The 72,089-nt window shown below is 42.6% G+C and overlaps 2 protein-coding genes across 3 annotated transcripts in view; one reads left to right on the forward strand and one right to left on the reverse strand.

The window, feature by feature from the left end:
• The first annotated feature begins 3,968 nt into the window (after nt 1–3,968).
• On the forward strand, nt 3,969–52,789 carry LOC139376115 (microtubule-associated protein 4-like). 2 transcript variants are annotated; one of them, XM_071118316.1, is made up of 16 exons: nt 3,969–4,188; nt 12,460–12,638; nt 19,975–20,094; nt 20,658–20,744; nt 24,705–25,991; nt 45,204–45,604; nt 46,134–46,343; nt 46,714–46,846; nt 47,022–47,087; nt 47,687–47,931; nt 48,909–48,953; nt 50,323–50,415; nt 51,394–51,475; nt 51,677–51,786; nt 52,171–52,336; nt 52,608–52,789. In XM_071118316.1, exons 2-16 carry the CDS (start codon nt 12,464–12,466, stop codon nt 52,610–52,612), a joined length of 3,225 nt encoding a protein of 1,074 aa, XP_070974417.1. In that variant the 5' UTR covers nt 3,969–4,188; nt 12,460–12,463; the 3' UTR covers nt 52,613–52,789. The 2 variants fall into 2 exon arrangements, with proteins under 2 accessions (XP_070974417.1, XP_070974418.1); XM_071118317.1 differs by lacking the exons at nt 3,969–4,188; nt 12,460–12,638; nt 19,975–20,094; nt 20,658–20,744; nt 24,705–25,991 and adding an exon at nt 36,558–37,871 and having other exon boundaries at nt 51,662–51,786.
• A 16,357-nt stretch (nt 52,790–69,146) lies between these two features.
• LOC139376116 (myosin-6) overlaps nt 69,147–72,089 on the reverse strand; it is a 13,922-nt gene continuing 10,979 nt past the window's right edge. The window contains exons 33-39 of the mRNA XM_071118318.1: nt 71,711–72,019; nt 71,394–71,597; nt 70,985–71,281; nt 70,782–70,886; nt 70,588–70,683; nt 70,354–70,488; nt 69,147–69,261 (exon numbers count right to left, since the gene is read on the reverse strand). Of these exons, the coding sequence (XP_070974419.1) occupies nt 69,241–69,261; nt 70,354–70,488; nt 70,588–70,683; nt 70,782–70,886; nt 70,985–71,281; nt 71,394–71,597; nt 71,711–72,019 (1,167 nt within the window). The 3' untranslated portion in view covers nt 69,147–69,240. The remainder of the gene's footprint in view (nt 69,262–70,353; nt 70,489–70,587; nt 70,684–70,781; nt 70,887–70,984; nt 71,282–71,393; nt 71,598–71,710; nt 72,020–72,089) is intronic.

The raw sequence follows: 72,089 nt of genomic DNA on the forward strand, positions 1-72,089 counted from the left end.
CTGTTTTGTCTGGTGTAGTTGTGATGGGAGAGATGTTGCTAAGTTTCACTGGCCTACTGATGTTGCTGTACCGGCTGTCCGGCTCAATGGGTAAAAGCCATGAATTCTGGGATCCATGTCAAGTCCTTGAATTACTGAACTATATTAGCAAGCAATATGCAAACTGTACAAGTTTTCTGTTCTCTTATCATGGTGTAAACGATATGGTTTCTTCTCTCCTTTGTCCTTGAGTTAGCCTAGATGTTAAATGAGATGGCGGGCGCGCTGAATGATGACATAATAACCAATCCCAGGCCAGCAGAGGATTACAGAATGATGATATAATCTACTGAATGAAGTATCTATCAGAACACATTAATATTCCACGATGCAGGCTGGCCAACTGGGACCATTCACCTCCCTTCTCTCTCTGACTCCAGAAGACAGACTACTCAGTTACTGTAACAAGCAAAGCCAAGTGTAATGCCACTGCTAAAATGCCACTGTTTACACATTTAAGGGCAGGACCTGCATGTGTTACAACCTAAACTAAAATGTTCTGTCTCTTGTTTGATAAAAGATTTAGATTGAATGATTTATTGAAAATGCATCTGTATATATTTAAAGAATCTATCGTTATGGTTTATTGATTCATTGTCAGTCTTAGTAGTACCCTTACTTATCCTATTGTTATAGTTGTGTTACTGTCCAGTTCTGGGAAATAGATTACTGCAAGGAAAGTAGCTTGAAATATAGGGATATAATGTAAATATCAGATACAGTTGTTGCTGGTTGCAGGTTTTGGCCAGGGTACAGTATTTATTGAATCAATTGAATAGAGTTACCATGTAGTTTGATTTAACTTTGATAATGAACATTTGAATGCTACTCTTGAATAAAAAGATGAACAAGAAATGCATTGTTTTGTGTATGGGTCATACCTTGAAGCTATTCAAACAAAGGACCAATTGAACAGGCCAATGCATATGTCTTATCACGTGTTTATTCATGTGTGTTTTACTAAACATGAACAATAGGACTTTCAGTGGAAAGATATTTAATACGAATTCATGACTATGTGTATACGCTTCAGACTAAAGCCCTACACTGATCTGGAAATAAGGCCTATGCAAATCTACAGTAACTCATAAAACGGCCGGTCACTATCATGTCCTGAGATACCCTTTTGAAATTACAGAGCCATACAGTGCATTCGGAAAGTATTCAGACCCCTTGACTTTTTCCACATTTTGTTATGTTTCAGCCTTATTCTAAAATGGATTAAAAACATTTTTTAAATCCTGACACAATACCCCATAATGACAAAGCGAAAACAGGTTTTTATAAATTTTTGCAAATGTATTAAAAATAAAACAGAAATACCTTATTTACATCAGTATTCAGACCCCTTTGAGGTGAAAGGAATTGTTCATAGAGCTCCGAGACAGGATTGTGTCGAGGCACAAATCTGCGGCGCATTGAAGGTCACCAAGAACAGTGGCCTTCATCATTCTTAAATGGATGAAGTTTGGAACCACCAAGACTCTTCCTAGAGTTGGCCGCCCGGCCAAACTGAGCAATCGGGGGAGAGGGCCTTAGTCAGGGAGGTGACCAAGAACCTGATGGTCACTCTGATAAAGATCCAGAGTTCCTCTGTGGAGATGGGAGAACCTTCCAGAGGGACAACCATCTCTGCAGTACTCCACCAATCAGGCCTTTACTCCTCAGTAAAAGGCACATGACAACCAGCTTGGAGTTTTCCAAAATGCATCTAAATGACTCTCAGAACATGAGAAACAACATTCTCTGGATTGAACTCTTGGGCCTGAATACCAAGCGTCACGTCTGGAGGAAACCTGGCACCATCCCTATGGTGAAGCAGGGTGCTGGCAGCATCATGCTGTGGGGATGTTAGGGTTGAAGGAAAGATGAATGGAGCAAAGTACAGAGAGCTCCTTGATGAAAACATGCTCCAGAGCGCTCAGGACATCAGACTGGGGCGAAGGTTCACCTTCCAACAGAACAACGACCCTCAGCACACAGTCAAGACAACGCAGGAGTGGCTTCGGGACAAGTCTCTGAATGTTCTTGAGTGGCCCAGCCAGAGCGTAGACCCGATCGAACACCTCTGGAGAGACCTGAAAATAGCTGTGCAGTGACGCTCCCCATCCAACAAGACAGAGTTTGAGAGGATCTGCAGAAAAGAATGAGAGAAATTCCCCAAATACAGGTGTGTCAAGATTGTAGCGTCATACCCAAGAAGACTTGAGGCTGTATTTGCTGCCAAAGGTGCTTCAACAAAGTACTGAGTAATGGCTCTGATCACTTATGTAAATGTGATGTTTAAGTTTTTTATTTTTAATACATTTGTGAAAAATGCTAAAAACCTGGTTTTGCTGTGTCATAATGTGGTATTGTGTGTAGATTGATGAGGGGAAAAAACAATTGAATCAATTTTAGAATAAGGCTGTAATGTAACAAGTCAAGGGGTCTGAATACTTTCCAAATGCATTGTAGATGTGTTTGATACCGTTCCATTCATTCTGTTCAGCCATTACAATGATCCTTTTCTCCAATATCTCTACTCACCAGCCTCCTCTGATGAGGAGGACTCCAATAAGGTAACTGATGCAAACAGTAGAATCAGATTTAAAAAGCAGGTAAAAAAAACACCTTCTGGAACAACGGGGACTGTGAAGAGACGCACATAAAGGTACAGACACATGCATGCGTACACATTGTGATATTGTTGTATTGAACATGTTGTGTTGTGGATATGTGGTGGTGTAGGGATGTTATATGATGTACTGTTTTCTCTTTAGCTCATTCAGTGCAAACATAGTTCACTGTTTTGTCTTTAGTTGTTTATGTAATGTGGGTGCTTTGGTGTGTTTGGACCCCAGCAAGAGCTAATGGGGATCGATCCCTAATAAATAAAAATAAAGACAAGTACAATCAAGTAGAAACATCTCAAGGATGATCAATGGAAACAGGATGCACCTGAGCTCACTTTCGAGTCATAAAAATATATATATTATACATTTGCTAAAATTTCTAACAACCTGTTGTCACTTTTTTATTATATGGTATTGTGTGTAGATTGCTGAGGAATATTTTTTATTTAATACATTTTACAATAAGGCTGTAACGTAACAAACTGTGGGAAAAGTCACTGTCTGAAGGCACTGTATATCATGCATAGTCCATGATGGATGGACAAGACCAAAGTCAGAGGGGAACAGGTGTAGGCCTATATATAAACAGCAACAGCATAACTATAGATGAAAGGCACTTTAGATTTGGCTGGTCCAACAATGGCCAGGGATTATCTGCCAGGGATTATATTCCAAATCAAATGAGACCTGTAACCTCTTAATTTTATAGGAAGCACTGCATTACAGCACAGCACGTGAATCTGTTTGGATGGCAGCAGTGGGATGGGATCGGAGGTCTCTTCTTGTGTCATGGTCTTAAATGTTTTAAAGCCTAGCTGGTCTGACTTTGTTTACCGCATTAACCGAGAGAGACAGGTTTTTATTAGTGTCACTGAGGTCAGGGCAACATGCCCCACGATAAAGCAACACAGCTGCAGACCATTAATCCGGGAGAGTAGGCTAAAGTTACACATGAGCCTGTAACACTAATTAGATTTCATAATAACGGGCTGAGAGAGACAGGCTATGTTTCCATTGTGACGACGAACAGAGAGACCAGGCTATCCTTGCATATATTTGAGTGAGACTAGCGGCAAAAGGCGCAACTGCCATTGAGAGCTGCCTCCATATTACCATTCAGGAGATTACGTATCGTGCCCATACAGTGTAAACATAACTGTTATCTACTGTTAACGATGATTGGTCAAATTTCGTCACTTGCGTGGAGGGATGGAGACTATTGTTCATTCTGCACAATCACATCAGCTGTCCTTCAACAGATGTGGGCGGCATCTATGCAGGACCGGTGCGCGGCGCCGAATCCTGAGCGTGGATGCAATCATGTGCACCGCTGACAATCTCTGCGTCAAACATAGAGAATCAAACGAAAAACACGGCAGCACTTCTCGACTGTGATAGGCTGAGCGGGGCGAAGGAGGTGGGCTGTTTTCCTGCGGTCAGTGAGTGAAGCGCACTGTATGAGAAGGTGGAACAGACTTCAACCAGCGACATCCACGAGAACCATTGAGAACTGATCAAAAAGAGTCAGCATAGGGTGAGTAAAATTATGAATAATGACAATTGACGGGAATGCTACATGTCTGGTGATTGTCTGGGTTGCAATATTTGTGTGTTTTGCTAGATTGTTCCATGCCCCAGACATGTAGTAATTATTGATGAATGGTTACACGTTTATTACGTAGCAAGAAGCGTACAATATGCACAATATACACGGTTCCCGTCTGGTTGACTGACGCTAATGCGCCCTATTCATTGTTGATACAATATCACATGATGTACCCAAATTAATGTTTACCTGTCCACAGTGGGCGTGTTTGATTCACTCCCACCACGACCAATGCAGAACATTCTCTTTGTTGTGGTGCCGCAGTTGAGTTAAGGCCAAAGGATGCTGACTGTAGACAGGTGTCCACCGCATCGCATATAGGTCCACGCCAACAGAGCTGACATTGATCGTCGTTACATAAATGTGATATTATGCAGCTTCGACATAATAATTAATTAAGATAACAATGATAGATGCTTAAAGAGTGCACTGCCATAAGGCTCATCCCTGCGGGAAACGACGAACACCACACAATGCCCCCTCTCCATGCTGTATCTGTGCTGTGGATTAGGGCACATTGTTCTCCGTCAATGTGTATTGTGTAGCGCCCATCTCTCTTGACTGTAGCCGTACCATGCATGTAGGTAGGCCTATTGTGTGTTGTGCAATCATTGTTCTGTATGCATGTGAACTATGCCTTCTGTAACGCCCTGCAGTCGTCTTAGACCATGCTCTTTGCCTTGTTTAGATTTCTATTCTCAGGTGTATTGCTCCTTGTCACACAACAACGATTTATGTAGTCAGTCAGACAGACGATCAGACAAAGACGCACTATAGATAAATGGACCGGGCAGACAGACAACAGACATAAGGACAAATGACTGTATACGGCACAGACAGACAAGTAGACAGGCATGCTTGGATTAGTAGAGATGGCCTAATGCATGCCATGAAATGTATCTCTCTCAGTCCTCTGGAATGATGGGATTAAAGTGCAATCCTCAACAGATTATGGGAGACAGAGCTAGATGGACTGGGACAGCACAGCAGCGTGTCTGTCCATGAAGGTTCACAAAGCAAAGCAGAGGCTGATCCCAAAGACTTGCCGAACAGTCATACCATACAGATTGCCATGGTACTATGAGTAGATATGTGTGGTACAGCGGAAAGCACTCCAGTGATGTATTGAAGTTTGCTTTGCTTTGTACGAAATACCAATATAGAACCAAACTTTCAGTCTCAAATGTCTGCATGAGTCCAGTGATCTAACAGCCTCTGCAGGAGTAGGAGATTCCACGATCTCATTGTAGAGTAGAGATACCTGAACCTGAAAGACAACATCTCTTAGGCTGTGCTTACACAGGCAGCCCAATGTTGATGTTTTTCACTGATTTTGACCAATCGCATCAGATCTTTTCACATCAGATATCTTTCAGAGCTGATCTGATTGGTCAAAATACCAATTAGTGAAAAACATCAGAATTGGGCTGCCTGTGTAAACACAGCCTTAGAGATGTTGTCTTTCATGTTCATGTATCTCTACTCTACAATGACATCGTGGAATCTCCTACTCCTGAAGAGGCTGTTAGATCACTCGACCCATGCAGACATTTGAGACCGTTCTGTTCCAGATTCCAAACTGTCATTGTAGAGTAGAGATATTTGAGCATGAAAGACGAAGTCTCTAAGGCTGTGTAAACACACAGCCTTAGAGACCTGTATGTTATCATTATTATTTAATGATGCTGTCAGTCACAGAAGAGCAGTGAAATATTTAAGTTGTCATTCAGACTGTTTGAAGTGACGAAAGCCATAACAGTTTGCTGGATTTGATTAGTAATTCTATATATTAATATATATTCCTGTTCCATCTAGTCCATCATTCCATTGCTCCTCCTCAGTCACCAACGGATATTAAAATGAAAACCCCTCCGTGTGAAATGAAAACAGGCTATTTTCCGTAAAAACGATCCGCCATTATGAGAGCAAAGTGAGGTAAATCCAAAGCGACAACATATGTTTGTTGAAGGGGGAAGCTCCGTATGCCTTGGTGTGCGGCTTCCTCATCCGCTGCGTGGTCTTGGTGTCAGGTCAAGGTCTGCTGGTCTGTGGTGATGTCTAGCTTTCCTGTCATAAACCATCTTCATCATCTCCACCATGAGATGCTGTCCACTGACTGTGATCTATGAGGACACCAGCCCTCCTCTTTTTCTCCCACAGTGGCCTTGTCTTCCCATCACCAGAGGACTTCACAATAGAGGCAATGTGAAGGTGCTGTATGAGGAGGGCAAGGAGGGCAAGGAGCCAGGGTCTTTGAGAAGAATCCAAGGGAGTAGAAAAAGGGAGAGTGAATGATGTCATCCCCATTAGATGCCACTATGGCTCCGTTTGAAAATGGATTCTTTGGGGAAATATTTCCTAGATAACTAATGTCAAGGAGCCGTGTAGTTAGGTGGTTTCTACACTTGTTACTCATTGCTAGTGTCACAGTAAATAACAGAGGTGTTATATCATTGCTATATATTCTGAGATACCTTCTTGTTCATGCTGAGTGTTATGACTCCAACATGATTCTCTAAGAGATTGTACATTTGTAATTTGAAAGCTAGACTTTGTTAAGGAAGGATACGTGTGTGTATTTCTAAGAGGAGCAAAAATATGAGTTTAAATGAGAGAGTAGAACCGATTACAATGAGTGGAGGACCATCAGGTCAGTAACTCCAGGGTCAGGAGCCATTGTAATGGACTGGACTGTGTCAGGTGAGCATCCCATCTTCAGCTCAACATACTTAAACAGGAATTTACGATTCCTGGCAGTTTACATAGCAACACAAATGCCAGAATCCCTGAAAGTTCAACTAAGAGCAAAGAGTCAATAGCCTACCACTTGTATCACTGTCTTCTGTGCTCGAACAGAGACCCTGTATTCCCATGCAGCCTTTATAGTTTACACATACACGCACATGAGCACGCACGCACACACACACACACACACACACACACACACACACACACACACACACACACACACACACACACACACACACACACACACACACACACACACACACACACACACACACACACACACTTCACAGCTAGTCCTCAAGTCAGTTGATTTAGGTGAATGTCCACACTGGGGGTAAATACAGATCTCACCACTGTGCTCTGACTAAGGCCTACCTGAGTGACTGAGTGACTGACTGGTTGACTGTTTTCAGGGAATGTGTGTGTCTCCCCTGAGAGGATGAGACAGAGCGACAAAGCATTATGTCAGCAGTAACCAGAGATGGTGCCCATCATTCATGAGAGAGATATAAAAACGCTGACTCATGACAAACACTAGGAGACCTGGCAACACATTAACACATTAAGGGACATCTGAGACCAGTACACCCTCGTGTTAAAGAAAAGATTGATCACTGTAACCATAACAAACTACTATTTATTCCCTGACATTACAGTAAATTCCTGTTGGGTCGGGGAACCAGCCCCCTCACTTAACGTAATAACACCACATTATAAAGAGTAACTGCTTTTACATAAATCACACGAATGAAATCAAGATAAAGACTTTAAAAGGAAACGGTCATTTCTGATTTGAGATCCAGAGTGGTGCCAACTTCGCATCAAACATTTCTTTAACACAGACCAAGACCATGGAATAGATCTGATCCTGCTGAAATGAAATGATAATTACTTCATGGAATAGATCTGATCCTGCTGAAATAAAATGATAATTACTTCATGGAATAGATCTGATCCTGCTGAAATAAAATGATAATTACTTCATGGAATAGATCTGATCCTGCTGAAATAAAATGATAATTACTTCATGTAATAGATCTGATCCTGCTGAAATATAATGTTAATTACCTCATGGAATAGATGTGATCCTGCTGAAATAAAATGATAATTACTTCATGGAATAGATCTGATCCTGCTGAAATAAAATTATAATTACTTCATGGAATAGATCTGATCCTGCTGAATAAAATGATAATTACTTAATGGAATAGATCTGATCCTGCTGAAATAAAATGATAATTACTTAATGGAATAGATCTGATCCTGCTGAAATAAAATGATAATTACTTAATGGAATAGATCTGATCCTGCTGAAATAAAATGATAATTACTTCATGGAATAGATCTGATCCTGCTGAATAAAATTATAATTACTTCATGGAATAGATCTGATCCTGCTGAATAAAATTATAATCACTTAATGGAATATATCTGATCCTGCTGTATAAAATGATAATCACTTCATGCACGCCACAGCCTATCTTTAGAAATAGCTCAAATGTTGCCGACTGATAATCTGATATACGATCAAATAAATAGATTGTCTCAGCATTGTGCTCCTGAGTGGCACAGCGGTCTAAGGCACTGCATCTCAGTGCTATTTTTATTTATTTTTAAAATTTTAATTAAACCTTTATTTAACTAGACAAGTAAGTTAAGAACAAATTCTTATTTATAATGACAGCCTACCCTGGCCAAACCCGGACGACGCTGGGCCAATTGTGCGCCGCCCTATGGGACTCCCAATCACGGCCTGTTGTGATACAGCCTGGATTTGAACTAGGGTGTCTGTAGTGACGCCTCTAGCACTGGGCTCCCGAGTGGTGCAGCAGTCTAAGGCACTGCATCTCAGAGCAAGAGGCGTCACTACAGTACCTGGTTTGAATGCAGGCTGTATCACCCATAGGACTGCTCACAATTGGCCCAGTGTCGTCCGGTTTAGTGTTTGGCCGTGGTAGGCCATCATTGTAAATAAGAATTTGTTCTAAACTGACTTGCCTAGTTAAATAAAGGTTAAGTAAAAAAAAATATTATAATAATTGTCACATGTTGTATTATATTCTATGAAATTATATTATTTTGAGGTTTATTGATGAATGAGACTGTATAAAGAATGAGATATGTTGAATATTGTGCTTGAACTGCAAGTTTGCACCTGTTTTCCAAATGAAATAACCCACAAGCTAAAACAAAATGTGTAATAGTAGAAAAGGCCCTTTGACCTTTTGAGTTAGTGACTAGTTCACCTGTGCTTATCTTAACTGTGCTCTGGCACTGATAATATCACTGTTATGGTCCACTGAGTCGATGACCCATAATGCTCAGCTCTTGCAGCACTCCCTGCACTTTAACATATACAGATCTAGAGCTGAATGGCCAATAGTACTGTAATCAGGTGACTCCTACTACTAATAACTTCCTCAGTTCAAATCGGTTTGACAAAACCGATCATCAACCCTAGTGCAACAGATCAACGGTCTTTAGGTAGGTGTTGCTATGTTAGTCAGTCATCTGGTGTTGGCAGTCAGAGGTTAGATACATATCTGCCATTAAAGTGGGGGAGTATACAGTACAATATTTTGCTTGGTGATCATAACTATTGGATTACTATGCCTTTTACAGTAAAATGGGGGAATTAACATATGGGAATATGAGTGTCGAATGAGGCTTACTGAGAGCATTTTGTGTAAACAGAAACACCATCCCCTGAACAAGGCTGTTGCTTTGGATGGCAGGATAAAGCCAGGGATTCCCTGCCAAGCTGCTGGCCCAGGCCCACTCTGTGGGTTACTCTGTACTGTGTTAGGCTAGGCTGTGTGTTACAGTAGGCCCGCTGTGGTTTTTGGGGATGATTGCGTGACAGACGGAGGGAAGGATTGAGTCTAATAGAACATGTCCTGGCTGCATGTGGACGTGGGGGACTAGGGTTGACTCTAGCTTGCACTAATCCCCATGCAGCAGTACCAGCTGGTCTTTCAGGCTTTTACACTCAATATGAGCATAAAGCAGAATTATGCTCCTTCGTTTTAAATGGGAAATGTCCGATGTTGCACTCAAAACTGGGGAGTTGTAGAGCAGATGTAGTGGTCAGACTGGGGGATGCAGCCATCTGAACAGCTGTCTGAACACCAGGGGGTGGGTGAATGGAGTTACAGACATAGAGAGGTTAGAGGTGGAGAGAACTTGGGCTTTGAATGGAAAAAACGTACCTTTAAGAAAGAAGGGAAAGAAAGAGGGTCTGAAAAATGATGACCTTAGAATTGGGATCAGAGAACGTGAAGGACTGTGGAGAAGAAAGACAAATAAGGTAAGCAGAACCTTTAATGGGAGAGGTGTATAAAAGGAATTGTAGAGGAGACGGAGTTGAGACAGGGGCTGTTGTAGGATTATTCATCTAATGTTTGCATGCCCTTGCATAATAATCACACAAACGTCTTTTCAACATTTGGATGGATGCATAAAAGCTGAGCTGTGATCTAGCTATTTTACTCGCTCACTGCTGACACCCTGCTGTGGTCCTGTCTGAATGTCTTATTTTTGACTGGGTGAATTTTGATGAGTTTTCTGTGTCACGCAGTATTCTCTCTCTCCTAGGGGCTGCTACAGTGTGTCAAATCTGACTAGTCCAACTGTACTTGGTGTGGCTGCTCCCAAAACAATGGGGCACAGTTTCAATCATGGCCAGCAAACACTGTACGTACGCAAATCTGCAGGCTGGTGCACAATGACAGCATGAAGATATTTTTGTGAGAGTGTGTGTGTGTGTGTGTGTGTGTGTGTATGTGTGTGTGTGTGTGTGTGTGTGTTTGTGTTTGTGTGTGTGTGTTTGTGTAGAAATAGAACAATCATCGCTTGTTCGTGTGTGGAGGAGGAGAGAGTGGGTGAGTTGAAGGGACGGGTGGAAAAAGATAATGAAGTTGTGTGTTTGGGAGTGTGTGTCTGTGCGTCTGTGCGTCTGATAGACCTTTTGTGTAGAGCAGCTCTCAACATATGTATTAGTTTTGCTGTCTGTCTCACAAAGATGCACTCATTATGAGGAGTAAATGGTGCACTGTGAAGAGAGGAGAATGTCCTCCCTCTAACTAAAGCTTGGAGGCTTCTATCCCTACTGCACTGTAGCACGCAGGGCTGGATCACTAAAGGCAGACAAAAACACGCTGTTCTGCAACAAATTAACCATAACTACCCTCTTTCACCTTCATTTGAATTGATAATCCAGGGTAATTAATAACTTCCACAGTTTAGACCGTACCCCCTCCAGGTTTCTTTGCAGACACTTTGATGTAGTGAGTACTCTCCATTCATTGGGTACTGTGCGTGTTTCAGACGGCACTCTCGAATGGCTTCTCTGCCTTTTAGGACACAGTGGCGGGGTTCCAGGATGTCTTTATTGCAGTTCCACTGATCCGGCTATCAGATCTAACAGCGACTGGAAATCACTTTCATATGATAGCCTGTCGCTGTCTTCTGAGATCCACAGCGCAACTACAAAAACCACAGCATGTTATGGGGGTAATATACTGTTGGCCTGAATAGGCTAAGTTGATTATCTGTTTTGCGGTGGTGGTGGTGGATACTAGTGTAGTGTGAAGACAGCTAGCTGCAGTGGTGTACTGTTTGTGTCACTTGTGTCTTTAGGGGGAGAGAGGATGTGGGAGAGATAGAGGCTACAGGGGGATAATGAATGCAATGACGGTGACATAATTTCCATCCATTCTTCATTTTTCTGTCTTTGCTCAATTTTGCATGAGCCCTATGCTAGCTTCGGGATCCCAGGCTTCGAATAAAATAACATTTGGAAGGGTGGCCCCTGGAGAATAGCCCTGTGCTGGTCTCTTCCCAGAGCCACTGTGTCTAACAACACCACATGCGTTTTGACTAGCAATATACACCATGGTAAGGTTTTTGCCAAACCCTGTTGTTATTATGGGCTGGGGGATGGTCTCTGTCAGCTAGGCTATATCCCCTCGGCTTCACCCCCCCCCCCCCCCCCCCACACACACATTAAGAGATGACCTTTTTGGACTGAATCCCCCCATGGTAGAGAGACAGTGGTTTGACTGCAGCTGGATTTAGTGTGGCTGGTTTGACTGAAGCTGGACTTAGTATGGCTGGTTTGACTGCAGCTGTATTTAGTGTGGCTGGTTTGACTGCAGCTGGATTTAGTGTGGCCGGTTTGACTGCAGCTGGATTTAGTGTGGCCGGTTTGACTGCAGCTGGATTTAGTGTGGCTGGTTTGACTGCAGCTGGATTTAGTGGGGTGCATAAATGGTGACGTCCATTAGCCAAGAACAGCCATCATTAAAAGCTCTGACTAGTGGGCCTCCATACCAGTATACGGCTATAGAGAAATGCAGTATGGGGTTTGCGAAATCTTGTACTGATGAGGATAATGATGTGAATGATGATGATGATACTCTATGACCTCTAACCTCCTTTCTCCCTCCCCAGGACCATGGACCTGAGCTTGCATGACGCTCTCACGGATGGGGCGCCCCAGTCGGGCCCGGACAACCCGGTGAGGAGGGACTTCATGGCTTCCCTGGAGAAAGAGACCTTTGATGACAAAGTAGGCGAGACTGTGGAAAAGACTGACTACCGCCCTCTGCTGGACGGGAAGGATGGTAAAGGTAAACTGGGGTGCAGGATGGATGGAAGCTATGTGGGAATGGGAAAACCCATAGAGAATTGGAGCAGCAGAGAGACAATCCAGGGAGAGGATTTAGCTGATTCTTCTGCTCAGTAAATGCATATATTGTGACGTATACCTTAATGCCAGCTGCTTACAAATTTAGGATCGACACTCTGTGAGTTCCCTGACTCCGCTTTAACCCTTCTTTTATATCTATGCAGATTATCCTTATCTCATATGCATACAATATCATGCACATATGCTATTGTGTGTACAGTATAGTATATGTATCATGTAGTGTATGAGTACATGTGTTAAATAATAGAGAGAGAGGAGACCTAAGGGACGGAGGAACCAGGCCAGACAATGTTCAGGAACAGAACCACCTTCTCCAGCGCCTGTTATTTACTGTGCTCTCTTCCTGCCACAGCGTGTGTGCGTGCGTGCGTCGTGCGTGTGTGTGTGGGTGCCTGTGGGAACGTGTGCATCCGAACTCTCGTGGGTGTGTGTGTGTGGATGTGTTGTTTGTTTTGGTTTGTAGCTGCCATCCTACTGTGTTGAAATGCAATTCCACCACTTTGGAACCTCATTCTGATGATCTCCAGTGCAATGCTAGAGTCTATACAGGTGAAAATGGAGCCTATCTATGATTTGTAGAGAAAAGTAAAAACGTCTAGACGATGACGTCGTCCAAAAAAAGTTAAAGCATTTTAAAAACAGTGATTTTCAAACACTATGAGATTCGTGGTGACATGGGGAGCAAGTAAACACCATCCCCTTAGCTAGAACGTTTTGCACGTTTTGAAAATATATATTTTTTTGTATGTTTAATTCTACCCTGTGATGTCACAGAGAAGGATTATTTAGGAGCTTCTTCTTAACACATACAGTATTTAGACACTGGTTCGGTGCTGGAGACAATGAATATTAGGTTGAAAAGTGGTGGAATTGCCTTTTCAGTTTGTGGGTCAACCTGAACCAAAGAGCGGAGTCAAAGAGGGACAATTTATGTATTTAAAAAATATGATTTTAACTCACTCCATTTCTTTGGCAGTCTTTGGGATCTCTGTGATTCAGTGGTATTGTGCACTGATGTTATTGTGAACAGATTTTTTTCTGAACTTGAACTTCATCTTGGGTGGCAACTTCCCCCTGATTTTATCTGAGAGAAATTTCACCCAAAAATATTTTGGCTACTGGAAAACTTCTGTGTTTGTTTCCATCTACCAAGAAAGTACTTCACAGTTCATGACAACTCTGTCATGAACATTTGGGGAAATTCACTCCTTTGGGCCACTCCCGTCACTGTGGTTAACCCTCCATTGTAATGGTTTATTGTGTTGCAAGGGCACATTTTCACAGCTGAATCATCCTCTATGTTGGATGGCAAATGGTATTTTAGCCCCTGAGTGCAATTCCTAATTTGCACAGGAATAACAACATAGAAAGTGAGAGAAAAAACTATAAAACAAAAGTTCAGAGAATTAATATTATTTTTCCTAACTCTACCATTGGACGCTGTTCCTCAAAGTTACAGCAGCAGTAGCCAGCAAATACACGTGATATGTAATATGATAAAGTTCAAATGTATAAGTCTCCTCCACTCCAGATATAATATCCTTCCTGCCAGTCAGTTCCTTCAGATCCAACTCTCTAACCACAGACAGTCTCATTATACCTCAGACAGACAGACTCCAAGCACTCAGAGCAATCCCTTTCTCTCCCTCTCTCTCCATCTATCACTCTCTCACCTCTATCTCCCCCTCTCCCTTTCTACTTCTCTCTCTCTCTCGCCCTCTCTCCATCTAGATGACTATCACTGTCTTTGTCCGTCTCTCCCACACTCCTTCTCTTTCTTTGTCTCTCCTCGTGTCATGTCACTTCCAGAAGTGTCAGCCTGGAGACAGCATTAGGGCAGCATTAGCATAGCCCTGACTGGAGCAATATAACAAACTCAGTCATGCACAAGTCAGGACACAGCAATGTCAATTAACCCGGGCCATGAACATCCTCTCCTCTGGTGTCTTGGCAACATCGGTTGCATGTTAATTGTCCTGCTCTCGAACTGTAAATATTCACATGCATATTCAGTCAAAACAATTGATTAGGATTAGGGGTGGATTAAAGGTGGCATTCTTTGACTTTGGAGGCTTTATGACCTCTATGTCAATCCGAACTGAACACATTGATTTCTTTAAAAGTGGAGTTGATTGACACAGATGAGGTCAGCTTTTCCACACAGCTGCTTAATTGAATGATGTCTAATTAAGATAAATCAACATCCTTAGGCTACGCTACAGTATGGGGGTTTATTTCAGGAGGGCATACAGAACACAGTGTACAATGTAGCATGTTAGCTCGTTCCAGCAGTGTGCTGCATGATAGAGGCTCTGCGGTTAGCATGTGACTGCAGTATGCTGGAACATCAACCGTAGCAGAAGGAGGAAACAGCTCTGGCTCATCAAAAAGACACAACACCAGTGTTGGCAGTGCAGACCTGTGTGTGTGTGCTGATTTCAGCATCTCCTCTGTACTGTATAATGATTGATGCTTTTAGAGCAAGAGCTCTGGTCAGCCGCTGTGTAGATCAAGAGTTTCCCAAGGAAATATGAGAGCATTTGCTGCTAATCAGTCACGTACTGTACACGAATCCTCTTCTTTGATACTGTAAGTTTTAAAAAAATACTGTACTTTTTCAAAAAAATTATCTGATTTAGCTTCTGTTGGATCTCGTCAATATTCTTAGCATGTCTGATTTGTAGTGACAATTCAACATGCGTTCTTCCCTGAACTGAAGCCACACTACCTTGAAAGACAAGAAGGATAATATATATTTGCATGTACAATGTCAGTGGAAAATACACACTAAATGAAGTTATTGTATCAGTCTATCATCTTAGCATGAGTAAAGGGATTCAACCCATGTTGTTGTCATGCAGTGCTATCAAATTCATCTTGCACTGAACTTTTGCCCCCTCTCCTTGACCTACACAAAGTCATTGCTGTGTTCATCAATCATTAACGTCTTTCCCAGAATCCTCCCCCTTCTCTCCTTCCCCCATGTCCTTCAATCTCAAAGTAATTTGTTGTTTACTTGGTCGATTGTCATACGGAGTTGTCATATAGAATTGGATACTTTGATTTGGCTTCCCCCTCCATCTGTTGGTAGTAAAGAATCAAAGATCAGGCCTACATATGCTTATGACAAACAGCAACACAAAATGAGAGAAAGCCATGTGTATACAGGAGGGAATTCAAAACAGCTCCTCTCACTGTACAGCAGTAATCATTATCATGAAAATGAAGCCGTTTTCTCTTTTTGCTACACCAATTATCCCATAACCGGCGAACAGATATGTATGCAGCTGAAACACGACTCTCATGGTGGAGGAGGCTGAAGCTGGGTGTGCCTGCCAAATAGTGGCATTGCACTGGAGAGGTTTGACAAGCTGAGTGCATATCAACCCCACAGGGACCGTCTGGAGCTGAGGCTTCAGCTGATTCCCTGTCAGGCGATAGAGGCGATAGAAGATGATGGACTTTATCAGTTCTCTGGCCTCTAAGAAATAGCCATTGAACAATGTCTTAGAAATGAGAAATAGCCCCATGAACATTATCTTATGTGTTATGTCCGGCGTTAGGCCTATGTGTCATTCACCTACAGCCTATTGGGACTATACCATAACAGCTGGTGTAAGCTAATTACTTGTGTATTCAGTGTGGGTGTAAACTCATTAGTCACAGAACACATACACCATACTTTATAAGTGGTCCATTAACAACCCATGGAGGGCGTTCCATCTCTCCTACATAAACAACACAACTCCCTCCTTCATCCTCGTGAACCGCAGGAATTTAACATGCTCGTGAATGTCAGTCACGTACAACGTATTTTACAAATAATTTCTCACAACCACAGCCTTATTTAGTTACTGTTCTAAAACAGAAATCATCAAATGTCTGCTTAACCTCCATTCTGCACCTTATGTAAGGGTGTCCTTACGTAAGGGTGTCCTTATGTAAGTGCTGGGCTAGCAGACATGCTTCTGTGCTGATGGAGTGAGGGAGAGGGAGGAAGGTCATTGTGACTCCTCCGGCAGAGTACAGAGGGAGCCATTGCACCCGGCATGACTTGGCAGTCTTTTGGTCTGGACACTAACTACCTCACGGCGCGTCTGCTTTTAAGAGTTTTATTCTCTTATTGTTATTATTGCTCCTGGACCCTTGTGTCACAACAGGATCTTTGTATGTTATCTCCCTGCCTGCAGTTTAGGCTCCTAATTTCCCCTCTGTCAGGCTACTTGTCTTGAATATCCATATGTTTTTTAGCTCCCTCAGCGATCCCAGGGCATCCCTTGTAGTTCACTTCTGAAACCAGAGAGTTCAAACTCCCCAAACACATAATTTAGGTGTCCCTTTCAATTTAACCGAGAATAGCCTGGACCGTATTTACTTTCTGAGGTAGACAAGAGACCTAAATAATACAGTGTAGCCTACAACACTTTCAAAGTGAAACTATTTATAGTTGCCTGTGACTGTGAGAGCTCTGACTGCAGTCTACTGTATCTGTTGTCTGATCAGATGCTCTGCGTGTATTCTAAAACCAGTGTGATATTGTTAGCCCTGGTTCCATTGGTTCCGTGCCATCCTCTGGGGCATTGGAAACTCTGGGCTCCTATGCCAGGGAAGTCTTTGCCATGCTCTGCGTGCCAGGACTGATGTCAGCTCAGACACCGTGCCAGTCCGGCTAGGGTGTTGCTGGGGCAGTGGGGATGTGGTTTTTGGGCTGTGTTGGCATAACTCCACTTAAGGGTCCTGAGGGGAGGCGGACGTGCTGCATGGAACGTACATAGGAGAGGGCCAACACCTTGATGGTCCCCAGAGGCTGCTGTTGCTGAGCAACACAAAATACTGGGACTTACACCTTCCCTCACGTGACTCTTTCAGATATCTTTGTTTTATCATGAAAGCTGTGCTGGTATTTATCACTAGAAATTGGTGTGTGTGTGTGTGTGTGTATTTCTCCCCGTTTGGTATTTTGTATGTCTCATTGCAGGACATATCACACAGTATCTGACTCTACACACTGATGGATGACTTTATTACTTTCTTTTTGTAATATCACCTAAGTTGCATCTAGTCAAGCAGAAGAGGTCAGATTGACATGCAATGATTTCTCTGGGGTTGTGTGTGTTTGAATGTATATGGGCCGAATGATCTGGTAAAGCTGCAGAGCCCTACAGGAATAAACACCAGATAGTGCAGTGAGTTCCTCTAGGCTGGAATTTAAGCTTTAGCTGAGGTTTTTATGTCAATCAGTTATGACACAGACGGGAAAGGGTTTGCCGCCAGAACCTCAGATGCTCTCGTCTGGTTGGTCGGTTGCGTAACCATAGTAATGGCCCACGGTCCTGTACTGTCCCCTCTCATCACTGTCACCCCTCTGCTGTGTTCCAGAGAGGGCTGCTTTTAGGGACAGCACCCTGAGACACATTAGAGTAGTCTAGGCCAGACATCAACTGACACTTTAGACCAGGTGGGCTGTATTCAATGTGCTTATCAGTTGTTGGAGGTGGAGTTCATAGAACTAAACATTTATAGAGTAGCCTAGTATAGCAAAAAGATATATAACTGTTTCCAAATACCTATGAAAGACACTGTAGCCTACATTGAAACCAGGAGGGCAATTTTGCTTGCAAGCTTTGTCAGTGGTACGGTTGCAAATCTACTGGTAATTTACCAAAATTACCGTATTTTTCAGTAGTTCAGAATTATAGTATACAATAAAAACATGTTCTTAAAGCCCCCAAAGAAACATCACCTTTGGTCAATTTTGTCACTTTAAATATTAGGCAGGGGCAACAGAGTTAGTTACTTTAGCTTAGCATGGTCACATGCAATGTTAGCTAAGCTGCAAGCGTGCATGGTTGTGCAGTAGCCTCGGGACTGCCGTGCAGAAGAAATATCAGCCCGCGCAGAGAAGCACAAGATTGAACTTCACTTAACTTTCTCGAGTTTTCGCCTTTAGTTAACACTATCAAGGTCTCCCTTTACTGTGGGAATTGTGATGAAATCAACACAATATTAGCCACTTTCAATGCAACATGCCGAAACAAACTATGCAAGAGATGCTGTTGTAGGCAGAACGCATCAGAGGAGAATTCCATTGCATTGACAAGCACGACTCAGTCTGTACTCTAAACAGACCAGTGCTGCATAACCAATCAGAGCTGCAGTAGGCTGATATGCAAATAGACCATTGCTATATATGGATCTGTGCCATTCACTTTGCACTGGACTGTGTTTACAGCATGAGCGGTCGTGAGTAGGTGCGCTTGTTTTGAGATCAAAGCGAGAGCTGCATGTAGCCAAGTGTTCACATTTGTTCATATCCTTTGCTAGTTAGTGAGTTATTAGACCAGTTATAAACTATTTGTAGTCAGCAATGGTGGAGTGATTGCTTCTTAAAAGAGCATAACATGTGTACATTACTAGACATATTTGAAAAGTGAGTCAGGTAAAGAGCTTTTTTTTTGTCTTTAAGGGACAGTGTTATATTTTGAGACAGGCTTGAATAAGCTAAGTAGCCAATATGCAGAGGGTAGCATACTTTGTCTGATTCTCTGTAATAATGGTATGGAAATAATAATGCATTTTATTTTGTAAAGTGGTTTCTTGCATCAGACAACACAACAACATTTTCAATCACCTCCTTGACTGCAGGACAAGTGGGGCGGCAGGTTAGCCTAGTGGTTAGAGCATTGGACTAGTAACCGGAAGGTTGCAAGTTCAAACCCCCTGAACAGGCAGTTAACCCACTGTTCCTAGGCTGTCATTGAAAATAAGAATTTGTTCTTAACTGACTTGCCTAGTTAAATAAAGGTAGAATAAATATAATAATGTCAAGCCCTGCATGTTTTTTTCAAAAGTCTCATGGAATGTAGGCCTACATTGAACACAACACAAGCAGAATGAAAGAACAGCTATTTCCATGTTAAAATGTTATGGGATGCATTTTCTCCATTGTTGTTGACGGTAGTCCACTCTGATAGACCTACATTATGATCAAATAGCCACAGTAGCCTACTTGGCCACTGTTATAACTGGAACTTAAAGCAGGTACAGCCTCAGTGTTCACAGTAAACGCTCACTTGTTGCAAAGACTTTTCACAATGTTCAAGTTTACGCTCAGCAGACTTGAAATTTGATCAATACTGAAAAAAATGAGAGGGAATGAGAGGGAATGACTTAGTCACTTGGTCCTATCTCTAACACTTGATTTTCAATCCTTCAATCCTGATGTTGATGTTCTGCTCTTTGCCTCTTCGTTGCAGGCTCCAGTATGAAGCCAGGAGGACAGATGGGGACTGGGATGCAGCGGCAGGGACCAATGGGAGAGAAGCGTCCCTGTCCAACTGGACAACAGGCTGCCTTCAATGCTGACTACCTTTCAGGTGAAGCTTCTTTCCCCCGGTTTGAATTCCTCTAGTGTCTTGTGTATGCTCAAGTGATAAGGCATGCCCTGTGAAAAGGCATTTTGTGAAAGGACAGGTTTCCATGGTTTTGATATTTGATTCTATTTTTCTGATCCCTATCATCAATAGCCTAAGATGCTAAAGGTCCCTCTGTGGCATATTAAGCTGTCTGGTTACCGAGAGCTGCCTGCCAAGTATCCCTGGCACAGCCTGGGCACTCTTAGGAATGTAAATTGGGTAGTACAGTATTGAAGGACACCTAGTTAAACGTGTGCCTGCATCGAAGTAAGGCTGTTGTTGTTGTCTCCTTGTCGCTGTCTTCTCTGACCATCTGGACATTCATATTTCATAGCTAACTATGAGTTGTGTGATTGTGAATGATATTGCTATCTCCTTTGGGGGGTTAAGGATGGCTACTGATTTGTGTCTGTGGTGTACTAATATGGTATTGGTAACTGACGTCTGATCTCTCTCTCTCTCTCTCTCTCTCTCTCTCTCTCCTATCTCCCCTATCTCCCCTATCTCCCCTATCTTATCTCTAGGCCCAGTGTCTAGTATGATGGGAAAGCCTGGTGAGGGGAACCAGAACAAAGGAATGAAGGACAGCAACATGCCAGACTCTCTCATGGGTACTGCTTAATAATACTGTAAAGTGTTTATGTAACACCAGCATGTAGTTAGGGTTGTGACGGTCATGTAATTATGAATGACGGTATTTGGCCAGAGCCAAATGGCCATGGTCACTGAAATAACCTTTTCGAATAGATAAAAAAAATACATACAAAATATATAATATATACATGTCTTTTTTTACGCACATTGGAATTGGAATCGTATTTACGCCCATTGTGTACGTTGTATGCGTCATCAATGGGCCTTGCGGTGCACTCCTTCAAGAAGTGAATGGGAGTCAATTGGGTGCTAGCTCAAAAACCCAACATTAGCATGAATCCCATGAACAAGAAGTACAACATTACACATTTTTTTCTGAGAAATTAGATAATCAACTTGTTCTCTGTAATATCGTATAGCTTTGGAATAGTGACATTACGTAGACTTACTTTCAAGGAAAATAGGCATGTTTCTCGACTCATACCCTGACTTTAAGAAGGGATTAAGTGACAATTAGCTTAGCTATGCATGACGCAGCATGACAACGTGGATGCGATTGGTTGACAATCTGCTGTGTGTGGCATTATATGTTTCTCCATTCATTGTCCAATGGGATTCCTATCTCCTCCTTTCTCTAATATCTCTGACTTAACTCAACTGGCATTACAAAAATACAATCCATTGCATGAGCCACATCAGTTAACATCATTTGAATGAACATTCTACATTACCATGGAAATGTTTGCATCACAATACTAGGCAGCTATTGCTAGTGTACCCATGAGTTTACCAGTCATATTGCCAAGAGTTTGCTTGTTTCAGCAAGGCGCAATAATGTTTCATCACGTTAAGAGTCCATGTTATGGAAGAAATGGACTCAACCACACGAATGCCCGACCGTCCCATCTTCAGGCAGATGTTCGTCCTCCCCCTCAGGGAACCAGTGGCAATATATCTCAAACTTCCCCTTTGGATGACTAAGTTATGTTAGGTTATGACGGTTCTTTTATTTTCATGACGGTCTTCACCCATAAGGCTAACCATCGATTACACGGTTATACTGTAATACGGTAATTGTGCCAGCCTTACACGTAGTGCTTATCACTGTGTATTATAGCACAATATCATTGTAATAACCTGTATAATAGAGTAGTTATAACACATAATAGAATAGTATTAACCTGTTTGTCTTAATTCCACTCCCAGGTTTCTCCCAGCCAGGGATGATGAGCATGAACATGAATATGAACACGAATATGAACACGAACATGAACATGAACATGAATATGAACATGAATATGAACATGAATATGAACATGAACATGAACATGAATATGAACACGAACATGAACATGAACATGAATATGAACATGAATATGAACATGAATATGAACACGAACATGAACATGAATATGAACATGAATATGAACATGAACATGAGTATGAACACGAACATGAACATGAATATGAACATGAATATGAACATGAACATGAATATGAACACGAACATGAACATGAATATGAACATGAATATGAACATGAATATGAACACGAACATGAATTTGAACATGAATATGAACATGCACATGAATATGAACATGAATATGAACATGAATATGAACATGCACATGAATATGAACATGAATATGAACATGAATATGAACATGAATATGAACACGAACATGAATATGAACATGAACACGAACATGAATATGAATATGAACACGAACATGAATATGAACACGAACATGAACACGAATACGAACATGAATATGAACATGATCATGAACATGAGTATGAACACGAACATGAACATGAGTATGAACACGAACATGAACATGAATATGAACATGAGTATGAACATGAATATGAACACGAACATGAATATGAACACGAACATGAATATGAATATGAACACGAACATGAATATGAACACGAACATGAACACGAATACGAACATGAGTATGAACACGAACATGAACATGAGTATGAACACGAACATGAACATGAATATGAACATGAGTATGAACATGAATATGAACATGAACATGGGTTCAGGAGGTGTGGGGGGCATGGCTCCATTCCAGTCAGGCATGCCTTTTATGGGCAACCCTCAGAAGGCCTCTCCTCTGTTTGCCTCTGAGCCCCCCAAGCAGTCCCAGGCCCCCTTTAAACTCAATGGCCACTACCCCTCTGCCCCGGGCCACAAGTAAGAGGTTGTCTCACACAGAACAGTTCAACTGGGGGCCTGGGTGGGATGTCCAGAGGTCCAGTCATCAGTTACAGTAAAACACAGTATCAAATGGCAGGAAATCCAATAGGTTTTGATGGTGATAGAGCTAAAATGTGACCATGAACAGGGTAAACTAGAACCGTCACTTCTTCTAGAGGGTTCCTCAAAGTGCCAGCACCTTAGTAATCCAAAGGGAACATTTTAGATATATTGCCACTGTTTTTTTTACTTACATAACGGTTACTTTCATGTAGTGGCTTTCAGAGCAGAAAACCAGTGCTGCTCCGTTATGAATTACAAGGTTCAAATCACACAACTCTTTAGTTTATTATGCAATTCCTCAGATCTTACTGTAACTTTACAACATTTGTTTGAGAAGCAATAATAATTATGTGAGGATTCCTAACCTTATTTATTAGAAAGAAAAACAACAAGAAAAACTGAAAAAAATACAACCCCCCCCCCCCCCCCCCCCCCCCCCCTCCCCCTCCCGCATCAAAGTCCTCATTGAAGTGCTCCGTTATATTTGGATACATATATAAAATATGGATCTTGAAATATTAATCTTGAGCTCCATACCCACCTTTGGCATTGCTTTCTGAGTGAGGCAGCCACATAGACTAGAAGTAATGTGCCTTCTGTCAGGAGGCCAAACTGAGGCTTTGGATTAAAGATGCACTCTTCACTTTTTAAATACCAATACTGCATGAAACATAGATGATAATGATAACCAGATCTGCTGCACATGTTGTTTAGCGTAGACACATAATCAAAGAAGGAAAATAGCACATCAATCAATTAGAGAAGAGGGCAGCGATACATTATGTAGAAGAAAAATACATGATCATTAATGATTGGGGGGAGAGAGGGGAGAGGAGCTTTTCATTATTTTTCATTTCTCTCTGCCCTGCCATGTTAAGTATTGGAATGGTACTACCCATCAGTATTAACTAAGACGCATGGACGCAGAGAGGTTTTGGCCTTGTTATGTCTTTATCACAACATGAAAAAGGGCATGTGAAGTATGTTGTTTTTGTGTGTACCGTATCTTTCAGTTAGTCATATATTTATGATTTTATGTAAATATTGTCTACTTCTAAGACTGTCCTCCTCAGTATTTGTTTGTTCTGGGTACCCCATGTCACATGACCCCTTCCTCTTGATTCATTGTTTGTCTGTGTTTGTCTATGTGACCTGCCTCTGTTGTTGTCATGCAGTCTGCCTGTTCCTTGTACATGAATTCATTTGCTCATCCGCTCATGCGATGTGCTGTCGAGTGAACAGTAAACATCACACTGCTCCGTCTCAGCACAATCTCCATGCTCCCCATGCCCCGCCCCGGCAGGGAGAATCACACCCAATCAGCTGCAAGTTCGAAGCAGTGCACACACAAAAAACTGTCCCTCTTAAGACTAACATGTAATCCATAAGCCTAAAATTCACATCTATAAGCCTACTGGCCAGGCCGTAAATAAATTATAGTGGAGGTCGTGTCAGTATGACTTACATCAGTTCAAAACTCAAGGCACAATATTATTTCACACAATTGATTGAATCATTTTTATTTGTAATTTAAAAATAACCAATTTTACTCAGTGGTTGAGTTTCATACATTTTGGTCGGATAAGATATACCCTGATTTTACACATAGCAATGAATGGAGAGGATTGGCAATTGGTTATTGGTCTTTACTATGGTCTTTACTATGGGTAGTGACATTCCTTCCTCCTCTCTGCTCATCAAGAAGTTTGGACAAACCCAAACTCCTGGGCAGGTGGTGAGTCCAGGCTGCAAGCCTCAGCGGGTCTCTCCCTCTCCTCCAGCAACTCAGTGGAGGAGAGCCCCTACTCCGACCCCCTCAGCCCCCACGGCTCCCACAGCCAGGAGACCGGCTCTGGGGACGAGAGGGGGAGTGAAGGGGTCAACAGCAGCAGCAAGCAGCAGAAGAGGAAGAAGAAGAAGAAAAGGAGGTCCAGGGAGGAGGTGTATGACTTATTGGACAGGCAGGAGGCTCCGGATGCAAAGGAGGAGGAGGGCGAGACAGAGAGCGGAGCCTCAGACGGCCCTCTGAGCCCATCCTCCCCAAGCAAGGAGGAGAGCTGGGAGTGTGAGATCCGAGGGAGGGGTGGGGGTAGGGTCAGGGGCAGGAAGAATAAGAGCAGGATGAAGCTCCCAGAGGAGTGGGGGCCAACACCCCAGGAGCCAACGACACCTCATGCCACACAAGCGTCGGTGGCTCTGGAGTCTGCAATGGTAAATGCCTCTGGTCTCTTAAGTTCAACCCTGGAGAACATCTCCTCCCTCGTAGCCGGCCCCCAGACTAACCCCTTTAGCAGTTTTATAGAGGACACCAAACCCTCTCACACCCCCACTGCCCCACCCCTCACTGAGAACCCCAAACCCAGTCACATCCTCACCACAGACCCTGCTCTTACAAACACTTTTACCAGTATGTTTGAGCAACCTTACCCTGCCAAGGTAAACATGGACTGGGAGGCTGAGACTCCTGTTAAAAACACTGCCGCTACCCTCCATTATGAACCCATGTGTATTGATGACTTTAAAATGCCCCCGCCCTTAGCCACTAAAGATGTCCTACCTCCCAAGAAGGCTCTGTCTTTCACTGACAAAGCCTCTTCTGATGATAGTCGTCCTGAGGTCACGTCGTCTACTTCTGACCAGAAGCAGCTGAGCCCTCAGAGCTCCCCGGCTCTTAGCCCCCAGGTCTCGAAGACCTTCCTCTTCCTAGACTCGGCCCTGCAGACCCCCCAAGCCAGCACTCCTGCTTCACAGCCCCAGTCCCAGACGACCACACCCCAGGTCCCTCCTCCAAACACCACCACCTCCTCCTCTTTCCAGACCACTCCTCCTCCACTGTTTAGCCACTCCTCCCAGCCTGGTCACGACACTCCCAGTCCCCGCCCTGCAGTGGGCTCAGGCCTCAACCCTGCAGCCCCGCCCTTTATCCCCACTACACTGCCACTCACAGAGCACCAGGAGCCACCGCTGCCAGAGCCCCCCCTGCTGGAAGGTTGGTGACACTGAAGAGGGGACATATCTATCAGTATGGGGGTGAATGATGACATTATAGTGCATGGTTCTCTCTGTGGACTGGGCCTGCTGTTGCTCGGCCATTTTGTGTTTATTAGCACTGGTAATAACATGCTAACTAATTACACTGCTCTTTAACCTGACTGTGTCTGACTGGGCCTTGCGTCCCTCTTACCTAACTGCCTGTCTGGCCTGTCTCTGTAGTACTGTACTGTTGATGATGATGATTATAATAGCATATTCATTGCTATGTGTCTGTCTACCTACCTGATCATGTCAGCTGACCGGGCCAACTCGTTTTACCTCCTATCTCTCCTTTCTAACACTGCAATCATATACTAATGACTCTACTGTTTCTGTAGATTACTATCTGTGTGACTCTCGAGTGAATCCGCTCTCCTTGGGATAGAAATAGCTAGCTTTCTCCCCCCTGATTGCCGCTCTCCTAAATTGCAACGAGTAATTCTATACCCTAACTCTTTGACATCGAGTCAACCTTTCTTCACTAATCAAAGGGATGTTGGTTTGCAGTGTGATTCTCTCTCTTTCTCTCAAGAGACTGCTTTCCCCTTGACTAAATGATGCTTTTGTTCCTCAAATTGCCTAAGCTGACTGAGGAGTCACTAACAGCTTTTCTTTCACATTCTCTTTCTACTTGTGTGTGTGAATTCACTTTCAGAACCATTTTGAATGTCTCAAAATGTTCCCGGCTAGAATTCTTAGATATGTAATTTGACCATTTAAAAAAATACACATTTTACTTTCATGCAATTTTTGATTGGAGATATTAAAACATATTTTCACTCAAATTGTGAATTGCTTGATGTGGAAGTTATCATGTAAGTGAACTGAAATGACTGAAAGCTATGTTTTGTCTTTTCTCTCCCCCATGTGTACTGTATCTCCTGATGATGGCTCTGATGATGATGCTAAATAGGTGAGTTACATTTCCATTGTTGCCTTTGAGAATATTTCGATGTTTCTCATCAGTGGAATAATATGAAGGGAAACCCAGTGTTTATTTCTTTCCTATTTACTACAAATGTCTGACACAGTTCTTTGTTCTTTTCAACATTTCTTGTACTTTGCCGTCTCACATTTGGTTATATATATTCCATGTCAGGAAAAAGCTGGCACGTTTTCTAGTTTGCTCATTCGGTTGAGAGTAAGTTTGCCATAGTTCGGAGACTGTCCTGTGTTGGTCCTTCTCATTTTGTTTTCTTGGTTGGAGATTCCAAGGACTGCTAGGTTGTCACTTTCCTAAATTGCCAGACGGGCAGTGTGTAAGGTTGTTGTAGGGACGCTGTTCCTCTTTCCTGGATAACACAAGTGTTTTTGGTTGACAAATGGTGGAAGTCAGTAGCATACTGCTTGTCTGTCTGCACCCCTCACATTCCCTTACTCAACCCATTCATCCCCGTCAGCAGTCTGTTAATGGGTGATTTACAGATGACCAGGTAGGCGGGTTGGTGTGTGGAGGGACAGTGAGGGACCGGCCTCTGCTGGCCTCTCTGTATTCTCACCCCACATCCTCCTCCCTCAATCACCGTCTTTGTTCCCCCCCCCCACTCTCCCCCTAGCAGCCTCTCTGTTTTGTTGCCTTTCTCTCTCCTCTCTCTCTCTTTCTCTCTCCTCTCTCTCTTTCTCGCTCCTCTCTTTGTCTCTCTTCTCTCTCTCTCCTCTCTTTCTCTTACTCTCCCTCTATCTCTCTCCTCTCTCTCTTTCTCTCTCATCTATCTCCCTCTTTCTCTCCCCTCTCTCTCTTTGTCTTTCTTCTCTCTCTTTCTCTCTCTTCTCTCTCTTTCTCTATCATCTTTCTCTCTTCTCTCTTTCTTTCTCCTCTCGTTCTCTTACTCTCCCTCTTTCTCATCTCTCCCTCTTTCTCTCCCCTCTCTCTCTCTGTATTTTTTCTCTCTCTTTCTCCCTCCTCTCTCTCTTTCTCGCTCATCTTTCTCTCTCCTCTCTCTCATCTTTCTCGCTCCTCTCTCTCTTTGTCGTTCTTCTCTCTCCTCTCTTTCTATTACTCTTTCTCTCTCCTCTCTCTCTGACTCTCTTCTCTCCGCACTCTCTCTCTTTCGCTCTCCTCTCTCTCTTACTACTTCTCTCTCATCTCTCTCTTATTTCGCTCTCTCTCTCCCTACCCCCTCTCCTACCCCCTCTCCTACGCCCTCCCTCCCTCCCTCCCTCCCGCCCTCCCTCCCTCCCTCCCTCCCTCCCTCCCTCCCTCCCTCCCTCCCTCCTCTCCCTAATGCAATATTGATGGCTGGGACTTTTTTGCAGTTACGTAAAGCACACAACCTGTCTTTTTATAGCCGGTGATCAGGGTGTGTGCAGTAGGCAGAGGGAGGCAGACGCTCAGTGGCTGTGCAGCGCGGTACTGCAGTCAGGGTTATCACAGCACTCCACCAAAGGTCTGTGTACTGGTACTGCTCGGCCCTGCTGCATAGTCATTATTCTGGTCAGCTGAGCACAGACCATCCTTCCACCAGCTAAACAAAGAGACCATCCAAAAGAGCATGCCCAGCCTGGCAAAGCATATAGCTACCACAGTCGCCACTATGGTACTGATTGAGACGGGCAGTGCTGTGCAGTCTTTCTGTTTTTACGTTGTAGGTACCTTTCAGTAAATACTTCATCATCATGCTGTCGGTTTTAAGTGCAATTCTGTGTTTCACAGTGAATATCATCACACTGGACCATATATGTTGGTGCTATTTTAGTGTTGTTTATAAGATTGAAAATCCACGCTATTTTTCACGATTTATTAAAGCTGCAATATGTAACTTTTTGTTTTTGGGGGACCTGACCAAATTCACATAGAAATGTGATATATAGATCTGTCATTCTCATCGAAAGCTGGTCGAAGAAGAGATAGAGCTGTTCTATGTGCACTATTTCTATGCTTCCCGTTCTTAAGTTTAGTTTTTGCGTCTTTTACTTTCAGTTTTGTACTCCAGCTTCAAACAACTGAAAGTACAATGTTTTTGGTTATGGAAAATATATTTCACAGCGGTTTAGATGGTACAATGATTCCACACACTATACTTGCTTGTTTTGTCACATAAACTGACATTTTAGGAACCAGGAAATAGGGTAGCGATTTCTGCATATTTCACCTTTAATTGACCGATGAGGCCATCATCTGGTGGTTCAATAAATGACTGGTGGTTATATCAAAGTTTTATCTGTAGCTGTGAATGTGGTCTAGCTGGCTGAAGACACCTCATGAATATTACAGAATGATAAAGCGAGAACACACCTGTGAAGATTCTGCTTGAGGCAGCAGCACTGGGAACCGCAGTCCTACTTTTAGCCACTCGCCGTATAAAAGAGCACTCTAATATGAAAACGGAAAAACTTTTCAGTATAATGAAAACTAGATAAGTTGTCATCATGATAACCTGAATAGAACGTTTAATTGATTTTAAGCTTCAAACCAGAGAATATCAATGTAATCACTTTCCTCTTGTGGAAACAAGTGCTTGGATCTTGGATTGAGAACAAGATGTCATGTTGTCAGTACAATAGGCCTGAAGCTGAACATAAATATTGAATGATAGCAGGATCAAAACGAGGACACTTGAAAAACAATAGCAGTCATCTCAAATGCTAACCATTTGTATGAGCTTTTGGTCTTTAAAAGGGTTCAGATATTTGACCCATATGGGCAACATTCTTGTTGTTGAAACTAGATCAATTATACTATGATAGCTACTAACTAAGGTTGATAACTATGATCAAAACATATCATACTGCAAATATATTCACAATTATGATCATTTTGATTCGAAAAAACAGATTCCAATAATAACATTTCTGGCGACGCTCATTGATTATTACAGGAATTCATTGAAAGACAGCTCACTGCATTTCCTCACGGTTATGTGTTCTGATTTCTCAGCCAGGCAAATTATGTCTATAAAGCCAATATTAAACTCCACTCAGCCAGTGTGGTCTTTTTCCATGTCTCAAGCCTTTCCATTTTTTTACCCTGTTTTCATGTTGGGGGCATAATTTGGCAGAATGATTGGATTTAGTTTAATTGGTGTATCCGGATCAGTCCGCTGGACCATCAGATGTGTGAATTCATATAACTCTGATACTTCATTCGATGTGACACTTTATTTGACTTCATCTAACCCGATTTTGTTGCCATTCCACAAGATAGATTGTAAGAGATGAGTCTCCTGCCGTCTTTTCCTTTGTCCTTTCTCTCCATCATTTGGAGTCCTCTCTCTCTATGTCCCTCTACTTCTCCCCTTCTTTATGTGTTCATTTGGAGTCCTCTCTCTCTATGTCCCTCTACTTCTCCCCTTCTTTATGTGTTCATTTGGAGTCCTCTCTCTCTATGTCCCTCTACTTCTCCCCTTCTTTATGTGTTCATTTGGAGTCCTCTCTCTCTATGTCCCTCTACTTCTCCCCTTCTTTATGTGTTCATTTGGAGTCCTCTCTCTCTATGTCCCTCTACTTCTCCCCTTCTTTATGTGTTCATTTGGAGTCCTCTCTCTCTATGTCCCTCTACTTCTCCCCTTCTTTATGTGTTCATTTGGAGTCCTCTCTCTCTATGTCCCTCTACTTCTCCTCTTCTTTATGTGTTCATTTGGAGTCCTCTCTCTCTATGTCCCTCTACTTCTCCCCTTCTTTATGTGTTCATTTGGAGTCCTCTCTCTCTATGTCCCTCTACTTCTCCCCTTCTTTATGTGTTCATTTGGAGTCCTCTCTCTCTATGTCCCTCTACTTCTCCCCTTCTTTATGTGTTCATTTGGAGTCCTCTCTCTCTATGTCCCTCTACTTCTCCCCTTCTTTATGTGTTCATTTGGAGTCCTCTCTCTCTATGTCCCTCTACTTCTCCCCTTCTTTATGTGTTCATTTGGAGTCCTCTCTCTCTATGTCCCTCTACTTCTCCCCTTCTTTATGTGTTCATTTGGAGTCCTCTCTCTCTATGTCCCTCTACTTCTCCCCTTCTTTATGTGTTCATTTGGAGTCCTCTCTCTCTATGTCCCTCTACTTCTTCCCTTCTTTATGTGTTCATTTGGAGTCCTCTCTCTCTATGTCCCTCTACTTCTCCTCTTCCCTTCTTTATGATTGTGTTCATTTGGAGTCCTCTCTCTCTATGTCCCTCTACTTCTCCCCTTCTTTATGTGTTCATTTGGAGTCCTCTCTCTCTATGTCCCTCTACTTCTCCCCTTCTTTATGTGTTCATTTGGAGTCCTCTCTCTCTATGTCCCTCTACTTCTCCCCTTCTTTATGTGTTCATTTGGAGTCCTCTCTCTCTATGTCCCTCTACTTCTCCCCTTCTTTATGTGATCATTTGGAGTCCTCTCTCTCTATGTCCCTCTACTTCTCCCCTTCTTTATGTGTTCATTTGGAGTCCTCTCTCTCTATGTCCCTCTACTTCTCCCCTTCTTTATGTGTTCATTTGGAGTCCTCTCTCTCTATGTCCCTCTACTTCTCCCCTTCTTTATGTGTTCATTTGGAGTCCTCTCTCTCTATGTCCCTCTACTTCTCCCCTTCCCTTCTTTATGATTGTGTTCATTTGGAGTCCTTCTCCTCTCCATCTCTCCATCCTTCCTTTGCCTTTTCTCTCTCGTCCTTCCACGTCATAGCAGCCTCTCTTTGACTGGGTGCTTGTTGCCATGGATATGGGAGGCGGTTTCCGTAGAGATGGAACAACTCAGGACTGCTGAGATGAAAAAAATGGGGTGTGACAGTCTGGAGGTTGGATTCCAGAAATAGAATTCTCTGACATACTTCCTCTCTGCTCCAATGCTGTTATGGTATGAGGTGATTGTGCTCAGTAGAATTGGTTGTTAAACTGGTATTCAATGGACACAGACATATCACTAACAATATCACTCACACTGGACACAGACATATCACTAACAATATCACTCACACTGGACATAGACATATCACTAACAATATCACTCACACTGGACACAGACATATCACTAACAATATCACTCACACTGGACACAGACATATCACGCACACTGGACACAGACATATCACTAACAATATCACTCACACTGGACACAGACATATCACTAACAATATCACTCACACTGGACACAGACATATCACTAACAATATCACTCACACTGGACACAGACATATCACGCACACTGGACACAGACATATCACTAACAATATCACTCACACTGGACACAGACATATCACTAACAATATCACTCACACTGGACACAGACATATCACGAACAATATCACTCATACTGGACACAGACATATCACTAACATTATCACTCACACTGGACACAGACATATCACTAACATTATCACTCACACTGGACACAAACATATCACTCACACTGGACACAGACATATCACTCACACTGGACACAGACATATCACTCACACTGGACACAGACGTATTACACAGAGAATGGTACACTGGAACATATGGAAAATGGCTCCATAGTGGCATTGGTGGCTATTATAATTAGAGTGGAGAGGGGTCTATTATAATTGGAGTGGAGAGGGGTCTATTATAATTAGAATGGAGAGGGGTCTATTATAATTGAAGTGGAGAGGGGATCTATTATAATTGAAGTGGAGATGGGATCTAATAATTGAAGTGGAGAAGGGATCTATTATAATTGAAGTGGAGAGGGGATTTATTTTAATTGGAGTGGAGAAGGGATCTATTATAATTGGAGTGGAGAGGGGGTCTATTATAATTGAAGTGGAGAGGGGATCTATTATAATTGGAGTGGAGAGGGGATCTATTATAATTGGAGTGGAGAGGGGATCTAATATAATTGGAGTGGAGAGGGGATCTATTATAATTGGAGTGGAGAGGGGATCTATTATAATTGGAGAGGAGAGGTGATCTATTATAATTGGAGTGGAGAGGGGATCTATTATAATTGGAGTGGAGAGGGGGTCTATTATAATTGGAGTGGAGAGGGGATCTATTATAATTGGAGTGGAGAGGGGATCTATTATAATTGGAGTGGAGAGGGGATCTATTATAATTAGAGTGGAGAGGGGTCTATTATAATTGGAGTGGAGAGGGGGTCTATTATAATTGGAGTGGAGAGGGGATCTATTATAATTAGAGTGGAGAGGGGTCTATTATAATTGGAGTGGAGAGGGGGTCTATTATAATTGAAGTGGAGAGGGGATCTATTATAATTGAAGTGGAGAGGGGATCTAATAATTGGAGTGGAGAGGGGATCTATTATAATTGAAGTGGAGAGGGGATCTATTATAATTGGAGTGGAGAGGGGGTCTATTATAATTGAACTGGAGAGGGGATCTATTATAATTGGAGTGGAGAGGGGATCTATTATAATTGGAGAGGAGAGGGGATCTATTAGAATTGGAGTGGAGAGGGGATCTATTATAATTGGAGTGGAGAGGGGGTCTATTATTATTGAAGTGGAGAGGGGATCTATTATAATTGGAGTGGAGAGGGGATCTCTTATAATTGGAGTGGAGAGGGGATCTATTATAATTGGAGTGGAGAGGGGATCTATTATAATTGGAGTGAAGAGGGGATCTATTATAATTGAAGTAGAGAGGGGATCTATTATAATTGGAGTGGAGAGGGGATCTATTATAATTGGAGTGGAGAGGGGATCTATTATAATTGAAGGGGAGAGGGGATCTATTATAATTGGAGTGGAGAGGGGATCTATTTCCAAAAAAGAGAATGTTTGGTTCTCTGCAGTTAGATATTTACCATCATACTTGGCCTTGAACTGAAATGATTTGTGCAATGTTTGTTTGTACAGATCTCTGTATTTTTCATGAAGATTATATGAGATTGTGTTTAATGGGTTAGAGTTTGTCCGGGGTAGGCCGTCATTGTAAATAATATTTTTTTTGGTGTCCCAACCTCGGGACAGTTGAGATAATGTGCGCTAATGTGATTAGCATGATATTGTAAGTAACAAGACTATTTCCCACGACATAGACACATCAGATATTGCCCGAAAGCTGAACTTGAAAAGTTATTAATAAACCAATTAGGCACATTTGGGCAGTCTTGATACACCATTTTGAACAGAAATGTAATGGTTCATTGGATCAGTCTAAAACTTTGCACATACACTGCTGTCGTCTAGTGGCCAAAATCTAAATTGAGCGTAGGCTGGAATAATACTGTAACGGCTGATCTCCTCTTCGTCTGAAGGGGAGTAAGGATCGGACCAAGATGCAGCGTTGTAAGTGTCCATACTGTTTTTAATATAGACAAATGAACACTCGAACAAAAACAATAAACGATAACGTGAAATCTACAAAAACCGAAACAGTACCGTGTGGCGACAAACACTCACACGGAAACAAACACCCACAAACCGACAGTGAAACCCAGGCTACCTAAGTATGATTCTCAATCAGAGACAACTAACGACACCTGCCTCTCTCTGATTGAGAACCATACTAGGCCGAAACAGAAACAAAACATAGAAAAACAAACATAGACTGCCCACCCCAACTCACGCCCTGACCATACTAAATAAAGACAAAACAAAGGAAATAAAGGTCAGAACGTGACAAATACATTATGGCTTTTATCTTGCATTTCAAAGATGATGTTACAAAAAATACAAATAAACACGTTTTTGTCTTTGTATTATCTTTTACCAGATCTAATGTGTTATATTCTCCAACATTAATTTCACATTTACACAAACTTCAGTGTTTCCTTTCAAGTGGTATCAAGAATATGCATATGCTTGCTTCAGGTCCTGAGCTACAGGCAGCTAGATTTGGGTATGTCATTTTAGATGAAAATTGAAAAAAGGGGCGGATCCTTAAGTGTTTCAGACTTGCCTAGTTAAAATAAAGGTTAAATCAAATCAAATAAATAAATAATGTGGACTATAAGTGTAGTTAAAGCTAGAGTCATCTTTCTTAGAGAGATGTAAACATAAACAGACAGGGGAATATGTTGGACATGGGTCTTGCATAACAATGTCCATTCATGAGAAACTGGACCGCTGGAGCGATGTAAGGAACAGAGACAAGGGCTCTGTTTGGGGAATGAGGCTGACTGTTGTCATAGACAGACGTGTTGCAGTGTGTTGTCTAACTTTGACCTAATATTGTGTGTAGGGCTGTAGAAAACACTGCTGTTTGGGAAATGTGTTGACCAGTGAGGCTTCAGTATGGTGCATTTGAATACTTATCTGAGGAGTGTTGCGTCAGTGCATTAGTATCTTATGTGATCAACTCAAACAATTGCCATCATGACTGCAGTGTGAATTCAAATGTGATATTATTGAAATCTAATATCACTTATGCTAGCGGCACATGATCTCAGAAGTTGACAGTGTCCTGTGTGATTCCAATATGTTCAGCGTTTTCCCCATATCAACCCCATTGTACTGTACTCCTTGAACAATACATTCCCTCTTTGACTATCCCCTTATACAGTAAATGGGGGACTGTTTTGGGGGGATTAAGTCACCTTCAATAATTTATATTGAATTCATTTTCCTCAGGCAGCTGGACGTGGGATGGTGGCAGGGTGGTGGAAGGGGGGGATATCATCAGAGATTGAATTATTTTTGTCTGCCTTCCACGACAGTTGTGAAGAGGGAGGGGTCTAGTACAGGACTGAACCAGTGATGGTAGAGTGAAAATTTGGACAGCGTGTTGGTGTGAAGAAGGTCGGCGGGTGTGAATTCAGTTCACACAGGTCTGGATGAGGTGTTTATAACTAGGAGCACTGGGGTTTTTAAGGGTATACTGCATTTCAATGTAGTGTTATCGCACACTTTTTTCGAGGCCAGTCGTTCAATACCGTCCTAACAGAGTAGCCCATAGCATGTGGCAACAGCAGACAGAAGGAACACAGTGTCCACAACCAAGTCCACAAACAACAAACACAATAAACAAAAGAGTCAAATGCTCCAGGCAGGGCCATGAGCCAGAGATGCACACCCAGGGCCCCTAACGGGGGCAGGAAGGCAGGGTGGAGGAGAGGGGCAGTGGGTGCAGTAGTGGGCATGGAACTAAGTGAAGAATTGGAGATGACAGAACAGCATTGAACGCAAATGTATACCACCAGAACCAGGAAGAGATGTGTAGCACTAATGGATGCTGTTACAGAGAGGACAAATTCATTCAAGTAGAATGGCAGTGGAAACTGGCCCTGTATCGCCCAAAGCTGCTCTCACTCTCTCTCTTTTCTGGGTTTCTAATATAATGCCAAGCTGCCTGTCAATGAGGAGTCAGAGCTGCAGTTTATAGAACATCAAGGGAGGGTGTGTGTATTAGTTTGTGTGTGTGTCAGTGACGTTCGTTTGTGTGTGTGTGTGTGTGTGTGTGTGTGTGTGTGTGTGTGTGTGTGTGTGTGTGTGTGTGTGTGTGTGTGTTTGTGTGTTTGTGACTTAGCTTACAGCTCGAAGGCATGAGTTGAGAATCTGCTCTAGCGAATGGGGATGTGTTCCGTGGAGTCATGTGACCAAAGCTCTGTTAGGGCTGTGATGTCAGAGAGGGGGAGAAATGGAGAGAGAGAGAGAAGGAGAGAGAGAGAGAGAGAGAGAGAGAGAGAGAAGGAGAGGGAGCAGCATTCAGTTCAGCCTCACAGCTTCATCTGATCAGTTCAGAGCACAGAGAGAAACACACAATTACTACACCAGCACACAAATAGTCTGTACTTCACAGAAACACCAAATACCGAAGATAGAGTATATTACCAGCCTTCCTTACAGCCAAGGGAAGATTCCTTTACTTTGCTGTCTAGAAGAATCTAGAAGATTCTAGAAGAATCTAGAAGCAGCGGAGAGAAGAGAGAGAGAGGTGAGGATGTCTTCTCTCTCCAATCAGCAGCAGCAGAGTGGTGGAGGTGGACAGCGCTGTGAGTATACTGAGCTGGGCAAGGTGCCCTCTGTCTCTATGGCGTCTCCTCAGCAGGCCCCCCAGGGCTGTGACCGGCAGCAGGACCAGATGGGACCACAAGGTTTCGGGGGCAGCCCAGGGGCACCCAGGCTAACTGACGAGGACAAGCTGTCAAGCCTATTTGATGGACATTCATCTGGATCAGGGTTCAAGGTGGAGTCGTCTGACCTCAAGGTGCCAGGGAGGATGGGTGTTGGACTCGGGGCACCTTTGGGTCTGGGCAGTGCTTGGGAGAGCCCCACAAATTCCCTCTCCTCTTCACCCTCTCCAGCCTCCCCTGGGAAACTCTTCTCTACCCCGGGACGAGAACACAGGGCCAATGGAGCTGCAGCCCTGCGGGTGTCACCTGCTGTGCAACATGACGCCTCACCGTTCCCCAACACACAAAAGGTGGACAACTGTGTATGGAATCCCTCCTTCTCTGGGCCACCCCACACAGGCCTTAAGCCTGCTGTTCAGACTTCTGCATCTGCACCTGCCGACAACTACTGTGTCATTGGTGTTGTCAACGACAACTACTCTAAGGGTGGAAACTGCACTGTGTCAGGATTCTCTGAAGACCGTGATGAGGACACGGGGCCTACTTTACCTCGAGGAGGAGGGACCGAGCAGCAACACAAAGCCGTGAGGCGCGCCATTTCTGACTGCTCCCACCTGTCTGTGCCGGGTAGCTTTGACTTCTCCCAGTACCCAGTGCAGCCTGGCGGACTAGTGGACCTGCCCTCACCTGGAAGTAACATTATGGGGTCCAAGTCTCCACACTCGGCTGTGCAACGCTCTCTGACAGTGGGGGAGGAGAGAAAGACTGTGTCGCCCACACTCTCTCCTCTGTCCCCACTGAGCCCTGTCAGGGCCCCCAACTCCCCTCCCCCTAGGAAAGGTACTGGTAATGGGATGTCACAGAGCCAGAGTGAGAGTGTCCTACTGCCGGTTCCCCTCACTGGAAAAACGTTCAACATCATCAATACCAAAAGCTCCATTGAGGGTAGGTGACTGATATGATTTGAGGCCTATACCTCTTGGTGTTTGGACTAGCTCTCATTACCACATTATAACATGTTGCTCATATACACCTTAGACCTGGCTCCTCTATCTCTCATTGGTTATGTAAATAATGGTGTACACTGATTTAAGTACTTAGATTTGGGAGTTTATTTGGGATGCCTGACCATATAGATCAGTGGGCAGTGGTGATCGTCTGGGCTGGCTGTTTGTTTTAACTATGATGGAGTGCTGAAAGAGAAAATGGAAGGAGCTAAAAGAAGAAAGGATGTAATAAAAATACAAAAAATACAAAAAATACAACAACAACTAGAAGTTGTGGTTTTTGGTATATTTTTACTAGGATGATGTGCTTCTTAAACAATTTAGTGTTTTAAGGGAGCAGAAGGGTTTACAATTCAGAAAGAATAATTGAAAGGAAATGTGTACATCCATTGTTGTGTCTACACTCCATCAACATTTTGCTTTGACAAAATGTCACAGGCACCAGAATACCATCGTTGAGGAGGTCTGGGGTTTTATACAGAATTAATAGTATGTGTGTCAAGTTCCTCTGAATATGAATGTCTATTGAAATGCTGAGGTTAATTTACCATCTCAAACTCCCATCTCTTCAGATGACTGTGTTGTTCAGTGATACATCACATCAAGTGGCACTCCAACAAGTGGCTAGCACTAAAGGAAGGGTGTGTGATGGATTTGAAATTGAGTCTGGGTATCCATTTAAACAGAAAGTAGTCATTTCTGGTGGCACCATGTGGGGACTGGGGACTCTTGGAAATGCTTTCAAATTGCATGACTACTCTGTGTTTTTCATATATACACTTAGATTCAATAACACTAGACAAGCAGGCAGTCTGGAGCCTAAGGCCATTTTGCTTGCACTATATACTGAATGTACAAAACATTAGGAACATCTACTCTTTCCATGACATAGACTGACCAGGTGAATCCAGGTGAAAGCTCTGATCTCTTATTGATGTCACTTGTTAAATCCACTTCAATCAGTGTAGATGAAGGGGAGGAGACAGGTGAAATGAATATTTTTAAGCCTTGAGACAATTGAGACATGGATTGTGTATGTGTGCCATTCAGAGGGTGAACGGGCAAAACAAAATATTTAAGTGCCTTTGAACGGGGTAGGGTAGTAGATGCCAGGCACACCAGTTTGTGTCAGAAACTGCAACACTGCTGAGTTTTTCACGCTCAACAGTTTCCAAAGTGTATCAAGAATGGTCCACCACCCAAAGGACATCCAGTCAACTTGACACAACTGTGGGAAGCATTGAAGTCAACATGGGCCAGCATCCCTGTGGAAACCTTTCGACACCTTGTAGAGTCCATAACCTGACAACTTGAGACTGTTCTGAGGGCTAAAGCAACTCGATATTAGGAAGATGTTCTTAATGTTTTGTACACACAGTATTAGAGCTCTCTTTCACCTACAGCTAGCCTATCGCTATATATCTCACAAAGACACCATCATGACAATGATACATCTGCATCCTTCAACTAGCGACAGTAGGGAGCAAGCAGAAATAGCTGGCAGCATCCTCCTGCTGTAACAAGGGTAGTTTATACCTATACCTATATGGATGAAAGTCATGGGGAAATTATCTCTCTGCTTATGTGGCTGTGTGTTTCTGTATTATGCAAGGTCATTTCAAAGACATCCTGTACAATATGCACACATGTACTAATTCTAGCAAATGAGCTATATGCATCATCACTTCATATTTGTGTGTGCATGTGTTTGTGTGTGTGTGTGTGTGTGTGTGGGGGGGGGGGGGTGCATGCATGTGTATGCGTGTATATGTATGCGTGAGTCTGGTGTGTGATGCTGGTCGCCTGCAGTAAAATATCATGTGCACCATCATGTCCCTGTGTGTTAGTCATGCTCTATGTGACAATGTGTTTACACCACTGGCCAGGCATACAGAACGGCTCTATATTAGTCTATAGTGTCTATAGTGTATGTTTACACCACTGGCCATGCATACAGAACAGCTCTATATCAGTCTATATTAGTCTATAGTGTATGTTTATACCACTGGCCAGGCATACAGAACAGCTCTATATTAGTCTATAGTGTCTATAGTGTATGTTTATACCACTGGCCAGGCATACAGACCAGCTCTATATTAGTCTATAGTGTCTATAGTGTATGTTTACACCACTGGCCATGCATACAGAACAGCTCTATATCAGTCTATATTAGTCTATAGTCTATGTTTATACCACTGGCCAGGTATACAGAACAGCTCTATATTAGTCTATAGTGTCTATAGTCTATGTTTATACCACTGGCCAGGCATACAGAACAGCTCTATATTAGTCTATAGTGTCTATAGTCTATGTTTACACCACTGGCCAGGCATACAGAACAGCTCTATATTAGTCTATAGTGTCTATAGTCTATGTTTATACCACTGGCCAGGCATACAGAACAGCTCTATATTAGTCTATAGTCTATGTTTATACCACTGGCCAGGCATACAGAACAGCTCTATATTAGTCTATAGTCTATGTTTATACCACTGGCCAGGCATACAGAACAGCTCTATATTAGTCTATAGCACAGGTCAGCACCAGGCGGTGATTTCTCTTGGTCCCCTGAAGTTTGTAGTAAAAAATATATACACTGGACACCCCTTAAAATTTGTGGATTCAGCTAGACCGGCCACACTGTTGCTGACAGGTGTATAAATTGAGCACACAGTCATGCAATCTCCATAGACAAACATTGTCAGTAGAATGTCCTTACTGAAGAGATCAGTCACTTTCAACGTGGCACCATCATAGGATGCCACCTTCCCAATAAGTCAGTTGGTCAAATTTCACCCCTGCTAGAGCGGCCCCGGTCAACTGTAAGTGCTGTTACTGTGAAGTGGAAACATCTAGGAGCAACAATGGCTCAGCCGCAAAGTGGTAGGCCACACAAGCTCACAGAACGGGACTGCCGGGTCCTGAAGGTCGTACAGCATAAAATTAGTCTGTCCTCGTCGGCAACACTCACTACAGAGTTCCAAACTGCCTCTGGAAGCAGCATCAGCACAAGAATGGTTTGTCAAGACTAAGATCAATGCCAAGCGTTGGCTGGAGTGGTGCGAAGCTCACCGCCATTGGACTCTGGAGCAGTGGAAGCTTGTTCTCTGGAGTGAAGAATCACACTTCATTATCTGGCAGTCCGACGGATGAATCTGGGTTTTGCAGATGCCAGGAGAACGCTACCAGCCTCAATGCATAGTGGCAACTGTAAAGTTTGGTGGAAGAGGAATAATGGTCTTGGATGGTTTTTCATGGTTTGGGCTAGGCCACTTAGTTCCAGTGAAGGGAAATCTTAATGCTACAGCATACAATGATGTTCTAGACGATTCTGTGCTTTCAACTTTGTGACAATAGTTTGGGAAGAGGCCCTTTACTGTTTCAGCATGTCAGTGCCCCCATGCACTAAGCAAGGCTCATCCAGAAATTGTTTGTCAAGATTGGTGTGGAAGAACTTGACTGGCCTGCACAGAGCCCTGCACAGAGCCCTTCTAGGCAGAGTTGCAAAGAAAAAGCCATATCTCCGACTGGCCAATAAAAAGAAAATATTAAAATTGGCAAAAGAACACAGACACTGGACAGAGAAACTCTGCCTTGAAGGCCAGCATCCCGGAGTTGCCTCTTCAATGTTGATGTTGAGACTGGTGTTTTGCGGGTACTTTTTAAGGAAGCTGCCAGTTGAGGATTTGTGAGGCGTCTGTTTCTCAAACTAAGCACTCTAATGTACTTGTCTTCTTGCTCAGTTGTGCACCCGGGCCTCCCACTCCTCTTTCTATTCTGGTTAGATTCAGTTTGCGCTGTTCTGTGAAGGGAGTAGTACACAGCGCTGTACGAGATCTTCAGTTTCTTGCCAATTTCTTGCATGGAACAGCCTTCAAGAATAGACTGACGAGAATAGACTGACGAGTTTCAGAAGAAAGTTCTTTGTTTATGGCCATTTTGAGCCTGTAATCGAACCCACAATGCTGATGCTCCAGATACTCAACTAGTCGAAAGAAGGCCAGTTGTATTGCTTCTTTAATCAGGACGGCAGTTTTCAGCTGTACTAACATAATTGCAAAAGGGTTTTCTGATGATCAATTAGCCTTTTAAAATGATTAACTTGGATTAGCTAACACAACGTGCCATTGGAACACAGGAGTGATGGTTGCTAATAATGAGCCTCTGTAAGCCTATATTCCATAAACAAATCTGCCGTTTCCAGCTACATTAGTCATTTACAACATTAACAATGTCTACACTGTGTTTCTGATCAATTTGATGTTAATTTAAATGGACAAAAAATGTGCTTTTCTTTCAAACACAAGGACATTTCTTAGTGTCCCCAAACTTTTGAACGGTAGTGTATATACAGTACCAGTCAAAATTTTGGTCACACCTACTCATTCCAAGGTTTGTCTTTATTTTTACTATTTTCTACATTGTAGAATAATAGTGAAGACATCAAAGCTATGAAATAACACATATAGAATCATGTAGTAACCAAAAAATTGTTAAACAAATTAAAATATATTTTTATATTTGAAGTTCTTTAAAGTAGCCGGGCTTTGCCTTGATGACAGCTTTGCACACTCTTGGCATTCTCTGAACCAGCTTCATGAGGTAGTCAACTGGAATGCATTTCAATTAACAGGTGTGCATTGTTAAAAGTAAATTTGTGGAATTTCTTTCCTTCTTAATGCGTTTGAGCCAATCAGTTGTGTTGTGACAAGGTAGGCGTGGTATACAGAAAATAGCCCTATTTGGTAAAAGATCATGTCCATATTATGGCAGGAACAACTCAAATAAGCAAAGAGAAATGACATGAAGGTCAGTCAATCTGGAAAATGTCAAGAACTTTGAAAGTTTCTTCAAGTGCAGTTGAAAAAAAACATCAAGCGCTATGATGAAACTGGCTCTCATGAGGACCGCCACAGGAAAGGAAGACCCAGAGTTATCTCTGCTGCAGAGGATAAGTTAATTAGCGTTACCAGCCTCAGAAATTGCAGCCCAAATAAATGCTTCAGAGTTCAAGTAACAGACACATCTTAACATCAACTGTTTAGAGGAGACTGTGTGAATCAGGCCTTCATGGTCGAATTGCTGCAAAGAAACCACTATTAAAGCACACCCGTAAGAAGAAGAGACTTGCTTGGGCCAAGAAAAACACGAGCAGTGGACATTAAACAGGTGGAAATCTGTCCGTTGGTCTGATGAGACCAAATTTGAGATTTTTGGTTCCGTCCACCGTGTCTTTATGAGACGCAGAGTAGGTGAACGGAAGATTTCCACATGCGTTGTTCCCACCGTGAAGCATGGAGGGGGAGGTGTGAGTGCTTTGCTGGTGACACTGTCAGTGATTTATTTAGAATTCAGGGCACACTAAACCAGCATGGCTACCACAGCATTCTGCAGTGATACTCCATCCCATCTGGTTTGCGCTTAGTAGGACTATCATTTGTTTTTCAACAGAACAATGACCCAACACACCTCCAGGCTGTGTTAGAGCTATTTGACCAAGAAGGAGAGTGATGGAGTGCTGCATCAGGTGACCTGGCCTCCACAATCACCCGACCTCAACACAATTGAGATGGTTTGGGATGAGTTCGACCACAGAGTAAAGGAAAAGCAGCCAACAAGTGCTCAGCATATGTGGGAACTCCTTCAAGACTGTTGGAAAAGCATGCCAGGTGAAGCTGGCTGAAAGAATGCAAAGAGTGTGCAAAGCTGTCATCAAGGCAAAGGGTGGCTAAGTTGAAGAATATTTTTGATTTGTTAAACACTTTTTTGGTTACTACATGATTCCATATGTGTTATTTAATATTTTGTAGAAAATAGTAAAAAATAAAGAAAAACCCTTGAATGAGTAGGTGTGTCCAAACTTTAGACTAGTACTGTATGTATATTTATATACAGAGTAGGTGAACGGATGATTTAAAAAATGAATTTAATTCAGGAAATCTGTTTCAAACAAATAATAATAATAATAATATATAAATAATAAATATTTAAATATATAAATAATTCCCACAAATAAAAAAAGAGTCATATGTAACCAAGGTACGAAATTAGTTATTTTTTCAATACAATCTTTTTTGGGCTTAGTTGTAGTCATTTTGTTGTGTACAAATTATTATAGTTATGTTCTGGCCCCTAGACCCTCTGCTCTGATGAAAATTGACCCTCGGCTGAATCTAGTTGCCTACCCTTGGTCTATAGTGTATGACATTTACTGGAACCAGGGCTCCTAAAGCCAACAATGGGCACAACAAGGTCAGTCCTGTATACTGTACTCAATCATTTGATCAATTTTTCGATTGGCTCATGGTTTTGTACCATTGTGGCAAATCCATGATCTTGTCTGGCGCATTGATCTGGTATCTATCTGCCGTAAACAATCCATTTTCCCTCGCTGTCTTTTTAAATTTTGATGCTCTAGTCAACTAATTGGTCAGAATTTTCTTTGAAAAGCGGATTCAGTCATTACGTCAATGGGTCATGTTTTGACCCAACTTAATCTGTCCCACATTTCCTAATCCATTTGACAAGTTGCTTTTTCTCTCTCTGGTTGTATCGCAAATGGTACCCTGGGATACAGCCTGAGAGAGGAAAACTATGGGCCTTAGTCAAAAGTAGTGAATTACATAGGGAATAGGGTGCCATTACAGACATACCCTCTCTCTCTGTTGAGGTCACTGAGGATGGGTTACATAAGGAGCCGATGCCAACAATGTGCTGTTCTGTCCGCCCTGCTCGACCCTGGGCTCAGCCCTGACTTTCTGTGGCCCTGCCTAGACTACACACCACCATGCCATGACTGGTCACTGTAGTTACCTCACTCTTATTTCCACACCAATGAGTTGCTCTGGGGTGTAGTACAAAATATTATCACTGATAGATTATCATCATATGAGTAAAATATGGCAGTATTCGGAACGCTTGTATTTTGTGACGATCAATCAGAGTATTTTAGAGGTTTGACATTTAGTTGCCTATTTGAACAACCGCAACATGTACAAAGTCCTGTTGTCCTTATACGCTGGTGGTATTCTTAGGTGGCATTTTTAGGATGCATTGTTGTAGCTCGATTTTCAAGGTAAATGCCAGTCTGAATCTGTGCTTAGGTTAATAACACACAATAAGATATGATCGCTCTCATGGCTGAAAGTGAGTCTGGCACTTTGAAATGTTTCTCTACCTGTATTTGATCCTTAGAGTAATTTTTGTGTTTTTATATGACATACAGTATTGCAGGTTTGCTAAATATGTATCTGTTTTTGTCTCTCTACAGTGAAAGCAGAGAATAAGGACAAACAAGAGAAGGCAGATTTCTTCCCAAAGACAGATAACTTGAACATATTTGAGAAGACGGAGAAGTCCGACAAGATGGAGAAGAAAGAGAAAGAAGATGAATCTAAGAAAGTCGACAATGCCGACAAGATCTCAAAATCTGAGAAGATCCTCAAAGATGAAGAGAAGTTCCATAAGACGGAGAAGAATTATACAAATGAAAAAGTGGACAAGCCAGAGAAGACAAACAAAGATGAGAAGATGGAGAAGAAAGAAAATGGGGAGAAAACTGACAAGATGGTCAAAGCTGAAAATAATGAAAAGGCTGGGAAAGGTACTGCAAAGTCCCAAACAACCAACGGAAGCAAGCAGGACCTCACCAGCCCAGACAGTAAGGCCAAGGTAGGTCAAGGAAAGGCTGGGACAATGTTGCCATTCATTTAATCTCAGCAAGCTGCTTCTGCAACTGTCACTGCCATCTCTAGTGTGTGTGTGTGTGTGTGCGTGAGTGTGTGTGTATTTTATTTTTATTTGACCTTTATTTAACCAGGCAAGTCAGTTAAGAACAAATTCTTATTTTCAATGACGGCCTAGGAACAGTGGGTTTAACTGCCTGTTCAGGGGCAGAACGACAGATTTGTTGTACCTTGTCAGCTCGGGGGTTTGAACTTGCAACCTTCCGGTTACTAGTCCAACGCTCTAACCACTAAGCTACCCTGCCGCGTGTGTGTCTGTGTGTGTTTGTATGTGTTTGTATGCACATGCTTATGTGCAATTCGTCACTGCCAATTTGCTCTGCTGATGCTCTTGGTTTGATTATGATTTGGTGTTAGTGAATGCTGCTTCTGCTGCTTTACTATCCTGCCTGTCCTCTGTTGTATGCTTTTTGGTTTGCTTCTTTTCTCCTTTATCGTGTGACGTTGTTGTACAGCCTGCTGTTGGGTCAACCAAACCAAACTCTGCCAAAACACGGCCCACCTCTTTGTCCACTGGGGACGCAGCTGGCCCCCCAAAACGTTCCTCCCCCACCTCAAGCTCTGCCAATAAAAAAAGCCCCGTTACCAAGGCAACCACTCCCACTGCTTGCACCAAGCAGCCAACGCCCGCTGCCATTCAAACCCCTAAAGCCACCAAGTCCATGGTGAGTTCCCTCCCACTCTCCTCTGGTGTCTTCTCACTGGCCTCCTTTTCTGTGGTTGGCACCTTGTCCCCCTCCCGTTTGTTTGGTTCTGCCGTATAACTGTCCAGTGCCCACCTACTGACTCTCACTCATAGTTTGTGGACCACCAACTCCCTGCATTATGACCTCTGTCCAGTCTCTTCACCATTCAGGGTAGTCCTACAAACTAAATCTTGTCTATCACCTCCCTGAAAACCCCAGCATACTGTACATTTCCAATATCTCATTTCTGTTTCCAATCTTTGCTCCCCTCATTTCCTAATCACTTTCCTTTTTGTCCCGCGCTCTCTTCCACAACAACCATTCTCTGATTTCCCATTTGCTTACTCAGACTCCGGAAAACGGTCCTCCTGTGCCAAAGGCCAATGGCACGGCAAATAAGAACGGTTCCTCGACAACCGCCACTACTAAACCTGCTGGGCCACGCCCCTCTGCTAGTGCCCCCTCTCTGCGCCGCAACACCGGTAAGCGCTAACTCTAACTGTACCGTGCAAACTTACATCCTTTAAGGTACTTTATTCTTGCTGATGGTGATTTTCAAAAACCCAAAGTCAGAATTCATTGGTCATCCCCAGATCATACATTGTTCACAAGTCTAAATCCTGTAAGGTGAGCTTGGTTATGTCCTCTACCCTACAGTTCCCAAGACTGATGATACCAAGCCAGGTGACGTGAAGAAGCCTAGTACGCTGAAGACAACACCAAGTAACAGCAACCAACCTACACAATCTAAGTATCTCAGTATACAACTAAAACACCCTGGAGTTTAATGTGTTCTTTGAAATTGTTAGGACAGACATCCTGTTTTAATCTCTCCTGACAGTGTCATTATGATTACACAGAGAGACAAACACAGTGGATATGTGTGGCTAAGAGACAGACAGGGATGCAGAGGGAAACAGAAATGTAGGCTGCGTTTACTGATCTTCTTTTTTTTCCGTAATTGAATTGACCAATCACATCAGATCTTTTCACATCAGAACTTTTTCAGAGCTGACCTGATTAGCCAAAAGACCAATTAGTGAAAAAAAGATCAGAATTGAGCTGCCTGTGTAAACGCAGTAGCTCCAGTTAATGAAAAAACTGGCGACCCAGCCTTGTAAAACTAACTACCAGAGACCACAGTATCTACTGTATGTAGGTAGTAGTAGTGTGGTTCCTCATACTTCCCAGTGGACTTGTTAGCGTCCAGCCCATTGTTTCCTAGTAAGTCATTGTTAGTGCTGTGTGCGATCAGCTCAGCTCCAGCCGTTAGAGGGTACTGTTCTATGGTTCCTCATGTCCTTTCGCTCTCTCTCCCCCAGCCAAGCCCAGGGTGCCTCGCACCTCCGCCACAGCTCCGAGCACTCCTGCCACCAACGGGGAGCAGCCTCGCCGACGCATCACCAAACCCCCAGTGCCCAAGCAGACCGCTATGGAGAGGAAGCCACCTGTACCCAGAGCACCTAGGACTCCCAGACCTATCAACGCACCCCTGCCGGACCTAAAGAATGTGCGCTCCAAGATCGGCTCCACAGACAACATGAAGTACCAGCCTACCGGCGGCAAGGTGCGGTAACCAGGGATAGAGATGTACTGTACATGGAAGCTTGTGGAGATGGGTCTATTTAAGAAGATCGACATGACACATAGACATTTTTGTATTAGCATATTTAAAGTGCTTTCAATGCTGCCAACTAATGCCATTCATAGCAGGGTTTTTCTCACAAGCAAATTATCATACAAATTCCATATTATTAAAACCTCCTCACCGCTACCATATAACAAGACCATATACCACCTCATTAATCATTGCCACCTTTATTGGCCTCCTCAACTGAATAGTGGCACAATGCATGCTAACCCTAGAGAAAATATGTCAAGCAAACTATCTGTCTAATTCTGCTGTTATTTTTCATTCTGTAGTTCCCTTTCTGTTCTCTCCCCTTATCCTCTCTGTAACGTTTTTATTTTCTCTCTCTCGTCTCTCTACGTTACAACTGACAGCCGCCGTCACTCATTTGACCGACTGATACAAGGTGCTGTCACCTGTATTCATAAAGATCACTCTGAAAAGAGGAATCCTTTCATACAGATGATCATCTTGGAAAATAGCCGTCATGTCCAGTCTTTACCTACGGCATTGGTTGTGACAGTGTCCATCCAACAAAAAGGTTGCCTGTCACAGTGATGTAAGCATAAGGGAGACTCCCTAGAAAAACTATCTAAAAAAACTAGTTTCAGTACCAACCCTGCACACATTTCCACTAATTTTGCCTGAGAACTGAAGGGTTGAATTGGCTCCCTGAGCCAATGCCTAGGCTTTGGTTTAGCGAGCCAAAGCACTCTTCTACCATGCAGGAGACCTGGGTTCGAAACTCAGCAGTGACACAAACAGGTGGTGTAGCTGAAAAGCAGAACACTTCCCTCCATCCATACACCCACCACCACACTCTCCTGTGCCCTGCTCTGACTGGTGGCACTGACCCAGGGCCCAGGGCAGCCTTGTCTCCTGGTATTGACCCAGGGGTGGTTGTCTCCCCTCAGGTCTCCTCGGCGGGGGCTTCCCAATCCAAAGACGGCCCGGGCAAAGTGAGTCCCTATCATCACACACCCCTCTTTCATTCTCACCGTGTGCCTAACCACTCTCTCTCCTCTGATATCACACTGAAGGAATTGGCATAAGTGGATATTTTTGTCCACTGACTATTTGAACCTAATTATACACACACAAACACATAAATAGAGACATGTCACACTCTAACACACTCACTCATGCACATTCTCACCTTTTCTTCTCATTCATGGAAACCTGTTGCTTTCCGGTATAAAATGTGGAATGGTTGTGGACAGTGTATGACAAGTCTCTGTATCCCCTGAAATGCACAGCTTAACTGACAGACAGACAGAAAAACAGACAGACAAGACCTTGCCATCATTCCCATGACCTCTACAACCACGGCACTACCCAGAACACCACAGGGACCGTTGTCCTTCGCTGGTCCTCCCGTTCACCTGGTACATTTAGAAGAGCCCTGAGCTTGAGTATTTTGAGAGGCCCTGGATGGCTTTTGAGTTCGTAGTGCAACCAATACCACTGTTAATGTTCATTTGGGTTTACTTCGTAGTTTAGCCTTAAACTGTATACAGTCCTATTAGCCTTGTATGATTCAATTAAGGATTTGAATCAGTGATGTAGGGGTAAAAAAAATTGGTGGGTAAACTGATCGCCGGTCGCGGTGAAAAAGTTATGCTTACTATACTTTCAATGCAAATGTCCAAGATAAGCAATACAGAAACAAGCTCCAGCACTCATCAGCCAAGTGATATAGCAGAGTAATGTAGCCATTGGTTGTCCAACACCTGTGAGTTGAGTTCAGTGATATATGAACTGGAGGCAGGGTGAACAGGCAGTGAGAACTAACAGACCTTGGCTGTTGCAGTGTGTTTTAGAGGGTGACTCAGCCTGCCTGTGCTGCTACCTGCGTCACAGAGCCGCAAACTCATCCAAACACCAGGCGTCTCAGAATACAAAGCAAAAAAGAAATGCAGAAAGCAGACTAGTGCTTTTCATTCAAGGTTTCTGAACAGAAGTTCCCTTGCTGTGTGACAATGTTTTGAAATCAATAATTGATATCAGAGAAAAGCTGGCTGGCTAGTATATCTGTTTGGGTGTGTGTGTGAGAGAGAGAGAGAGAGAGTAACACTGCAATAGTTCTCAGTCACATCTAGAATTGGATTTGAGCTCATTTGCATGTAAATACTGATGTCTGACCAGCCAGCATTTCTGACTGTTGTGTGACTTGACTTTACTTACAAGGAGCAAGTAAGAGTTAACACCATACTGTATGCTCTTCAAATTGCTTTCACTTTTATATCCTGGTTGCTCCTCCACCATCCTCCACTAATTCTACACTCATCATAGTGACCCATTCCCCTCTGCTACTGTGCTGTTTTGTAGGTTATGATAGTCCACAAAAAACTGGACTTCAGCCATATCACCTCTCGCTGTGGCTCCAAGGATAATATCAAGCATGTCCCTGGTGGAGGGAATGTAAGTACAACACATGGTGGTCCCATGTGGCTGCTGCCTCCATCCCCATATCCCACTGACATGCTCGATTGGACAGAGTAATGTCCTAACGTTCTAGTCATTCTAATTCTATGGTCAGCCCTATTGACCAGCCTAGATACACTGAGTATACCAAACACTAAGAACACCTTCCTAATATTGTGTTGGACATGGACTCGAAAGCGTTCCACAGGGATGCTGGCCCATGTTGACTCCAATGCTTCTCACCGTTGTCGTTGTGTCAAGTTGGCTGGATGTCCTTTGGGGGGTGGACCATTCTTGATAAACACGGGAAACTGTTGAGCGTGAAAAACCCAGCGGTGTTGCCGTTCTTGACACAAACTGGTGTGCCTGACACCTACTACCATACCCTGTTCAAAGGCACTTAAATCTTTTGTCTTCCCCATTCACCTGAATTGCACACATACACAATCCATGTCTCAGTCGCCTCAAGGCTGAATTATTATTATTATTTGTTTTACCTGTCTCCTCCCCTTCATCTACACTGATTGAATTGGATTTAACAAGTGACATCAATAAGGGATGATAGATTTCACCTGGATTCGCCTGGTATACCACCTTCTATGTCATAGAAAGTTCTTAATGTTTTTTATACTCAGTGAATAATGTTAGGTCCGAGTGCTGTGCTGTTTGTGTGAACTTTCTCACCCAACTAACTAGCCTACGAGATAATAGCTTTCTATCTGCCTCTCACTCTTTTACATTGCAACAAGCATTTTCCTCATTAGGTGACAAACAATATTTTTAAATGGATACTTCAAATTGCCTACTTCTCCAATTTACAGTACCTCAGCGTTTTATCTGTCCAAATTTCATAATCAGTGTTACACTGGTGGGCGAGAGTGATTCAAGGCATTGTGTGTGAATTTCAGAGTGGGTGTTGTTTCATGTTTGCCATTCATACTTCAACATTTGTGTTGTTTGTTTGCGTGCATTCAGGTCCAGATTCAGCATAAGAAGGTGGACTTGAGCAAAGTGACCTCCAAGTGTGGCTCTAAGGACAACATCAAGCACAAGCCAGGTAAGACTCCTAATGATTTAGGAAAATATATCTACATCCCAAATGACACCCTATTCCCTACATAGTGCACTAGTTTTGACCAGAGCCTCATGGTCCCTGGTCAAAAGTAGTGCACCAGGGAATAAGGTTCCATTGGGAAGCATCCTATACCAAATTAATTATCTTCTTACCCTACTTGTAACTAAGGTGTGTCCACTACAGGGGGTGGAGATGTGAAGAATGAGGCTAAGGCCAATGGCAATGGTAATGGGAAGCCCAAGGTGGGGTCAATGGACAATATTGGCCTTGAGGCAGGGGATGGACCAATCAAGGTAAGGTCACCATTCTGTTGTCGTCACATAGTCATTAACATTTCTATCTAACCAGGATTTGTTCATGAAAGTTTTTATTTAAATACATTTCAGAAAACTTGAAGTTATAAAGCAATTGTATATTGCAAAACACAAAAACACAGCATCTTTGTGGTTGTGGTGTTGGAAAAGTTTCATTTGAACATGCAATGTCATCATGCATTAAGGGAGTTTGTCCACTAGATGGCATTAATAATTACCCGGCCTCACTACTGCTTCATAGAATCACAACAGATAAAGAAAAGATCATTGAACTTATAGAAATGCATAAACACTTTTTCAATTAACAAATGATTGTTAATCAACATCAGCGTGTGTCTGACTCTGATGCTGGTGTGTTTCCAGGCTGTGGGGATGCTGGAGAAAGCTGCAGGGAAAACATCTCCCCCTGGTGGAGCTCCAGCTACAGGCGCAGGAAGCATGGCTAAGGAGAACGGGAATAAGGCGACGCCTCCTCCTAATCCCTTTGGGGGTGACCCGATGGGCATGGACAAACGCATCCCTGAGACAAGTAGGTGCCCCTTGCTCCAAAAAGCACTTTCACTGTCATGCACTCTCAGAGCTTTAATATTGAGATGACCTCCGTTGCCGAGTGCTCAGATGAGAGATAAGTAGGCTCCTTTTTAGCTTTCTTGCTACAAATGAGAAATTCTGCACAAAAACATGTGTACGTTATTTTATGCCATAAGTCTAACCAGTTTATTCTCCCCTCTACTCTTTCTCGTCTTAATTTTCTCCCCTATCCCTCCATCTTTCTCCATTGTGTCTGTATCTGCCTGCAGATTGAGTCTTATAAGCTGAGCTTTCGCGAGAACGCACGGGCTCGCACCACCAACGGCGCCGACCTTATCTCTTGGCCCACCCCGATTGGCAGCCCCCCCTCACCCCCATCGCAGCACCTCTCTCTGTGTTTCTCTGGGGTCCGCCAGCTTCCTCCTCCACACCCTCCAGCTCCGACCCAACCCCTCGTCACTCAGCCTTGGGGCAGGGGGAAAAATACTGAATGCTAGCAGGACAAGGACTTCTTTAGCACATTCCAACTTACTCCTTTTACCTCACAATACAGTATCGCATCACTACTCTCTACCCTCGTTGAATATCTGTCTTAGTGGTCCCAGAAGAGGCCGTTTTAAAGTATAGAGACCTGAGTTCAGACAGATAGAGCAAGGTATTTCTGTACAGTGGGGTTTTGTCTTGCTGTAATATAAGGGGAGTAGTTTGACCTCAGAGTGAACCTTCTAGAATCTAGACCCTCAGTGTTCTGTTGTAGTTATGTCAGCGCCTGCTTCTTTTGTTCCAGCCTATAAGCACTGTTCTTATACGTACAGTAGTGCAGTCTTGATCAAAATCACAAACACCTACAGTGTCGCACTGTATATTAGTATGACTTTTTTGTCATAGACTATCACAATGAGCCACTGCTATGTATGTGACAGGCCTAACCCTAGATGTAAAACCTTCCTTACCATATCTAACCCTCTGGATGAGCATAGCCTCCCCTGTACTGTAGGGACCCCAGATTTCACTTATGCAGTACCATTTGATGATTAGTGAAGCACCCCTTATTGTGAGCATGTGGGACTGTCATGTCATCCCAATGAACAGCGGCTAATATCCCACCCCCTCACTTAACCAATTCAGTATGTCTAGATAACCTTCTGTAAACCTGTGACCCCCCCGCCCCCCCCCCCCACACACACACACACACACAACCCTCTCAACAATAAGAAACTAGTAGGCTGTTACAAACAGTAGGATATTTAACATCTCTCTTTTAAAAAAACCTCTGTATTGTGTTTTCGTAAATTATTGTAACAATGAGCTGATGTGTTGTTCTGTTGTTTAATCATCAATATACCCTTTTTCCTTTTACTGTTACATCTCTCTGAAAGCAATACAGTGAGTGGTCTTTGCCTGAGGATACAACTTCCTCTTACACACCCGTACTCGCACATGTAAACTACAGTACGTTACAGTCAGAGAGCGAGCGAGAAAAACCCTCTCAGGGTCTGTGCACAGAGACTGGATGCCTGAGGCAGGACAGAATAGTAAGCAGGAGGCAGCAAACAAAGTGAGGAAAGGCCTATGATTGCACCAGGAGAGTGGAGACACTCCAATGACGATCAAGTCTCTGTAGTGTTGGCCCAATCGTTGGGACAGGGAAGACGAATAGAGAGCCATGTTGAAGGAAAGCAAGATTTAGATAAGAGTTAACAATATTATCGTAAAAATCCAAATACAATTTTAAGTCAATATCAAGAGGAGGTTTTGAAGGACAAAGATGATCTCCAATGTAACAATTGTACATTTGAATTATTCTCAACTAATCTACTGTTAAATATGAATTGATTTGAATGGCTGTTTATGCTACTGGTTCCACTGTGAATAGTGACATTATTGTGTAACAATAGGGCACAATTGCTTAACCAAGCAAATATATATAGCAATATATATATAAGCTAATTACTCTGTTTAACTTGCCATCGGTTTTGTAAAGAGGTTGGCGGATGGAATTGTATAGCATTACATGACTATGAATTAGGATCCGGTGTGTGTGTGTGTGTGTGTATAGTAGTTGAACGATCTTTGGGATGGTCTCATTTTGTGATCAACATTTAGACGTCTGTGGAGTCTGTCGGATTTGTGGTACGTTGCCGGATCAAGATCAAGGGCACCCGGGTGGCCTTTAAAATACTGCTAGTTTGGCTCTTAGAGTATGAGAATTGCCGTTCCTTTTGGAGATATCCATCACACTACTCCAACAAGAGGGATAATGGCCACAGATTTCAATGTGTAATTGTGCCTTGTAGATTCTCAAGGCTGAACTGTAACAGGTGTACAGTTCCCAAAAAAGTACATTTGTGTCCCCCACCCTAAAACACTTTTACTTTGATTTATTTGTTGTACTGTCGGTAGGGTGTAATCGGAATCTATTTGAGTGTGTGCACTGCGGTGGAGGAAATAATAGTGATCGTCAATGGCCGAGAGAATCAAAGAGCAAGTGATCAAATTATCGAGAAAGAAAAGCAAAAGCACCTTATGATATTTTTAAGGTATTCTTTCCCCCAACATTCCCATGGTTAGTTCAAAAAATGTGTAATGAAATGAATTCTTCCTGAAGACTAAGCCTTACACTGATGAAAGCAGATGAAAGCACTTTGAATGCACAGTGGCATGTACATTTCATGTTTGAGCTCTACAGTATGTTTGAGTGAACTGTTGCCATGATTGGATGAACAGATTTGTCTTTTAGTCTCCTTGGTGGTAACCTTGCTCACTGGTCACGTTAGTGGACTTTGGTGTCATGCTTTGGGTACAGTGGTCACTCACGCTCAGTCTGTTCTCCTTGTGCCTGTTAGGCATCACGTTTATGAACACTCACCTTTCCAACGCTTAAATGCTAACTTGCACCACCACCCTTCCATCAGTCTTCACACATTCGTTTGTATATAGACATCCACATGTTTTCATCACCACAGGAGAACAAGGTATTGATGTTAGGGTCTTTATGGATGTTGAGAAATGTCTTTCACGTTCATGAACCCATTTCCGGAGAGTGTTTTCTTTCTGGAGTCTGCCTTTTTTCAGAAAGGGCTGAAGTACAAGAATGTTTTTACAATTTAATATATTAAAGATGCAAGATATGAATATAATATGTATGAACCTTTTGTTTTGTTGTAATTAAAATCACAATAAGACACTTATACTCAATATAAATTTGACTGACAGTAGGAAGTGTGTGTCGAGTCCAGTATGGGGACTGCAGCAGACTGTGAATAGCTTAAGCATTCAGCGATGGTTAACTTCTCAATGGATGGTCTAGGTGTGCTTTTACCCACTCCAACTTTATAGTGGATAAACTGATATTTGCTTGTATAAATTAACACTTTTATCTGCCTCTTACACGTAGACTTACTATATGTAGAAAATCTACCAGAAACAAAGAATCATCCGATTTAATGCATATTCTTCCAAGTGTTTTGTGTCGCTGGTGAGCTTATCGAGTGCTCAACTGTAATCATGAACCAGGCATTGTGAGGATAGGTTGAAGGTCAAGCTCCCACATGCGACACCTGACACACACAGCCCTTGAATGTCGTCCAGACACACACCCCACCCCCCCCCCCCCCCCCCCCCCCCCCCCCCCCCACCCACCCATTGTGAGACTAACAGTAACTGTCTTTTGGCATGTGTTATGTAGTGTGCTTCTGTAAAGCATCAAGGAGCCCATAGCTGTGCTTCTTCTTAGAGCACACCTACAGTGTGTATTATTCTCCATAGTGCACACCATAAGAGCATGCAGAAGGCAATGGATTGTAAACATCTGTCATAGATAGGAGGAGTTAATTGTTTCCCTTTCGATTTGAGTAATGTAATTTGGTATGAAAGAGATGTTCATTGTGATTCATTGTTAACTAGTGATGTGAATATTAATCATGAAATAAAAGACAAGCAAAACATTTATGACTTTATGTTTCCTATTCTTCTAATTAATTCTCTTTTGTGCATACTTTGTCATTTTTTCCATAAATAACTATCTTAGGGACAGTTCGACATTTACTGGAGGGGACCAAAATAGGGGAGGGTTGTCTAACTGAACTTTTTGCTTTCAGGAGGGTTGTGTGTTTTTTAATTTGTCACATGGGAGTGTTGTGCTTTTTTTTCCTGGTTTGCATTCGCTCTTTTGCAGGTTTACCTATGCATACCTGTGCATTCGGAAAGTATTCAGACCCGCTTCCCTTTTTCCACATTTTGTTACGTTACAGCCTTATTCTAAAAAGGATTCATCAACACACAATACCCCATAATGACAAAGAGAAAACAGGTTTTTTAGAAATACCTTATTTACGTAAGTATTCAGACCCTTTGCTATGAGACTTGAAATTGAGGTGCAATTGCATTATTGTTTTCAAGTGAGTACAAAAGCCCTGTGATTTTGATATTTAATTATCAGTTGTGGGTCTACTCTCTACAGTTTATAAGATCTAGAAAGGCACAGTAGCAGGCCAGACTGGCTGTATTTTTTCTTCTATTTTATTTCATATTTTACTGGGATGCGCTGTCTGTTGGGGATCACCACCCTCCCAAGTCGTCCTACAATAATATGGCCATGCGCGTCACCTCCTCTCCAATCCAAGCGGCTATTCCTCCCGCACCTAGAACCTAAAAGGCGCGGCATGGTCAATCCGATGTCTGCATTGGCCGTGCAGCATTTACGGTGATATGGCCTCTGCAGAAGTCATGGTATTCCTACTTCTACATGATGATCGATGCTTGGCTGCCATTTGACAAATCAATCAATCCAAACTGTGTAGGGGCCATTTGATGAATGGAAAGAGACATCTGTTACAAAACACCAAAATGACCATTTAATGACATTCGGAGATCGTCAAGCCAAGCATTCGATACTGCGTAGGCCTACAAGGTAAAGAGGGATGTATTTTCTGTTTGTGGAGATTGACAGAGTCTATTTATTGTGGTGTTGAAAATGCAAACCATGATATTGATGTGCCCAAAGTCGGTATGTTTTGTTTATTGGTTGTGTGGTGCATTGGCACAGACATCTGTTGGTGGAAAATCCATTGCATATATTTTATATGATTATAAAAATCCAAATGTTGAAAATCTCATTTCAACCTACAGTAGCTGATTATTGTCTGCAGCCGGTTCTGATCGTAGTGTAGGCCTAGTGAAACAGGCAGGGAATGTGAGCGTGTCCGTCCGTGGTGGTCGGCGAAACCTCAACCTTCTGGCCCATAGCCCTGTGTGGCATTGACTGTGCCACAAAAGCACGCTGACGTGTCAAAGTCGATATCCACGTTTATAAACACAGGGTCGCTAGAATTATTGATATTTGTGGTCGTTAACATTATTTTGAATTAATTGTATGAGGGGGGAGGGTGTGCAATTTTTTTCACAGTACAATGGGAGGGTCGTGAAAATAGTTTTTGCGTTGGGGAGGGGGGGACTTTTTTTAAGACAAGAATACAGAGTATAGTGCACATGAAGTATCAGCACGGTACACAATTGAATGGTAGTGGCTAGCCAACTTTGCGTTTAATACTGTATAGAGAGAGAAGCTAACGACACTTATGTAGAGGGACAATGCATATTGGCAGACAGCCAGACGAAGGAGACTCAAAGTCAGCCTCTCCATTATAACCTATTGTGCCAGCCACTAGAGAGCTGTATAGCCTAATACCCTGTATTGCCAGGTCTTGTTGACATGGAATAGTTATAGTCCTGAGGATAAAGATAAACCTGTGAAATTCCTCCTGTCTGCCTTTCACTGATTGAGAAGGACAGCTTTAGATGCACAATAAGGTTCATTGTCAAGTGTCAACCAATAGTAACAGGTGACCCAATGAGAAATCATGTCTCCCTACAACGTCGACTGTAACTTAACCACTTAACCAGTCTTTTCAAACTATATTATTAGAGTTCACACATCTCCCGTCTCTAGACTAAATAAACACCTGCTGTCCGTCCCTCCGTGTCCCACTCTTTACTGTCATGTCCTTGAAAGTCCCCCAACCAAGCCATCAGGGATGTGTGGTACCTGTCCTACTTGAGTGTGCAAACTGACACGGCTTGGGTTTCAGAGAGGACTATTGTTAGGGGTGTTTGTTCTTATGTGGTGGCAACGTGGCATAACGGTCACTTTTTAGAGAAGGACTGCCCACCTTCCTCTTTCTCCTCCTGACTAACATTGGATCAGTCATTGGTGGCTCTGCTGGAAGGTCTCTTCAGTGGTCGTCTTCCTATCAGACTCCAGTAGGCTACAGATGGGCTCTTCGGTGGTCGTCTTCCTATCAGACTCCAGTAGGCAACAGATGGGCTCTTCGGTGGTCGTCTTCCTATCAGACTCCAGTAGGCTACAGATGGGCTCTCTCACCACTGATGATCCTCTGAAGCTGACAGAGAGAAAACATAGCTTGCAGAAGAATTGAAGAGTGGAACGTATAAATGTTGTTTCATTTCACATTACGTTGATGCTTTTGATCTGGTGTCTCGGTTTGTCTCACACAGGATCAATTTGAAAATGCTCAAGATGCTTCCCACCAATAGTTTGTCAACCATTGGCCAGTATCTGTGAATGCCTCCACTGTCTCTATGGTCCAGCAGTGTAGGCAGGCACCAACAGGTATGTAATCCAGCTTTGAATAATTGCTCATTAAAACCTTTGAAAGGGCATATACAACAGTTGTTTACTTTGTGAAAATACTCACAGTTGAAGTCGGAAGTTTACATACACCTTCGCCAAGTACATTTAAACTCAGTTTTTCACAAATCCCAACACTTAATCCTAGTTATAATTCCCTGTTTTAGGTCAGATAGGATCACCACTTTATTTTAAGAATGTGAAATGTCATAATAATAGTAAAGAGAATGATTGATTTCTTTCATCACATTCCCAGTGGGTCAGAAGTTTGCATACACTCAATTAGTATTTGGTAGCTTTCCCTTTAAATTGTTTAACTTGGGTCAAACGTTTCGGGTAGCCTTCCACAAGCTTCCCACAATAAGTTGGATGAATTTTGGCCTATTCCTCCTGACAGAGCTGGTGTAACTGAGTTAGGTTTGTAGGCCTCCTTGCTCGCACACTCTTTTTCAGTTCTTCCCAGAATTTGTCCATGGGATTGAGGTCAGGGCTTTGTGATGGCCACTCCGATACCTTGACTTTGTTGTCCTTAGCCATTTTTCCTCAATTTTGGAAGTATGCTTTTATGCTTGTCAATTTGGAAGACCCATTTGCGACCAAGCTTTAACTTCCTGACTGATGTCTTGAGATGTTGCTTCAATATATCCACATAATTTTCCTACCTCATGATGCCTTCTATTTTGTGAAGTGCACCAGTCCTTCCTGCAGAAAAGCACCCCCAAAAAATTATGCTGCCACCCCTGTGCTTCATGGTTGGGATGGTGTTCTTTGGCTTGCAAGCCTCACCCTTACTTACCTTTACTGTGGATATAGATACTTTTGTACCTGTTTCCTCCAGCATCTTCACAAGGTCCTTTGCTGTTGTTCTGGGATTGATTAGCACTTTTCGCACCAAAGTACGTTCATCTCTAGGAGACAGAACGCGTCTCCTTCCTGAGTGGTATGACAGCTGCATGGGTCCATGGTGTTTATACTTGCGTACTATTGTTTGTACAGATGAACGTGGTACCTTCAGACGTTTGGAAATTGCTCCCAAGGATGAACCAGACTTGTGGAGGTCTACAATTTTTTCTTCTGAGGTCTTGGCTGATTTCTTTGGATTTTCCCATGATGTCACGCAAAGAGGCACTGAGTTTGAAGGTAGGCCTTCAAAAGCTTTTCGGCGAAAGCTATCTAAGCGTTTATATGAGGATAGCTCTCAGTAGACAAAACATTACAAACAGCTAGCTGCAAAGTGGATTGGTCACGAAAGTCAGAAAAGCAATAAAATGAATCGCTTACCTTTGATGATCTTCGGATGTTTGCACTCACGAGACTCCCAGTTATACAATAAATGTTCCTTTTGTTCCATAAAGATTTTTTTAAAATCCAAAAACCTCCATTTGGTTGGCGCGTTATGTTCAGAAATCCACAGGCTCGAGCGGTCACAACGGGGCAGACGAAAATTCCAAATAGTATCCGTAAAGTTTGTAGAAACATGTCAAACGTTTTTTATAATCAATCCTCAGGTTGTTTTTACAATAAATAATAGATAATATGTATTTCAACGGACCGTAGCTTTTTCAATAGGAGTGAGAGAGAAAATGTCTGCTCCAAGCTGCTCACGCATTCAAAACTCTGCTGGCACCCAGCCATCCAATGACGCAATGTGATCTTTCTCGCTCATTTTTCAGAATAAAAGCCTGAAACTATGTCTAAAGACTGTTCACACCATGTGGAAGCCATAGGAAAAGGAATCTGGTTGATATCCCTTTAAATGGAGGGAAGGCATGCAATGGAACAGAGAGGTTGCAGGAAAAACAGCACTTCCTGGTTGGATTTTCCTCAGGTTTTCACCTGCAAAATCAGTTCTGTTATACTCACAGACAATATTTTGATAGTTTTGGAAACTTTAGAGTGTTTTCTTTCTTATATGCATATTCTAGAATCTTGGCCTGAGAAATAGGCCGTTTCATTTGGGTACGTTTTTCATCCAAACATCAAAATACTGCCACCTTAACAAGATGTTTGTGGAGTGGTTGAAAAACAAGTTTTAATGACTCCAACCTATGTATGTAAACTTCCGACTTCAACTGTGTTTATTTTTTATTTATTTTACCTTTATTTAACTAGGCAAGTCCGTTAAGAACAAATTCTTATTTTCAGGGATGGAACAACAGATTTATACCTTGTCAGCTCGGGGGTTTGAACTTGCAATCTTCCGGTTACTAGTCCAACGCGCCAACCACTAGGCTACCCTGCCGCCCCTGTGTAACATAGGCCTACACCATTTTTCAACTCTCAATTTATTTTGAAATATAAAAACCCTAAAAGTTGATTTGCTACCAGATTTCAGAGTGACAAAAGCAAATACCAATAAAAGATCCGAAAATGGTGTGGGAAGAATATATTTATAATTCAAGACAACACATTCTAAAATGAATCACACACACTCCTCGCATGCTCACCTATGGTGAGTTTAGGCCATAGCCAAGTAACTAACAAGTAGGCTATCAAATCAGCCATGCACCACAGAATTCCACCTAAAATCAGTGTAGTTACTAGGGTGTGAGGCGAGTCGTTGCTGTCTGATGATGTTCTGTTCTTTCTCCCAAGTAAGTACTAGCTGCAGCTATGAAGCGAAGCAATGGCCTACATTCAGACCAGGGGTCACCAACTGGTCAATCGGGATCTACCAGTAGCTCGCAGCCCACCTATGAGTAGCTCATCAAAGGAATTCTGAAAGTACATGGAATTTTCATGCACTCCACCACAAACTTGTGATCTCACAAGTATTAGACGCTGAAAGCACCCAGCTACTACCAAATCAACGCAGCGTTGACATTATGTCACCCCTGGTTAGCCACTATTGGCTTAAAAAGCTAATTTAAGACAATATCTGCCAATTAATTTCCAGTAATATTGCTCCTGTCTGTCAGTGTGGTGCGTGTGTTTGTCTATCTCTCCGTGTGTAGCCAGTTGATGTGATAACCATCTTGTGGGTTGGCAGAAATACTTTCCCTAAAACCTTCACAATGAAATGTTAACTGCAAAGTAGGCATTCCTGGCAGAAGTATATAATAAATATCTAGTATTTGTTTATTTGCAAACGTGTTTATTTTCAGCAGTACAGAACTATCACTAAACCGGCACATTATATTTGCATTTATTATGGATCCCCATTAGGTGCTGCCAAGGCAGCAGCTGTACTTCCTGGGGTCCAGCAAAAATGAAAGCAGTAATATACAGTACATTATAATAAAATGTGTAAACATTAAAATACATGTTAAAAACATATATCACTATACATTAAGTGTGTGCCCTCTGGCCACTACTGTACTACAGCACACTATCCAGGTGTACGTGTGTGTACAGTCGTGGCCAAAAGTTTTGAGAATGACACAAATATTAATTTCCACAAAGTTTGCTGCTTCAGTGTCTTTAGATATTTTTGTCAGATGTTACTATGGAATACTGAAGAATAATTACAAGAATTTCATAAGTGTTAAAGGCTTTTGTTGACAATTACATGAAGTTGATGCAAAGAGTCTATATTTGCAGTGTTGACTCTTCTTTTTCAAGACCTCTGCAATCCACATTGGTATGCTGTCAATTAACTTCTGGGCCACATCCTGACTGATGGCAGCCCATTATTGCATAATCAATGCTTGGAGTTTGTCAGAATTTGTGGGTTTTTGTTTGTCCACCCGCCTCTTGAGGATTGATCAGAAGTTCTCAATGGGATTAAGGTCTGGGGAGTTTCCTGGCCATGGATCTATAATATCGATGTTTTGTTCCCCGAGCCACTTAGTTATCACTTTTGCCTTATGGCAAGGTGCTCCATCATGCTGGAAAAGGCATTGTTTGTCACCAAACTGTTCCTGGATGGTTGGGAGAAGTTGCTCTTGGAGGATGTGTTGGTATCATTCATCATTAATGGCTGTGTTCTTAGGCAAAATTGTGAGTGAGCCCACTCCCTTGGCTGAGAAGCAACCCCACACATGAATGGCCTCAGGATGCTTTACTGTTGGCATGACACAGGACTGATGGTAGCGCTCACCTTTTGTTCTCCATACAAGCTTTTTCCGGATGCCCCAAACAATCGGAAAGGGGATTCATCAGAGAAAATGACTTTACCCCAGTCCTCAGCAGTCCAATCCCTATACCTTTTGCAGAATATCAGTCTGTCTCTGATGTTTTTCCTGGAGAGAAGTGGCTTCCTTGCTGCCCTTCTTGACACCAGGCCATCCTCCAAAAGTCTTCACCTCACTGTGCGTGCAGATGCACTCACACCTGCCTGCTGCCATTCCTGAGCAAGCTCTGTACTGGTGGTGCCCCGATCCCGCAGCTGAATCAACTTTAGGAGACGGTCCTGGCGGTTGCTGGACTTTCTTGGGTGCCCTGAAGCCTTCTTCACAACAATTGAACCGCTCTCCTTGAAGTTCTTGATGATCTGATAAATGGCTGATTTAGGTGCAATCTTACTGGCAGCAATATCCTTGCCTGTGAAGCCCATTTTGTGCAAAGCAATGAGGACGACACGTGTTTCCTTGCAGGTACCCATGGTTGACAGAGGAAGAACTATGATTCCAAGCACCCCCTTTTGTAGCTTCCAGTCTGTTATTCAAACTCAATCAGCATGACAGAGTGATCTCCAGCCTTGTCCTCGTCAACACTCACAACTGTGTTAACGAGAGAATCACTGACATGATGCCAGCTGGTCCTTTTGTGGCAGGGCTGAAATGCAGTGGAAATGTTTTTTCAGTTAATTTGCATGGCAAAGAGGGACTTTGCAATTAATTGCAATTCATCTGATCACTCTTCATAACATGCTGGAGTATATGCAAATTGCCATCATACAAACTGAGGCAGAAGACTTTGTGAAAATTCATATTTGTGTCATTCTCAAAACTTTTGGCCACGACTGTACAATTCTCACTGTTCCATGAGGTGTATTTTTATCTGTTTTTTAAATCTGATTTGACTGCTTGCGTGAGTTACTTGATGTGGATTAGAGTTCCATGTAGCCATGGCTCTAAGCATTACTGTGCACCTCCCATAGTCTGTTCTGGACTTGGGGACTGTGAAGAGACCATGTCTTGTGGGGTATGCATGGGTGTCTGAGCTGTGTACTAGTAGTTTAAACAGACAGCTCGGGGGATTCAACATGTAAGTACTTCCTACAAAAACAAGTAGTGATGAAGTCAATCTCTCCCCCACTTTAAAGCCATGAGAGAATGACATGGATATTATTTATGTTAGTTCTACATGTATATTTAAAGGCCAGCCATGCTGCCCTGTTCTGGGCCAGTTGTAATTTTCCCAAGTCCCTCTTTGTGGCACCTGACCACATGACTGGGCTGTAGTCCAGGTGTGACAAAACTAGGGTCTGTAGGGCCTGTTGTTAAGAAGGCAGTGCAGTGCTTCTTTATGGACAGACCTCTCCCCATCTTAGCTACTGTTGCATCAATTTGTTTTGACCATAACAGTTTACAATCCCGGGTTACTCCAAGCAGTTTAGTCTACTCAACTTGCTCAATTTTAGTTGAGGTTTAGAGTTTAGTGAATGATTTGTCCCAATACAATGCTTTTAGTTTTTGAAATATTTAGGACTAACTTATTTCTTGCCACCCATTCTGAAACTGACGACAGCTCTTTGGTAAGGGTTGCTGTGATTTCACTCGCTGTAGTAGCTGATGTGTATAGTGTTGAGTCATCCGCATACATAGACACATGGGCTTTACTAAGGTCATTAGTAAAGATTGAAAAAAGTAAGGGGCCTAGACAGCTGCCCTGGGGTATGCCTGATTCTGCCTGGATTATATTGGAGAGGCTACCATTAAAAAGCAATAACATATATGTTTTGTCCAGCAGCTGACTATGATCAATAATGTCAAAAGCCGCACTGAAGTCTACAAAACAGCTCCCACGTTTTATTATCAATTTATCTCAGCCAATCATCAGTCATTTGTGTAAGTGCTATGCATGTTGAATACCCTTCCCTATAAGCGTGCTGAAAGTCTGTTGTAAATTTATTTACTGTAAAATAGCAATGTATCTGGTCAAACACCATTTTTTCCAAAAGTTTACTAAGGGTTGGTAACAGGCTGATTGGTTGGCTATTTGAGCCGATAAAGGGTGCTTTACTATTCTTGGGTAGCCAAATTACTTTCGCTTCCTTCCAGGCTTGAGGGCACACACTTTTCCATAAGCTTAGATTGAAGAGATGGCAAATATTAGTAGCAATATCGTCTGCTATCATCCTTAGTAATTTTTCATCCAAGTTGTCAGACCCAGGTGTCATGTCATTGTTGATAGACAACAGACACACTATTAAGGGGGAATTTGACAAAAAAATTAAAATGTGTACGTTTATGTCCAGAACTTTAAAAAATGGTCTTCTGATGTGATTTAAGCATTAACATGGACTCAGAACATACAATGTCATTGTTTCTCTATAAACAATTGTCATATTGAGAGTGAAAAATAATAATAATCTAAAACCAGGAAAAATAAAAACTAAGTCAAATTTTTAAAAATATAACTTAGTTAGCTACTTGAGCAAGTTTGCGTTGTAGTTTTCTTTGGGCGGAACAAGCTTAAAACATAATAGAACTGCTGTAGTGGCTATTTATTGAGACTAGCTAGCTAGTCCTACTGGGTGAAGTAAAATCTAAAAAAGGACCATGTCATGTGTAAATTTGGGCTATTATTTTGGTACTGAAATCTGCAGTGTTTTATAAAAACTTCATTTTATGTGATGGCGGGGGTACTGTCCGTCCACACGAGTCGCCACTCAACTCTTAAATTGTGGAGTTGAGTTTCGTCAGCTAGTGAGACTGCAGTGTCTGGGTTATATATTTGATAGCTAGCTAGTTACTGGAAGAAATTGTGTTCAGGGACCGCCTCTAGAGAACCTGCTTGTGATCATATATTAAATTATTATCATAAAGCAATACCTATATTTTTGACCTATAGGTTCAACTTTGCTGCCACATGATCCATCCTGAAACCTAAGAAACCAGATCCAGCTAGCTATGTAGTATGTAATGTTTGTTTCAACAATGATTAGGCCATTCTTTGCTATTCTGTCTGTATTTATGGCTGTGGCATGGCCATCGTCTTGCCAATATGAGCATTTTAGGGCACTTGTATTCAGTCACAGTGCAGCAAGTCATGTATGTTCAGAAACATATGAATGATAGGGGGCATCTTGTTCATAAAACAGATGTTAGGTTTACTAGCTACAGTTTGATCTCTGAAGCTCTGAAACTCCTGTGACCCTATGTTATTCAAGTTATTCTACATTTAAACATTCAACCTTTGCACCAACAAAGGTCCTTCACTGAGCTCTGTTGAGGGGATGAACATTCCATTCCTGGCTACTCAATGACACTTTAAGCCAACTCATTCCCAGCTGTCCATATCCCTCCTCTGAGCAGTTATTTGGTAGCCTAACACTAAAATGCCTTCATCAGTTGCTGCAACCCGACTCCATTGGCCTTGGGTCTTTAACACAGAGGGGTCCTATTATTAGTTCATTGGCACTCTTGAACAATACCATAAATTACCATGCATTGTCTGTTTAGAGATTGTGTAGTTCCATGTTATGATGTCATCAGGCAGTTCTGCTGTCATAAATGTGACAAGCAGAATATGCTTTACATTTATACTTGGGAAAATGTATCTGATCAACATTCCCTTACAAACGTGAAGGCCATTCCATGCAAGCATCCCGGAGTCACTGTTGACGTTGAGACTGGTGTTTTGCGGGTACTATTTAATGAAGCTGCCAGTTGAGGACTTGTGAGGCGTGTGTTTCTCAAACTAGACACTCTAATGTACTTGTCCTCTTGCTCAGTTGTGCACTGGCCTCCCACTCCTCTTTATATTCTGGTTAGGGCCAGTTTGCACTGTTCTGTGAAGGGAGTAGTACACAGCATTGTACAAGATCTTCAGTTCCTTGGGAATTTCTCACATGGAATAGCCTTCATTTCTCAGAACAAGAATAGACTGACTAGTTTAAGAAGAAAGTCCTATGTTTCTGGCCATTTTGAGCCTGTAATCAAACTCACAAATGCTGATGGTCCAGACACTCAACTAGTCTAAAGAAGGCCAGTTTTATTGCTTCTTTAATCAGAACAACAGTTTTCAGCTGTGCTAACATAATTGCAAAAGGGTTTTCTAATGATCAATTAGCCTTTCAAAATTATTAACTTGGATTAGCTAACACAAAGTTAACACAGGAGTGATGGTTGCTGATAATAGGCCTCTGTTTGCCTATGTAGATATTCCATAAAAAATCTGCAGTTTCCAGCTACAGTAGTCATTCACAACATTAACAATGTCTACACTGTATTTCTGATCAATTTGATGTTATTTTAATGGACAAAAAACACGCTTTTCTTTCAAACACAAGGACATTTCTAAGTGACCCCAAACTTTTGAATGGTAGTGTAGTTATTCTTAAATTCTCTTTCTCTATATACTGCAGTGAGGTCATGTGGACCGTCTGAGAGCTCTGACATCTGACACCACAGGAGTTAGCCAGTGTAAGGTGAGAGAAACAGCTTCAGGACCGTGCTCCTGCAGACAATAGCAGGTAAGGTAACAGAAGAGTAGATACAGTACATTCAGAAAGTATTCAGACCCCTTGACTTTTTTCCACATTTTGTTGTTACTGCCTTATTGTGAAATCGATTAAATAGGTGCATCCTGTTTCCATTGATCATTCTTGAGATGTTTCTACAACTTGATTGGAGTCCACCTGTGGTAAATTAAATTGATTGGACATGATTTGGAAGGGCACACACCTGTCTATATAAGGTCCCACAGTTGACAGTGCATGTCAGAGCAAAAACCAAAGCCATGAGGTCAAAGGAATTGTCGGTAGAACTCTGAGGATTGTGTCGAGACACAGATCTGGGGAATGGTACAAAACATTTCTGCAGCATTGAAGGTCACCAAGAACACAGTGGCCTCTATCATTGTTAAATGGAAGAAGTTTGGAACCACCAAGACTCGTCCTCGAGCTGGGCGCCCGGCCAAACTGAGCATTCGAGGGAGAAGGGCCTTGGTCAGGGAGATGGTCACTCTGGTCACTCTGACCCCTCTGACCAGATGGTCACTCTGACAAAGCTCCAGATTCCTCTGTGGAGATGGGAGAACATTTCCAGAAGGACAACCATCTCTGCAGCACTCCACCAATCAGGCTTTTATGGTAGAGTAGCCAGACGGTAGCCACACCTCAGTAAAAGGCACATGACAGCCCAGGTGCCAAAAGGCACCTAATGGACTCAGACCATGAGAAACAAGATTCTCTGGTCTGATGAAACAAAGATTGAACTCTTTGGCCTGAATGCCAAGCATCACATCTTGAGGAAACCTTGCACCATCCCTACATTGAAGTATGGTGGTGGCAGCATCATGCTGTGGGGTTATTTTTCAGCGGCAGGGACTGGGAGACAAGTCAGGATCGAGGGAAAGATGAACGGAGCAGAGTACAGAGGGATCATTGATGAAAACCTGCTCCAGAGCGTTCAGGACCTCAGACCAGGGCGAAGGTTCACCTTCCAACAGGACAATGACCCTAAGCACATAGCCAAGACAACGCAAGAGTGACTTCGAGACAAGTCTCTGAATGTCCTTGAGTGGCCCAGCCAGAGCCCGATCGAACATCTCTGGAGAGATCTGAAAATAGCTGTGCTGCAACACTCCCCATCCAAACTGACAGAGCTTGAGAGGATCTGCAGAGAAGAATGGGAGCACCTCCCCAAATACAGGTGTGCCAAGCTTGTAGTGTCATACCCAAGAAGATTTGAGGCTGTAATCGCTGCCAAAGGTGCTTCAACACAGTACTGAGTAAAGGGTCTGAGTACTTATGTAAATGTCATATTTACGTTTTTTATTTTTACTACATTTGCTAAAATATCTGAGTACTTTCCGAATGCACTGACGAATGTATTGACAATAGTTTTTTTTGTAAACTGTTGATATTGGTAGTCTCCTTGTTAAAATGTTCTACATTTAACCAAGTGAAGATCAATATGATGACAGATCAATATATGCCGATAATCAGATTGCCAAGCTTTGATGACCATTAACGACAGCAACAATTATTTGAGAGGAGTGAGACTATCACTCACATACTATGAATAAAGACACAGTCAGTAGATGTGAATCTGATTGCGATTTGACTTTATTCTACAGAGTTACTTTAGGGCTTTGGATAGACTTCACCACAGCAGAAGGTTTCAGAGGTCCATATGAGAGCTTCACTCTTCATCGTGCCCTTTCTGTGATGATAAAGAATTAGGGAATAGAGAGAGACAGATCAGAAGATATTGGTAAGCACTGGCCAAGCTTTATGTAGATACAGTGGACATCTAGACTGTATTCAATCAAACCATAGCAATATAATAGTGTCTTTGTTTTCAAACTACTGCCTATGAACAAACACTTCCTCTTTCTGAAAACGAAAAGTATCTACTTGTGAAGGGAGTCTACCTAGTAGATGGTAATAGTGGGTTTTTACAGTTCCCAAAACTATTCTGTGTTTTCATTTCACAACCGTGATAATACAATTGCAGGTTCAATTAAATGTAAAGTGATGAAAATGTGTCCTAAATCTGAAGTCCTGGATTATTCAATGTAAGGTCCTAGATGTGTCACTTAATACATTTTAAAACACTGATAAATTACCCCGATTGTTATATTTTGTCACTTCGCATAAGTGTAACAGTTGATGAGCCTTCAGCTACATCCTCATTACCTCCTTAATCCAATCACTAACCAATCATTTATGGTTAAACCAAGCCCACGTGTCAAGGGACATAACTTACTGTAACTGTTAGACTGGATGGCTTTGTACTTTTAAAATGCTATTTACTTTTAAAATGTTGTAGTAACATTTCACAAGGTAAGTAACACAATATAAAGGCGTAGACTTATCCTAGACCTAAAGATGGGAACCATCTATCATAACAGAATACTGTAAACAGTGTAATTTGGAATCACTTTGACTGACCAACTGACCACCAATTCGCCTTAAAAGTCTTATTACGAACAAGCGTTACAAATACAGAATACAAATACTATATGACAAATACAGGCTTTATCTTGACAAAGTCTGATGCACTATGATAATACTGTTATAATAAAATATATTTGAATGCAGGTTTGGTCTGATTTTATTTTTGGTCCAATTAGACTTGTTCAGTATTAATGTTTACATCTGCTTACATAGTCACTTACAACATTTTTCTTTCCACTTTTGCTTTATGATATTGAAATACTAGAATTACAACACTTGTTTTTTATATAATTATATTATGCACACCAAAAATTAAGATATTCAAGAATCAGAAAATTAACTTAGCCTCACTAACCTTGGAACCAACATCACGGCTCTTGGCACGCAGCTTGTTGACCTGAGACTCAGCGATGTCGGCCCTTTCCTCAGCCTCGTCCAGCTCATGTTGTATTTTGCGGAACTTGCCCAGATGGTTGTTGGCTTGCTCCTCCTATGACATGGAAACACAACAAGCATCACAGCAAAAGCAGAGACCGATACTATCATACAAGCAAAAGATCCCCAATATTATAGGTAAGTCCACACTTACAGCTTCCTCGGCAGATCTCTTGTAGGCTTTCACTTTCAGTTGCAGCTTATCCACAAGGTCTTGGAGGCGGGTCATATTCTTGCGGTCCTCATCAGTCTGTAAAGACAGAAGCCATAGCGAATAGCAGTCAGTAGATGTAAAGCACACATCTATGCATGCCTGTCATGGTAACAACAATATAAATAAAAGATCACCTGGTAGGTGAGTTCCTTGATACGCCTCTCATATTTACGAATTCCTTTGATTGCATCAGCACCCTTCTTCTGCTCACCCTCGACCTCATTCTCCAGCTCCCTCACCTGTCATAACATAAAAATAACATCTACGCTATGTAACAGGGACCATTATTGGTTCTAATGCACAGTATGTACATCTACTGTAAAAAGCATACACTCACCCTGTTCTCCAGCTTCTGAACCTGCTTCTTGCCCCCCTTCATGGCGATTTGTTCAGCCTCATCCAAGCGGTGCTGCAGGTCCTTGATGGTCTGCTCCATGTTCTTCTTCATTCGCTCCAGGTGAGAACTGGTGTCCTGCTCCTTCTTCAACTCCTCTGCCATCATGGCAGCATCAGTAATGGCCTTCTTGGCCTTTTCTTCAGCATTTCTGCACTCCTGGACTGCCTCCTCCACCTCAGTCTGAAGCTGGTTAGTGTCGCTCTCCAGCTTCTTCTTTTGGTTCAGCAGGCTGGTGTTCTACAGATGGAATATGTTTCCACTGTTATTAAACAGTGGGACAGTCCAGAGGAAATGTACAATACATCAGTAGCATACTATTAATAAGCACCCTAAATAACAATGTTCACACCTGTGAGTGCAGCAGCTGCACCCTCTCACTGATGTCCAGCAGCTCTTGCTCAGCTAGCTTGCGGCCTCTCTCAGTCTGTTCAAGACAGCTTCTTAGCTCCTCCAGCTCTGCTTGCATCAGATTGTTGCGTCTCTCTACAATGGCAATGTTTTCTTTCAGATCATCATTGGAACGAAGAGAGTCATCTAACTGGAGTTGGGCATCCTAGAAGAGAAGACATTTGTATAACGAATTAGTCAATTGCTCATTAAATTTACATTTACATTTGAGTCATTTAGCCAACACTCCTATCCAGATATAGACCAACAATAATTTACCTTCAGATGAGCATGAACACTCTTTAGCTGTTTCTGGGCCTCTGATGCCTGCCTGTTGGATTGGCTGAGCTGGATTTCCATCTCATTGAGGTCTCCCTCCATCTTCTTTTTCAGTCTGAGGGCCTCAGTCCTGCTCCGGCACTCTGCCTCAAGAGAGCTCTGCAGGGTATCAATGGCCCTCTGCAGATTCCTCTTGGACTGCTCCATCTCCTCGTCCTTCTCAGTCAGCTTGCGCTCAATATCAGCCTTTACCTGATTAAACTCTAGCTGGGCTCTCAGAATCTTACCCTCCTCATGTTCCAGAGAAGCCTGTTAGATCATAATGGTTCAGGTTTATTATAAAGGCATACAGTATAAGTATGTATAATATATTATGACT

The sequence above is a fragment of the Oncorhynchus clarkii genome, chromosome 20, assembly GCF_045791955.1.
Source record: "Oncorhynchus clarkii lewisi isolate Uvic-CL-2024 chromosome 20, UVic_Ocla_1.0, whole genome shotgun sequence".
NCBI classification, from domain to species: domain Eukaryota; kingdom Metazoa; phylum Chordata; class Actinopteri; order Salmoniformes; family Salmonidae; genus Oncorhynchus; species Oncorhynchus clarkii.

Bases quoted from the DNA above. Each gene is read 5' to 3' on its own strand.
- LOC139376115 (XM_071118316.1), top strand. From the start codon at position 12,464: ATGGACCTGAGCTTGCATGACGCTCTCACGGATGGGGCGCCCCAGTCG. The intron at 12,639-19,974 runs GTAAACTGGGGT...TCTTCGTTGCAG, and splicing joins GGACGGGAAGGATGGTAAAG to GCTCCAGTATGAAGCCAGGA. The intron at 51,476-51,676 runs GTAAGACTCCTA...TGTCCACTACAG, and splicing joins CAACATCAAGCACAAGCCAG to GGGGTGGAGATGTGAAGAAT.